We start from the raw sequence: 72,089 nt of genomic DNA, 5'->3' as shown, positions 1-72,089 counted from the left end.
TCTTATCGTTGCTAGTTTCGTTTTTGTTGTTACCATTGGATCTATGGTGTTTCTACTTGTTAGGTGTTTTGGGGATACAAAGGTGCTACTATAAGTCAAGCGAATTCGTAATCCGACTTCCGCCAGGTTTTTCCACTGTAGATGGATGTGACCCGACCGCACATCCTTAGGATCTCAAAAGGTAATTGACTGTGGGGCTCTATTCTAATCAGCATTCAGACTAGGGACAGGAAAATGATGTGGGATCACATGTTATTAGTTTACAGAATCCTGACTATATATGATACTAACGTTTATATGGAACCATTCATGGTCCATTAGTGAGGATTCGCTAGCTTCTCTGTGTTTTACAGATTTGCTCGACTGGAGAAATAGGCTTTGATTATGTTTTCAATTTTTAAGACCTTTCTATGAAAATTCGTTACATAAATTTTATCGTTCGAAACGTACCAAAAATCTCGGTTGGGTTTGCTTGTCGTCTCTTCCTGTCTAGTTGTCAACTCCCTCGTCAATTATCTCTGTTGGACAATTTCTCTTGAAATGCCCGGTTGTATTGCACTTGTGACAAACTGGACTTATTTCTAGTTTCAGGGGTTGGGGTGTCGCATGGGGTCGGGGCCCTATAGTAGCGGGAGGTGTGCCCCCATCTTGTTGCACCTCCTGCAACTAAATGTCTTCCAGGATCCCCTATGATGGTATTTTCAATTGTTGCAAGGTGGATGGTTCCCAAGGTATGATTTTCTTGGTGTGGGAGGAGTAGGGTTAATAAGGGTATAGATTGGTCCCGCTTGTTGCCTTTTAGTAAGCCTCTGAGTCGAACTACCTCATTTTTCGTTTCCGAACTTTCGTTTCTTGTGCTTAGGTTTTGGTTTTTGAGTGCATGGGTGGGTTGTCCTTCGTTGGTTCCCTTGGTTGTTGTTACGGTTGGATTTACCGACACTACTTCCAACTTCTCTTGTGTCGTTGGCATTGAAGTATGCCATGACGGCTGCCACGACCGCTATTACAGTGGCTTGCAAAGTGGCGGAGTCTATTCGTAGGACCGACGCATGATCGGGGTACTGGTTACCTTCATGAGAAGACATATCTCTGTTGCACACAAAAAGTGAGCTTGTGAGTACTCGTAGTTAGTTCCAAGTGAGTATACTCATGTAATCTTAACGTACTGGTGTTATTCGGTTCAACCTACATCCCCATGATGCAGTTATAGTGGAGTGTGGGAACATGTATTATATGACGTAAGGTCCGTCAAAATAGCACATAGCTAGCAATATGATTAACGGATTCGGTTGCATGGATCCTTGGAGGATGTACTCCTCTTGATTTACTACTACTGGTTGCGATTAAGGGCATTACGGACCTGAGGCGAGTAGTGTGGTGATCCTCTTTTGGCGCACTAAGTACTTGGCCATTCCACTTATATTAAGGGTTCCCTTTTTGTGTTCCTTACGCTGCAAAGGTTGTCCTAGCCTTGATTGCTATGAGTTGTGGTCTCCAAATGACCATTTCCTCTTTTAAGGAGTATACATGGTCTACATAGTTTTCTGGACCTACTTGTGGGTTTCATAAGGCATTTGGAATGGCGTTCTGGTTACTTGTGGGGGATCGGATTTACACTGTTGCACACTAGGCTTTGCTTATGGTCTCCATTACTCCATGACGGAGGGTTGAAAACCGGGATTCAATTCGGGTTACTTGTGGCAATGACAGAGGCGATGCTTGATTCGTGAGGTTGTTGGCTATTGGAGTTCGGTGCACATCGATTTTGGATCGGATTTTCTTTTGTGGAGGTACGCCCTAAATTGGATAGGAGCCAATTTATCAACTTGTTTTTGTGTAACATCCCAAAATTCAAGGCCAAAAATTTCATTTTGATTAAGTTATAATATAAAACCATCAGTAATAAAACATTCATATTCATATATCATGTCAAAACCAAAGTGTTAATAATCAAAGCATTTTATCGTAAAACCATATCATAGTGTAATCCCAAAGATCTCATGTGCGGAAAACATAGTGTGATGCGTTGCGATCCAGCCGGCTCCTTTCCTTTAAAAACGAGTACCTGAAACCAAAACTGTAAACCGTAAGCACGAAGCTTAGTGAGTTCCCCCATCATACCACATACCATACAATCATATAATGAACAACTAGGAGATACGGGCCTCGCCCACACTCATGGAGATACGGGCCTCACCCACACTCCTCTAGCTGGGAGATATGGGCCTCGCCCACACTCCACTATCTCTAAGATACGGGCCTCGCCCACACTCAGCTACTAAACCATAAAATACAAGTACATACAATCATATAATGAACAACTAGGAGATACGGGCCTCGCCCACACTCATGGAGATACGGGCCTCGCCCACACTCCGCTTGCTGGGAGATACGGGCCTCGCCCACACTCATGGAGATACAGGCCTCGCCCACACTCTGCTAGCTAGGAGATACGGGCCTCGCCCACACTCCACTATCTCTAAGATACGGGCCTCGCCCACACTCAGCTACTATCACATATATCATAACACAAACATACTATCAGACATACCTGGGGTGTGCGAACTACCCTTCGGTCCTAACAACCGAATTTGGGGACTATTCCACTTTTACTACCACTATCACATATAACATATCATGCCAGCATATAAACATATCATCACATACTGTCAGACATATCTAGGGTGTCTGACCTACCCTTCGGTGCTAACAACCGAACTCTACTACTATTACATATAACATATCATGCCAGCATATAACGTATCAGGTAGTAGCAAACCTATATGATATCACAAAGACAATCATCTAACATACAACTCCTACTGGTGGGCCGACATTGTGACCGTAGACCCACCGCTACTAGAAGGTAACTCACCTCACACTGCTGAAGTCCCGAAGACACAATCCCCTACTTGCTGAAGTCCCGCAGACTCGACCCCAGCTGCTGGCTGACAGATTCCCGAACTGTCAACACCAAAATAACACCCAATTAATAATTGGGTCCCAATACATAACCATAAGTACATTCTTTGGGTAATTACTATATTACCCCTAGCTTGGCTTATTCAAGCCCCAAGGCCCAATCCGTAGGCCCAAAGTCAACTAGGAATCAAAGCCCAATACATGGCCCAATTTTCCAAATTGGGCCTAGGCCTATACATGGTCTCATTCTAAGGCCCAACATCATATAATCATTAAGGCCCAAACTATGGCCCATCCATGGCCCAATTTTCCAAATTAGGCCCAAGTCCCTTACATGGGCCTTACCCTAGGCCCATTAAATTACTCTAGACCATTTGCTTGATCTTGGATAGCCCATTTAATAACCCAATCATCAAGGCTTGATAGAAAGGCCCAACAATAAACCCAGATGAAACTAGGGTTTCACATAAAAAGATGATTAGGGTTAAGTTTCCTACTTAACCCATTAAGGACTTAATCCATTAAGTCCAATATTGCTTAGATTAATTTTTGCCAATGATTATTATTTAATATTCCAAGTTATTAAATAATTCCCGAGTGTCCCGATTAATTTCCCAAAATTAGGGTTTTGATTGCATTAGGGTTTCCAACCCCAAATACTAGCCCATTTATTAATTTGTTGGACTTTTAGGTTATTTAGGGCTTTATTGGGCCAATTAGAGTCCATTAGAGTCATTAGGGATTTCACTAACCCCATTTGGCTTCATTGGGCCCATTAGGCTAACAAGGCCCATTAGGGTTTCAAGCATCCCCAACCGAGTCAACTCACAAGACAAGCATACCGCCACCCGACTCGGCGGCAGGTGGCGGTAGGAGGCGGCAGCCACCATCTCACGGTGGTGGTTATCGGTTTTCTTTTTATTATTCCATTTCCAATTACATCTTACAAGGCTAAAACTCAATTAAAAACACACCAACTCACAAAGATAAACACACACATGGCGGCACATGGTGGCAGCCACCACCTCACGGTGGTGGTGATGCATTTTCCGACCAAATAAACACCCACACCTCTCCATTGAATTAAACCCCACATCCATGCTTCTAATCTGCGAGATACACCCCAGCCACCCTCCCGATGGCCCACGACGGCGACATCAAAAGTTTTGGGACGACAGCCTATTGGATAAGGTGTCTAAGTCCATAACTTATTTGGTATATACTTGACCCGACCCGGCATGGTCCATTTGGGTTGCACTTCACCCGAACAATTTATGGATAATTTTATGAGAGTTATACACATATGTTTATTAATATATTATAAGTTATAATATATTAATATGAAGTCATGTTATTTAATTAGTCTTAGTCTTAAATTAATTATGAATTAATTTAGAGATTAAAAGGAAGACTAATTAGATTGTGGGCTATTGGTTTTATATAGTGCGGGCTAACACTCATTTGTTAATGGGCTAGGCTTGTATGGAAGTCCATGGATGATCCATGGAGCTTTTAACCCATGGATCCTTGGAAAAGGAAAGGTCATGGGTTATTAGGGTTTCACCCTAATCATGTACACTATATAAGCATGCTTATGTTGCATGAAATAGCCACTAGAGTGTGTGTGTGTGCTTGTGTGTGGCCGAAAATTACAAGTGTGTATACTCTCTCAAAGTTTTCCAAGTGTTTGTGGTGAATTGTGATTCCACTTGAGGCATTCACATTATTGGTGCTTGGCTCTCAAACTCCAAAGAATCAATCTCATCAAAAGGTATGTAATCTCATCTAACTCTTTATGTTTAAATATTCCCCATGCCATGTTAAATAGGTTATGAACCTTGGAAAATTATTATTTTGCATGTATTTAGACAAACATAGATCCAAGGTTTATTAGGGTTGCATGCACACTTAGGAAGTGTTAGATTGCTCAAAACCCAACAGTGGTATCAGAGCCTAGGCTTGCTTGTTTGATACTTGATGCAAAATAGTGAAAAAAGTTGAAATTGTTGCTGTCTGACTGATGTACTCGCCGAGTCCATGGGGGGACTCGCCGAGTACAAGGCAAAATTCATCCTACTCGCCGAGTAGGTTCGTGCACTCGGCGAGTAGAATGATCAGAGTGCAGAATTTCGACTTTTGCTGCTGGAAATGGACTAGAAACATTACCCTAAATTGTTTTGGTATTTTAAAACTTGTTTTAGTTGGTGTAATGGTTGTTCTAATCCATTTACAATAGCATATATCAAAATTCCATGTTTTTTATGTGTTCATATAATTCTTGAAATTTTGATAATCATGTTCATGTTCTTATGAATTTAGAAGATGATAGGAATTATTTGCTGAATTGTTTAGGATTAATTCTTGATCCTTTATGTTTTTTAATGGAGTCCATAATTTGTCCTCAAGTTATGGATATCCAAAGGTCCCTTGTTTTAAACACACATTTAAAACACATAAGTTACATGAAAATGAAGAGTCTTCATTTTATGAACCTTTAATTCATAAGTTATGAAATGAAAAGTTTTGGATAGTTATAAAACTTGCCCTCAAGTTTTAGAATTTTTAAAGTTTCACACACTTTAATAAACTTTAATTCCAACCCTTAGAGTTTTTATAGTTAAAATTCAACACTTATACTATTTATAACATTAATGGTTAATTATTATATATATGTATAAGAATAAGTCGTTCTACCGTTAGTAGGCCTCATTCACGAGGTTGGTCTATAAGGGGGGTATAAGGTTGTTGCCTATAAAATGGCAGCTTAATGGGTGTCCACTCTCACCCATCGCTTCCTTGATCGGTGGAGGGTCGTTAGCCGTACGGGTAGGACAATGACTTTAAATTCTCATTAAAAGTATAATGATTATTATAAAGTAACTAAACCTCTTTAATTCCCAAATCTTAGTTATTTTAGGAAAAATGTGAACATGGTGCTAGTCCATGGAATTCGCACTTTGTACCTTACCAAGTCGTTGGTGGAGCATGTGTGGTTAACCGGCACACTAACTTGGACTAGTAAGGATCACGAAGGGTGACTTAATGTTTGTCATAGATCAATGGAGCGTGTGTGGTTAACCGGCACATTGATTAGGTGATAATATTAAGGGTACCAAGTGAATTAGCATGGTTATTCACACCTTGTTTTGTGATCCTCGGCATCCCAGTCACAAAACTTGAAGGGCACAATCGAGATAGAAACATGCCATTGAAAAGTTCAATGAATCTCAAAAGAATCTAGGAATTTCAAATCCAATTAAAACCTAATAATTCATTTTGTTTTTCATGGTGGAAATTGGTGAATCGTCATTCACCTACCTTTCAAATATATTATTACTTAGATTACGGCATCCCTCTTCAAAGTATGATATATTGTGATTGGGTCCTAGCCTTAATATTACATTTGGGTGTCTTATTAAGGATTCTATATATCTAATCTAAACTTGCTTTCTTCTTTCAGATGTCTTCCAACACTAATGCTTCGGGCTCTAACCCAACTGGTTCTTTCTCTCTCATGAATCTTTGTGGGAGAGTCATCTTTGATGGTTCCAACTTCATGGATTGGATTAGGAACATCAGGATGGTTACTCGTTATGAGGACAAGGAATATGTCCTCGATAAGGAGTTAAAAGAGCTTGATGAGTCTACTGCTACTCCTGAGGAGATCGTTGAATTCAGGACACATGAGAGAGATGCTACTAAGGTGGCATGCATCATGATGACCACGATGACAGCCGAGCTCCAAAAGTCCTATGAAGACTTCTACCCTTTTGAGATGCACCAAGATCTGATGGAAAGGTACCATCAGAGTGCTCGTCAGGAGCGGTATGAAATCATCTCCTCCATAATAACTACCCGCATGAAGGACGGTGAATCCGTCACGGCCCACATGCAAAAGATGCAAAGGTATGTGGACTGTCTGCTGAAGCTGAATGTAAACTTCCCTGAGGAGTTGGCAATTGACATCATTTTGCACTCCTTATCTTCTTGTTATGACCACTTTCGTATGACATATCATATGAACAAGGAGGAAGTTACCCTCAACAAGCTTCAAGGACTCTTGAAGACCGCTGAAACCAGTCTTAAGGGCAAGGCGGTTGTTACCTCTACTACTCCTACTCCAACATCTACCCATGTTTTGGCTATCGGGCAAGGAAAAGGGAAAAAGAGGAAGCACCCTTCGAAGGGTACCAAGAGAAAGTATCTTGAAGGCTCCTCATCGAAGACCAAGAGCGGTTCTGTCACTCCTTCTGCCATTCCCAAGGATGTTGATTGCTACTATTGCGTGGACAAGGGGCACTGGAAGCGAAGCTGCCCTAAGTACTTGCAGGATTTCAAGGATGGGAAAGTGAAACCCACCCATGCAGGTATTTACACAATATTGTCTAACTACTCAACATATTCTAACTCTTGGGTGCTTGATACAGGATGTGGTATTCACATATGTTCTGATTTGCAGGGCCTAAGAAGAAGTGAGGATGTGGAGCACGGGAAGATAAACTTGATCATGGGGAATAGGAAGCCTTCACCTGTTTCCAAGATTGGAGTTTATACTTTGTTGCTTAATAATGGGTTAAAATTAGATTTGAATAAATGTGTGTACTCGTCTGAAATGGCGAGGAATATTATTTCTTTTCATGCTTTGTACAAACAAGGTTTTACCTTTTCGTTTGATAATGAATGTGGTGGTATTAATGCTTTCTTTAATAATGTGTTTTATTTTAAAGCATTACCTTGTGATGGTTTGTATGAAACTGTGTCGATTGTAGACAACTTAGGAAATAATGTGTTGTATATTGATTCTTCTACCAGCCTAGATAAAGCATCATTGTGGCATTGTCGTCTTGGACATGTAAACAAGAAACGCATAGGCCAACTCCAAAAGAGTGGAGTCTTGGAGTCATTCGACCTTAAATCGGATGATAGTTGTGAATCTTGTCTACTTGGAAAGATGACAAAATCACCCTTCACTGGAACTTGTGAAAGGGGTGAGGGTTTGTTGGACCTAATACATACTGATGTATGTGGGCCATTCAAAACCGCCACAAGGGATGCTAATCGGTATTATGTGACTTTTATTGATGATTTTAGTAGATATGGTTATGTCTACTTAATCAAACATAAGTCAGAAACCTTTGAAAGGTTTAAGGAATTCAAACAGGAAGTAGAAAATCAATTGGGCAGGAACATTAAGATGCTTCGATCCGATCGAGGTGGTGAGTATCTTAGTACCGAGTTCCTTGACTATCTTAAGGAGTGTGGGATTGTCTCACAATTGACTCCTCCCAGGACACCACAACTGAATGGTGTAGCTGAGAGGCGTAATCGAACCTTGTTGGACATGGTTCGCTCTATGATGAGTCGAGCTTCGCTACCAATCTCTTTTTGGGGGTATGCCTTAGAGACTGCCGCCCATATCCTTAATCTAGTCCCTACAAAGAAGGTTGCCAAAACAACTCATGAGATGTGGACTGGGAAGGTTCCCAATTTAGACCACATCAAGATTTGGGGTTGCGAGGCTTTCGTGAGGTGTGAAACTCATGATAAGCTCGAACCCCGAAGCGAAAGGTGTATTTTCATCGGCTACCCACAGAAATCTTTCGGTTACCTCTTCTATAGACCCAGTGAGAATGTGGTCTTTGTAGCAAGAAGAGGGATCTTTCGTGAGAGAGAATTTATAAGCCAAGGAGACGGTGGGAGGCAAATTGATCTTGAAGAAATTCAAGAAGCAATTGGTGAAGGAACCTCAGACACTAACAATCAACCTGAGGAGGAAACTCCTGTTGAGCAAGCTGACATGTCTGTACCTCCGAGGCGTTCCACACGGGTTAGGAACACACCTTCGTTTTATTATGGCTTTCATATTACTACGGAAGGTGATACATTTATCAGTGATAGTACACAGGTAAATTTGGATGAACCTAGCAGTGTTAAGGAAGCCATGGCAGGCCCGGAGTCTGCCAAATGGAAGGAGGCTATGGACAGCGAGATACAGTCCATGTATGACAATCAAGTTTGGAACTTGGTTGACAATGTACCTGGCCGTAAAACAGTCAGGTGCAAATGGATCTTCAAGAAGAAGACCGACATGGAAGGTAAAGTGCATACTTATAAGGCTCGACTGGTTGCGAAGGGTTTTACTCAGACTCAGGGTATTGATTATGATGAAACCTTCTCGCTGGTAGCAAAGATTAAGTCTATTAGGGTTATGCTAGCCATTGCTGCATTTCATGATTATGAAATATGGCAAATGGATGTCAAAATCGCTTTTCTTAATGGAAAGTTGGCTGAAGATGTGTACATGAATCAGCCAGAGGGTTTTATCAGTGCAGAGTACCCTGATAGAGTATGCAAGCTTGAGAAATCCATTTATGGATTAAAACAAGCATCTCGTAGCTGGAATCTTTGTTTCGACGAGAAGGTCAAAGAGTTTGGCTTCTCGAGAAGTGAAGATGAGTCTTGTGTGTATGTCAGAGCTAGTGGGAGTATAGTTAGCTTCTTGGTACTGTATGTGGATGACATACTACTTATAGGAAATGACATCCCAACCTTGCAGGAGGTTAAGTCCTGGCTTGGGAAGTGCTTTGCTATGAAGGACCAACGGGAGGCTGCCTATATCCTAGGGATAAGGATATTAAGAGAAAGGAGTAAGAGACTAATTGGACTTAGTCAGAGTACCTACTTGGATAAGGTGTTGAAAAGGTTCAACATGTAGAATTCCAAGAAAGGAGATTTACCGATCCAAAGCAATGCCAAACTGAGTAAGACTCAGAGTCTGAGTACAGAGGCAGAGATAGCTGAGATGAGCGAATTACCGTATGCTTCCGCTGTTGGATCGATCATGTATGCTATGACTTGTACCCGCCCTGATGTGGCCTTTGCTTTGAGCATGGTCAGCAGGTATCAGGGGAACCCTGGCAAGGCTCATTGGACCGCGGTAAAGAACATTCTCAAGTACCTGCGGAGGACTAAGGATTGGATCCTTACCCTTGGTGGGAGTGATGACTTGAGAGTATTAGGGTATAGTGATGCTAGTTTTCAGACTGATAGGGATAACTTCCACTCTCAGTCGGGCTAGGTCTTTACCTTAAATGGAGGGGCAATTTCTTGGAAGAGTTCAAAGCAGGAGACGGTGGCTGATTCGACTTGTGAATCAGAGTATATAGCAGCGAGTGAAGCAGCGAAGGAGGCGATATGGCTGAAGAACTTCATCGGAGACCTTGGAGTTGTGCCAGCTATTAAGGAGCCTATAGAGATTTTCTGTGACAGCAATAGTGCGGTTGCCTTAGCCAAGGAACCAAGAGATCATGGCAGATCCCGACACATTGACAGAAAATATCACTTCATAAGACACAAGATTGAAGAAGGACTCCTCATGGCAAAGAGGGTATCGTCGGATGAGAATCCTGCAGATCCGCTTACGAAGGGACTGACGAGGGTTAAGCATTTTCAGCATGCGAGGCGCATCAGGCTCAGGGACGATATTAGTTTTACAAATTAGATAGTTTTCCTGAAACTTGTAAAATGTAATCGACGTTTGATGATGAATAAAATTTGTGATTTATTTATGAGTAAAGTGTTACTATCATTGTCAATTATTTACTATTGTTTCAGTTTTGCATGTTTTGACTTCCAGAATAATTAATTTATTCAAACCTCCACAATCGGTCATACGTCGGAAGTAGGTATGAATCAAGATTGTCATGAATTGGGTTTGTAGATGTCTAAAGGTGTTTAGACATGGCAATGGTTGCTGCAACGTTCATGAGTACTCATAAGTTATGAGTATTGGTATAAACCCACGCTCACTTGTATCACTTCATGGAATTTATCTCGAGTGATCGTGAGACGATAATATCATATAAATCTTCAAACCTAGAGATATGAGTTGTTACCTATGAGTTGGTTGTGCATTGATTGCACGTAAACGCATCAGTAACTTGATGTTATAAAACGTGCCTTTGTGTACAATTCAACAAGTAGTAGAACAAGCATATGAGTCGAAGTTTATATGTTCCTTCTAGAAATAGAAGCGATATTTGGGCCCCTCGATGATTTTGTGTTGACCCATGTACTGGGCCCGGTCAGAACTAAACTGATGTGTTCAATAAAGTTCTTTGTCAAACAAATCGGAAATCGAGAAACAACTGCCAGACAATAAGCAAGACATAGTTCCATGTGTTTGTCCGGTTGATATCATGAGAACAGAGGATTGTATGATCACTTGTCTTAAAATGGCGCTTCATAGTTCAACAGAGTTTTCTAGAGCTACGATTGCTGGTTGGTTCCTGAAGTTATATAGGCAAATACAGTTATTAGACTTATCCAAGTGGGAGTCTATTGGATAAGGTGTCTAAGTCCATAACTTATTTGGTATATACTTGACCCGACCCAGCATGGTCCATTTGGGTTGCACTTCACCCGAACAATTTATGGATAATTTTATGAGAGTTATACACATATGTTTATTAATATATTATAAGTTATAATATATTAATATGAAGTCATGTTATTTAATTAGTCTTAGTCTTATATTAATTATGAATTAATTTAGAGATTAAAAGGAAGACTAATTAGATTGTGGGCTATTGGTTTTATATAGTGTGGGCTAACACTCATTTGTTAATGGGCTAGGCTTGTATGGAAGTCCATGGATGATCCATGGAGCTTTTAACCTATGGATCCTTGGAAAAGGAAAGGTCATGGGTTATTAGGGTTTCACCCTAATCATGTACACTATATAAGCATGCTTATGTTGCATGAAATAGCCACTAGAGTGTGTGTGCTTGTGTGTGGCCGAAAATTACAAGTGTGTATACTCTCTCAAAGTTTTCCAAGTGTTTGTGGTGATTTGTGATTCCATTTGAGGCATTCACATTATTGGTGCTTGGCTCTCAAACTCCAAAGAATCAATCTCATCAAAAGGTATGTAATCTCATCTAACTCTTTATGTTTAAATGTTCCCCATGCCATGTTAGATAGGTTATGAACCTTGGAAAATTATTATTTTGCATGTATTTAGACAAACATAGATCCAAGGTTTATTAGGGTTGCATGCACACTTAGGAAGTGTTAGATTGCTCAAAACACAACACAGCCACCACCTCAACGGCGGTGGCGGTGGTTTCTCTCAATTCCCCGTCAAGCAGCAAAGCCCACCACGCGAATCTTGAAGCAGAAATCAGACACACCTACACGAACTCACAGAAAGCACACACATGCGCGTTTCCTTGCTTGCAAGTGGCGGCATACGGTGGCGGTTGTGACACGGAAAGGTGGCAGCAGCACACCCGGCTTGCTAGAAATGAGCCCAACCACCTCTTATGGTGGCATCCGACGGCTGGAGAGTAACCAGAGCGTCGAATCGCCTGGAGCTACGGCGACAAAAGAAGGAGGAGCCGTACAAGCCCCCGATGGCGACTGAAATGGCAACAACTCCGGACAGCAGCATGGACGTTGGCTGTCGTCCAAAACCTCACCATATCGGAGAAAGAGAGGGGAGGGGTCAGGCGGTAACGGCGCCGGAGACGAAGAACGAGGATAGTGGCGCTTGGAGAACTCCGACGATGGCAGCTGTCTTCAACGTTTAGGTTTAGGGTTTGAAACGAGAGTTTATGATGCATATATACTCGGCTTAAGCAAGGGTGATGGGAGTTGTCCCGTGTTCATGTAATCCAAATTTTACCCTTTCTACCCTAACTTTGGAAATCTTCTTCAAATTAAATCTGATAATTACCATTTAAACCCTCCACATTAAATCCTTTACATCTTAGGTACAAAATTTACCAGACAACACCCAATATCTTAGTTATGACATATTCAGGCCTTCCACATCATTTTGTTTTAAATTAATTCCAAATTATGACAAATAGCTCCTCGTAACCAACACCCTGCTACAAAATAATTGATTTTAGGGCTACTATATCTTCATAAATTTATTTATTTATTTAATAAATAAAAAAGGTGTTACAACTCTCCCCCACTTAAATTAGATTTCGTCCTCGAAATCATTTCTTACCATTCCTTGCTCGCCCAACCACTCTAGTAGCATGGTCACCAACCTGGGCACACCCTAGCCTTCCCAGGGTAGCCATGACCAATCCTCGCAAAGCCCTAATATCCTTATATGAACGAATTCCTCGCAACAACATCACATCTACTTCGTCTGAATCTACTATCTCGAGGTGGTCTGATTCCCTGATAGACCACTCATATTGATTCATCACCGACGAATCCAGTCCGTTTATCCCACGACCAACTACTCAACTTTTAATAGCTCGAAGCTCCCACTATAAAACAGGTTCACATACCTAATTATCCCTGCAGATCACTTATTCTTGGTCGAGGATCAGCTAATCCCGCTGGGAGTGACTTGTCACTCCCCAAATCAACCAACTATTCCATCCGCATATGCAACTAAAACACACATACTATCACAGACCAAACTTGAAACTACCCGAACACTGAACTGCCTGAAGCAGTATACGCTGTTACATAGCTTCTTACCAAAAGCTACTAAGACCTCCCGAGTCTCAATTCGCTTGCCAATCCTCTAAAACACTGGGTTCCCATCCGACTGCGGAGCCAAAGGACTCCCTACTTAGTCGCCTCACACGACTTCTGAACGGAATCCTTCTCTGGAACTAGTTGCCAGTAGTTATCATGTCACTGTGACTCTACTACTTTCTGATCTAACCGATTGGGCCCATGCATCGAATCCTGTCATCATCCAATCTGAGACTAAAAGTGATTGCTTATTAACCAAAGGTAGCCTTACATCACAAACGCCCTTAAGCAGTCCATTACTTCCCTGATCTTATAACTATAGTGGCGTTCCTACAGTCTTATCACTGGCTCAACCAGAGCTAATCCATCTGGATAATACCGAAATCCAATAGGTGGATTTCCATATCCTCACTGCTACACCCGAACTGGTGGGTACTACTGTTCCTTCCGCGTTCTAACAACGCGCTCACATTATCTACTAACCTAGTGAATGTTGTGGCTACGCCCGCAGTCTTACAACACTTCCCATGCTAACTTACCACTAGTGAATGCTACGGCTACCCCCGCAGTCTTACAACACTTTCCATACCATCTGACCACTAGTGTATGCTACGGCTACCCCCGTAGTCTTACAACACTTTCCATACCATCTGACTACTAGTGAATGCTATGGCTACCCTTGTAGTCTTACAACACTTTCCCTACCGGGTCGGACACGCACTCGACCTAACACATCACTGAACTAGAGTCCTAACCGAAACTCTGACATGGTTCCTGAAACCTGCTATCATGTGACCCCACTGTATCAGTACCGTACCCATGCCCATGATCAAAGCGTCACAGTAAACAATGAAATCATCTACACCCTCTTGCAGGGTGAGAATCAATGCCTCGCACAACCGCTGTCTGAGAGCCTCGAAGGCTGCCTGTTGCCCGGGCCCCCAGCGAAGGGCCATCGACTTCTTGGTCAATTGGGTCAAAGGACCCACAATCTTGGAGAAGTCCCGTAAAAATCTCTGGTAATAACCCGCTACACCCAGGGAATTCCGAATCTCAAATGGAGACCTCAGAATCTCCCACTATATCACGGCCTCTATCTTGGCCGAATCAACTAGAATACCCTTCTGGTTGACAAGGTAGCCAAGAGATTGCACCTTGCGCAACCAGAACTCATAGTTGGAGAACTTTATAAAAGTATCTGCCCCACTTAGATTCGACTAAGTCTTCACATTACTTGAGAATTGAAGGATTCCCGATCCTTCTCGCTTTCTAATATCCCACTGATGACAACCTGTTCCTGCCAATGCTAGCGTTTAATCGCCGATTAAACCTTGAGATCTCCCATCCTAGGAAATCTTGATGAGCACTCTTGAAATCTGATCCAGTCTGACACCTCAATCCATCTAACATGCTGTAGATTGAAGACCTTAAACTTCACTCTAGCTGTTGAGTCCTCATTTCCACTTCCAATCTCATAGTACCACTAAACACTAACTCCACTAGAGAACTATCGCTCTAACCCTGACCAGGGATCTTCCAACAATACTCCTGCACGGATCTCGAAAAAGATCCGGAATGATAACGGTACACACGGAACCCACTCCACAAGGTGCATCCCTCTGTGGGTTCATCAAGGACCTTTCGGCATGCTGGATGGCATATATGATCCTTGGTAACCCAAACACTAGCAGAAAAACCAACCCGAGGTCTGACTTATCCAAACTTGCTCACAATTCCAAAGCGGTACGTATTCCAAACATCCACCTAATATCATAGAAGATGACATACCCGCAACATCTAGAGGAATACTGACCCCCTTCTGCTGATATGACCAATCCTGTTACCTTGCAGCAGCCTAAACCCTTGGAGTGACAAACTCCCTCGTGTACTTTCTCGTACGTGCTGCACTGACTCAAGCCCTGCTGGCCTTTCACCTGATGATTAGAAGTCATGGGTCTCTTCCCGGGACCCTCTACTATACGCACCTGGAACGCACCTCTCTTTCCAGGGTGCTCCCAAATCGATCCTGCATCTGTAACTCTTGGAAATCATATACTTCAGGGTCTGACACCCTGTCACGCTCACTAGCTCGCTTGCCAATGGCTAAGCTGCAACAACTGGAACATCCTCTGTCCCCAAACTGAGTCACAAACTCTTCCCTAAAGCTTCTTAGATTCTCCAAGACTTTCACTGATTCAAGTATGGATCCTGTGCTTTCAGTAGTATGGGCCCAATACTACCTTCCACACCTATCCATACTTTCCTCAGCAATCCTCCCGAATCCTCCAAGTCACTTCCTTAAACTGGTACTCCCAAGTCTCACTGAACCCCACTGCTAACTCACTGAAATATATCCTAGGCTTCCCTAGGTTCCCGAACTCACCCAGTCCTCAGCTGCTGAAAGATTCCCAGTAATGTCAAATAGCTACCTCATGAATATAGCCACATGCAACAGAGATCAGATAATCCTTTGAGTAAAATAACCATCCCTAGAACGCTTAGACTCAAACGAGAGCTGCGCAATAGGGTCAAATCTATCACTCTAAGATTATCCATCCTGTGCCACATGTGACTTAGCATATTCACTTAATAGCTAGCTCACATTAATAAGAGGCTCACAAAGCACAAAGCAAACAGCATTCAGACAATGGAAAATCTAACCATCATATTTCAATCAACCCATTTTATCCTCTAATCAGGAATTTGTACATGCAATTCAAAGGATCACACAATCAGGCACAACCTAAACAGGCTATCCTATCACTGACTGATCAGTACTAGCATGCAAGTCTACAAGCACATACAGTACGCATATAAGGCATCCTCCTAGATCCTTAGCCCTAATCTAGCATGCAGTTCTCATAATCATATCATATCATATCATGTATGGGTATCTTGGGGAAAACTTACTTGAGCTCGGCTGATTACACGCATCACACACTTTGTTCTTCTCAAAGTTCTCTTCTCCTTTAAGATACTTTTCAAACTCCTTTTTATAAAATGGTTTTACTTTTGAAAATTTTCATACCTAGCCCTTAGTTTGAGTTCAGACACACCCGAGAGTATGTCTGAATCCCTCAAACCAAGGCCCTGATACCAACTTGTAACATCCCAAAATTCAAGGCCAAAAATTTTGTTTTGACTAAGTTATAATATAAAACCATCAGTAATAAAACATTCATATTCATATCTCATGTCAAAACCAAAGTGTTAGTAATCAAAGCATTTTATCGTAAAACCATATCAGAGTGTAATCCCAAAGATCTCATGTGCAGAAAACATAGTGTGATGCGTTGCGATCCAACGGCTCTTTTCCTTTGAAAACGAGTACCTGAAACTAAAACTGTAAACCGTAAGCACGAAGCTTAGTGAGTTCCCCCATCATACCACATACCATACAATCATATAATGAACAGCTAGGAGATACGGGCCTCGCCCACACTCCGCTAGCTGGGTGATATGGGCCTCGCCCACACTCCACTATCTCTGAGATACGAGCCTCACCCACGCTCAGCTACTAAACCATAACATACAAGTATATACAATCATATAATGAACCAGGTAGGAGATATAGGCCTCGCCCACACTCATGGAGATACGGGCCTCGCCCACACTCCGCTAGCTGGGAGATACAGGCCTCGCCCACACTCATGGAGATACGGGCCTTGCCCACACTCCACTATCTCTGAGATACGGGCCTCGCCCACACTCAGCTACTATCACATATATCATAACACAAACATACTATCAGACATACCTGGGGTGTCCGAATACCCTTCGGTCCTAACAACCAAATTTGGGGACTATTCCCCTCCTACTACCACTATCACATATAATATATCATGCCAGCATATAAACATATCATCACATACTGTCAGACATATCTAGGGTGTCTGACCTACCCTTCGGTCCTAACAACCAAACTCTACTACTATCACATATAACATATCATGCCAACATATAACGTATCAGGTAGTAGCAAACCTATATGATATCACAAAGACAATCATCTAACATACAACTCCTACTGGTGGGCCGACATTGTGGCCGTAGACCCACCGCTACTAGAAGGTAACTCACCTCACACTGCTGAAGTCCCGAAGACACAATCCCCCACTTGCTGAAGTCCCGCAGACTCGACCCCAGCTGCTGGCTGACAGATTCCCGAACTGTCAACACCAAAATAACACCCAATTAATAATTGGGTCCCAATACATAACCATAAGTACATTCTTTGGGTAATTACTACATTACCCTTAGCTTGGCTTATTCAAGCCCCAAGGCCCAATCCGTAGGCCCAAAGTCAACTAGGAATCAAAGCCCAACACATGGCCCAATTTTCCAAATTGGGCCTAGGCCTATACATGGTCTCATTCTAAGGCCCAACATCATATAATCATTTAGGCCCAAACTATAGCCCATCCATGGCCCAATTTTCCATATTGGGCCCAAGTCCCTTACATGGGCCTTACCCTAGGCCTATTAAATTACTCTAGACCATTTGCTTGATCTTGGATAGCCCATTTAATAACCCAATCATCAAGGCCCGATAGAAAGGCCCAACAATAAACCCAGATGAAACTAGGGTTTCACATAAAATGATGATTAGGGTTAAGTTTCCTACTTAACCCATTAAGGACTTAATCCATTAAGTCCAATATTGCTTAGATTAATTTCTACCAATGATTATTATTTAATATTCCAAGTTATCAAATAATTCCCGAGTGTCCCGATTAATTTCCCAAAATTAGGGTTTTGATTGCATTAGGGTTTCCAACCCCAAATACTAGCCCATTTATTAATTTGTTGGACTTTTAGGTTATTTAGGGCTTTATTGGGCCAATTAGAGTCCATTAGAGTCATTAGGGATTTCACTAACCCCATTTGGCTTCATTGGGCCCATTAGGCTAACAAGGCCCATTAGGGTTTCAAGCATCCCCAACCGAGTCAACTCACACGACAAGCATACCGCCACCCGACTCGGCGGCCGGTGGCGGCAGCCACCACCTCACGGTGGTGGTTATCGGTTTTCTTTTTATTATTCCATTTCCAATTACATCTTACAAGGCTAAAACTCAAGTAAAAACACACCAACTCACTAAGATAAACACACACATGGCGGCAGCGACCACCTCACGGTGGTGGTGATGCCTTTTCCGACCAAATAAACACCCACACCTCTCCATTAAATTAAACCCCACATCCATGCTTCTAATCTACGAGATACACCCCAACCACCCTCCCAGTGGCCCACGACGGCGACATCAAAAATTTTGGGACGACAGCCACCACCTCACGGTGGTGGCGGTGGTTTCTCTCAATTCACCGTCAAGCAGCAAAGCCCACCATGCGAATCTTGAAGCAGAAATCACACACACCTACACGAACTCACAGAAAGCACACATACGCGTTTCCTTGCTTGCAAGTGGCGGCGTACGGTGGCGGTGGTGACACGGAAAGGTGGCAGCAGCACACCCGGCTTGCTAGAAATGAACCCAACCACCCCTTATGGTGGCATCCGACGGCTGGAGAGTAACCAGGGCATCGAATCGCTGGGAGCTATGGTGACAGAAGAAGGAGGCATCGCACGAGCCCCTGACGACGACTGAAATAGCAACAACTCCGGACAGCAGCATGGACGTTGGCTGTCGTCCAAAACCTCACCATATCGGAGAAAGAGAGGGGAGGGGTCAGGTGGTAACGGCGCCGGAGACAAAGAACGAGGATAGTGGCAGTTAGAGAACTCCGGCGATGGCGGCTGTCTTCAACGTTTAGGTTTAGGGTTTGAAACGGGAGTTTATGATGCATATATACTCGGCTTAAGCAAGGGTGACGGGAGTTGTCCCGTGTTCATATTTAACTTTGCCCTTTAAACCATTCTAGTCCCTCCCCATAAGATCTTATCAAACGTAATCCGAATTTTACCCTTTCTACCCTGACTTTGGAAATCTTCTTCAAATTAAATCCGATAATTACCATTTAAACCCTCCGCATTAAATCCTTTACATCTTAGGTACAAAATTTACCAGATAGCACCCAATATCTTAGTTATGACATATTCAGCCCTTCCACATCATTTCGTTTTAAATTAATTCCAAATTATGACAAAGAGCTCCTCGTAACCAACACCCTGCTACAAAATTATTGATTTTATGGCTACTATATCTTCATAAATTTATTTATTTATTTAATAAATAAACAAGGCGTTACATTTTGCGTGGGTATCGTTTTGTTTCTAGGTATGTCTATTCCAGGAGTACCTATATAGGGTGTTTATGTATCTGGGAAGAGAGAGGTGAAAGGGTCTCGGGTCTACTCTCAGTTAGGTAGAGCTTCGCCAAGGGTTTCCTCGGCGCTTTTATCCTTGCTGGGCTCTTTGTCGGAATTCTCCCTTTCACGATTCATCTCTTGGTATTCCTTGGGATCCACTTTTGGGTTTTTCCTCATGGACTTCTTCTGGTCTCTACTTGCCCCATCCGTAATTTACCGTGACAGGGTAGCAAAAGTCTTGGCGAGGAATCTCAACTACTTGTTTGTGTGAGAATCAAGGTACGATATATACGGGGAGGGTTTAAGTGTGGGAGGGGTTTATAGTATCCTAAAATACTCCTTTAGTATTTTAAACTTGATGTTCGAATCCTAGTCTTCTCTTGTGCGCATAGTTGTTAGGTTTTAGGTTTGTTGCAACACCACCATCACTCCCAAGCACATGTTGGTCATATCTCAAATAATTATAGTTGATCAGGCTATATTTATCCCAAATATGATTACATAACTTCCCAGGTTTGACTGTAGTGTTCAACCTTTTAGTTACTTTTGTTTTCTTCTCGTTATGATACTATGTTAGTAGTTACGTATACTTTTATAGAACACTTGTCTTTTTAAAGTATACTTTTAGGTAGAGTTTGTTTTAGTCCCATTGTATTTATGGTTGTATATCTCGTATGGCTAGATATACCAGTTCACTATAAATAATGCTCCGATACCAATCTGTCACACCCCCCGGACCAGACGGCGGAAACGTCCGGAGGCGGGTGACTTCATTGTGCAGTATCATAACAATTGATTATAAATGAAACAGATCAATCAAAACATCATACATTGAGATAACAAACTTACATTGCTTACATATTGTATTTGTTCTTCGAGTTACACAAGAGATACATAAATAGAAAACTTCAAACTATAGCTAAATGGTCTTGCATCAGCATCCCTTGTTACCTGCTTACTAGATCCCTGAGAATACAAGTCGTTTTGAAAAGTGTCAACTAAAAAGTTGGTGAGTTCATAAGCATATTTGTATAAAATTGTTTACACTTGTTTAGAATCGTTCTCATTGTACTTTCAGAAAATCCAATATTTTCTATGAAATCATTTGCAGTCTTGCCTTGAAAATCATGGGTATATGTGTGCATGACATTACTTTTGTTCATCCTTATAAGGAGTGATTTTGAAAAGTAGTGTGATTTGTAAAAGTGAGCCGTGTCCGAGAATAATTCTTTTGAATAGTAACAATCAATCGTTTCAAGAAAAATCCCTTATTTTAGAAAAGGAAATATGGCTGAAAATCTTGTTCCTCTTATCGAGTAAAATTAAGTGTGTGCGTTCTAGTTTATCGTTATCGAAATCGTAGAATAACTATTTTCTCCAGAAAATCCTATATTTTCTGCTATAAAATTTCGTAAGTTCTAGTTTATCGTTATCAAAATCGTAGAAAAATCGTTTTCTCCAGAAAATCCAATATTTTCTGCTATAAAATATTCGTAAGTTCTAGTTTGTCTTTATTGAAATCGTAGAAAAAACGTTTTCCCCATAAAATCCTATATTTTCTGTTATAAAATCATCGTAAGTTCTAGTTTCCAACTATGTATATGTGTGGGTTAGTTTATCGTTATCAAAATCTTTTACAAACGTTTTCCATAGAGTCCTACGCTTTTTAATTTGTAAAACTAGCAATATTATGACTCTATACTTGTAGGAGAAAGAATCAACATGGCTATTGGGGACATTCTACACGATGAAGAATGATAGTCAACACAACAAATGCGGACCATCGCCTATCACGTGTAGGACAGTCAACACAACGTGCCAAAATTTATTTATGAGGTTTTCCTTACATAAATTTCTAGTTAATATAACATATTCTAGTGAGCCGTTATAACCATACTAATCTGACGGAGTACCTGTTTTGGCGTTTCTCAGGCGCCCTCGGTTTGGAAAAGACATTTGTCTCCCTAGGTTGGCCAGTCTAGCTATAGCGAACAGCGAAGGTGCGGGGTGTGAACCCCGTATAGATCCATACACAAATTCCCGCTCTTCCTCCTGGAGTCTCTGGCTATAACTCCTTACAGGACTTAGATGTACACTAATATTTTTATATTTAGGTACTTTTGAGATTTGTCTGACTAGAATATTAACAACCTTTTGAGCAATCGTTAGAGATCCATTAACTGTTAGATAAATAATGAAATCCGTACTCTTTAAATAGAAATATCGTTCTGGTTCCATATCGTTGATTGTGCTCGTTAACTGGGTGTTCGTGTTCGTTCCGTTTCGTTTATTGAAAAACAAGTCATTTTAGTCAAGAGAAAAGTGTCAAGTTATAATTTGTATAAATTTATAACTGCCGGTTACGACACACATTTTCTGTTTTATGACATATAGAACACTACTTATGTTGTTGGAGGTTTTACGACAGCGGTTTATGACATGAAAATATTTCTGTCATAAAGGCTCTATTTGTGTAATTCCTTGACGCAAACTTTTATGTTGAATATTTATAAAATACTCCCTGATTGTTTTCAGAATAGTCACAAAGTTTCTATTTTTGAAAAATCACTAGAAATGGTGTTCGCTTAGTAAGGTCTCTTTTTATAACTTTTATCCTTAGACATGAAAGCATAGATAAAGGGGTTAAGTTGGACACACTCAATAGTTGGGAGGCTCTTTTGCACAAGGTATCATCTGTTCTTTATGAAATTGAGAAATCATACGTTCATGAGTATATTACTAAAAATTACTTTAATAATATTTCACACACACATACAAACATACGTATATATGCAATCATTTAAGAGTTTAGGCAAGATTTGACTTGTACTCTCCCCCAAAAACAATAAAACATTGAAAAAGGTGGGGTATGAAGCTCACCTTGAGTTAGTTGAGAAGTTGTCTGGAGTTATGGAGTGAAGATCTCAAGCTTAAACTCTTGCTGAGATGATGAACTTCCCTGGGAGGGATGCTTTCCTAAGGATGATCATCACATATTATTATGAATAAAATAATATGGATTTATCTTGAAATATTATAAAATATTAGATGAGTGGAGGAGTTTACCTTACAACTCCAGGGAGAAATTGAGAATTTTGTTTTCAGCAAGATCTTGTTCTTGCTCTTGAAATGAATCTTTGAGAGAAAATGAGAGGAGTGAGAGAAAATGAGAAGTCTAAACTCCTCACTGACGTTGCTTTGGAGTATAAGAAAAGGGAGGAACCTTTGGTGCATGGGGATCTGGTGGTCCATGCATGGATATTTGGTGGGTAAAGCATGGAATATTGTGGTTTGCATGGGAAATGAGGATTTCATCAAATCACAAAGTCAACTTCCTTGTCCTTTTCTTGATTTAGGATAAGGTTTTCCTAAATCCTAAACTTTTATTTTTAGGTAATTATAATTTAAATAATTAAATTTGGCATAAAATAAAGGTTTTAGGGGTCTTAGTTAAGAAAAACACGAGTTTGGTGGGATTCCCGAACTCAAAATACCCCAAAATGAAGAAAAGGTCCGGAATAGTCCAAAAACCGGAGCTAAAAGGTGAAATCCGGAGCCCTTATGCGAATTCCGAAGCTCTTCTTAGCATTCCGAAGCTATATCCCAATTTCCAAAGGGGAGGATTAAGGCTGCGAGGGTCCGAAGTGGCTGGCAGGGGGGTTCCGTAGGCGCTGAACAGGTTCCGAAGCAAACAGTACTTTCCAGAGGGCTGTTCTCGGATTCCAAAGTTAGGAGGCGATCAGTGGTCCTGACCGAGGCATTCCGAGATGCGAAGGTGTCCGATGCAAGGTCCTTCCGGAGTCAGAAGCAAGTTCCGAAGATGCTTCCTCTTGGCCCTTAGAAGGGATTCCGGAATAAGAGGTTCCAGACCAGGAGCGTTCCGGACCACGAGGGTTCCGGCCAAGAGATTTAGGACTAAGAGGGTTCCGGACCAAGAGGGTCCTTTTGGGGTTCCTCTTCCGGTTTTAAGCTGTTTTCGACTAAGGAAGGTGCTTAGAGAGATTTAGGAGAGATTTGAGATACATACAGAGATTTGGGAGACATTTCATATACTTGGAGAGATTTAGGAAAGATTTAACATACTTGGAGAGATTTAGGAGAGATTCCTCATACTTGGAGATATTTCGCATACTTAGGGAGATTTGGGAGAGATTCACTATTCTTGGAGAGATTTCGGAGAGATTCACTATAATTGGAGAGATTTGCATTCTAACACTATATGGCTCCTTAGGAAATCATATTGAACACTTAGGTGTGTTAGCATAAGTCTCACAATAGTCCTTGCTTACTTAAGGATAAAATTTCCTAGCCAAAAAGGCTACTTGTGACATCATCCCCCCGTTAGAGGGAATTTCTTCCTGAAATTCTTTCGAAAGATAGGGTCATGAAAGCGGAAATAGGTGAGAGTACTTTCGAGTTATTTTGTCTTTGCGTTCCCAGGTGAATACCGGCTCACGCCTAGCGTTCGTGTAACGCTCTAAGAATTTCAACCAATTTAAACTTTTCAAAAACAATCCACATTCATAAAGTTATTACAAAAAGGTTTTCGACACTTTTATTATCAGAGTACTCCCCAGAACCATATCATAAAACATAAACATGAGGAGCGATACGATCACGCCTTTGCCTTGCAACGGTCTCCTGAACCTGAAACATTAAACCACAACTGCAAGCCCGAAAGCTTAGTGAGATACCCCCAAAATACCAACCACATATACCATACACACAACATAACTTAACATAGAACAGCCATGCACTTCGGGTTTACTATGTGACTGGTCCGCCGCACCGGCCTACAGTCCACCTGGTCCACCCTCCGAGTCTAGCCATATACATCGAGTCTACAGTGTGATTGGTCTGCCTGCACCGGGCCTTCAATCCACCTGGTCCACTCTCTGAGTCTACAGCATGACTGGTCCGCCCGCAACGGGCCTTCAGTCGGCCAGGTCCACTCTCCGAGCCTCGGCACGTCTGGTCCGCCCTCTCGGGGCCTTCAGCTATCCGGACCGCTCGATGGGCCTTCGGGACAACCGGTCCGCCCTGGGTATGTTGGCCTACATCACAAAGCAGGACCCGCCTCAACCCAACCCCAGTCCAACAACCATGCGCACATAAACATACAATCATATATATCAATTCGTAACTAATCAAACCGATCTTAGCAGATCACATACATAGTATATCCCTACCAGGATTCCGACCTAACCGGTCACTAGCATAGCATCATCCTATAAACCAGGATACCGACCCTAACCAGGTCTCTAACATATACCATCCTAACTACCGGGATGCAAACATAACAAAGCAATGACATAACAACTACCCGGATTTCCATCCGATAAAGGGTCGGCCTTGGTGCCTTAGACCCTTTTGATATAGTGAGGATAACTCACCTCGCAACCGCCGACTGAAAGGATAAGATCACGCTGCTCCAAGCTCCAACACGAACACCACCACTCCAATGCCAAAAGACTGAACTCAATAAATACCAATAATTACCAAAATACCCCTGGAAGTCAACTGGCCAACTCTTGGTCAAATTCAAAGTCCTCAGTCAAAGTCAACCCTCCTGATTGACTCTACTCGCCGAGTCAACCCGCTGAATCGTCGAGTCCCTACACTCAAAAACTCCCAATCCACGACTCAACTCGCCGAGTCACCCCAAGACTCGCCGAGTCCAACTCTGAGTCACTTCCTGCTCAACTCATCGAGTCGTCCCTCGACTCACCGATTCACAGCTCAACCAAAAAGGTTAGGACTTTACGACCAGACTCGCCGAGTCCAAGAACAGACTTGCCGAGTCCAAGGCAATCATCAACAGACTCACCGATTTGTTCTTCCAACTCGTTGAGTTCCTGCCTACCTTCATCCAACTCGCCGAGTACACCCACGTGACTCGTCGAGTACCTCTAGCTCTTAACCCATACAGAGGCTTTCCAAGCCATGCAGGGTCTCCAATCCATAGATCTACTCTTATACAAGCCATCCATCATGTAAAGTGGAAAATTTACGTGAATCCAAGGAGATCTAAGCATAATACACTCTAGGGTTAGGGTTTGGGACTAAAAGGCTTCATCAACAACTCTTGAACAGGGACGTTATGCTCTTTTGGATCATCACTACTCTAGATCTGAGGTAGCAACCTCAGATCCAACCTCCAAACTCAAGATAGCACTAGATATACTCCCAAAAATCCCACAAATGATAAATCTAGATGGATAACAGCTCAAGCAACGAATCATTACCTCAAGGGAAGACTCCAACAGAAGAACAAGCCAAAACCTTGTAAAGCCCCTTGCTCCAAGCCTCTTAATCTTCAAAGATCTCTTCAACAAACACTCCTTCAAGTTCCAAATGCTCTCTAATTCTCTCACAAATGAATATTAGGGTTTCTAGACTTCAAGGGAGAGTAAAGAGGCTAGGGAGAGGGTATTATGTTCTTTATATAAGGCTCAACCCCTAGGATTAGGGTTTTCTCCACACAACACCAACTCACCGAGTCCAGCCACCGACTCGCCGAGTTGGCCACTTAACACGCGACCAGAATCGCGACCCTACTCGTCGAGTCTACCCATGGAGTCGCCGAGTTGACCATTCGCATTTTCACTTTGAACCCTGAACTTTGCACCCCTAAACTTGGGATGTTACAGTTCCCTTGAACCCTCACCATTGGGATGTGGTTTTGTTTAGTGTGCTTAACCTTCCTATCCATAGTCTCGATAGGTTGATAAATTTTCAGGAGGTTTTAGTCCACTAAACCTTGTCTAGTGGAACTGGAAGGGTTTTGTCTGACAGACCCATTCTAGGTTAGACAAATGGAACGCAGGATGTACGCCACTAAGATTGGAGGGTAGTTTGAGTTTGTAGGCTACCGAACCGATTCGTGCGAGGATCACGAATGGTCTGGTGAATCAGGGATTTAGCTTACCTTACCTTTCAAATCGAGTCATCCTTCCCTGAGGAAAGATCTTTAAGAATACTTTGATCCCTTACTTGAGATTTCAAGGCTTTAATATGCTATCTGCATAGCTCTCTTGTTGACTTACAATATGTTTGGGGTCGTGTTCGGGTTTTGACTATCCTTTTTGTGGTTTCTCGAATAATCTTGGGTCTAGGGTGTGAGCTATTGAGTGTTTGTCATCTTCTCAATTAGTTGTCTCTCATCTCAGCCCAACAGAGGATGATCTGCATTTCCAGCCATGTGGGGCCTCAAAGGATCTAACTCCTATGCTCGGGTGGTAGTTATTGTTATATGAGTACTTAATTAGAGGCAGGTGGGTATCCCAACTCTTTCAATGTCCATTACACATGTTTCTCTTCGGGGTGCAGATTCTTGTTTACCCCGTTCTTATTAAGTGGGATTTCTAGGGCTTCGGTGGTTTGACACTTATGAGTGTTGAATACATGGGATGTAAAATGTCTAAATTGAGCTCTTAGGTTAATCGGAGACTATGGGTCATCGGTCATTTTCTTGGCGAGGCCTTTTGAATGGTCTTCTAGGGATCGGGATCCTGGTGTCTTAGAAGTAGAGTTTTCGAGGCCTTAATAGTTGGTGCTATGGTTACCAAGGTTGAGTTCGTGTGTGATGTAGTTAACTTTATGAGTCTTAGATTATATTCGGGGTTTTCTCCCTAGGTTTTTTCCAAGTTAATGGTAGGTTGGGCTTTACCAGTTCCTTGCTGGTGGTTGAGCATGTCTCCGATTCGGGGTAGGGATTATCGATCCTTTCAGATGGGTTTTGTTTGGCTTGATCGTAGCCGGTGGTGCCTATCGCAATTTCTTCTTTCTCCCCTTATGAGTTAGACAGGTGCTTCCTGTGTTTAGGGATTGGGTCTGATGTTTCCTTTACATAATATGCCGATCTTATGATCAGACACTATTCGTTCTTGTGACCGTGCTAAGTGGTGTTGGGTGTTTGGTCATTGAGGTGATTCCAGGAGTCAGGGTGATTCTATCTCCGCTTAGCACATGGTTGAGGTTTTCTAAGAGATTTTGGGAACCTCTGGAGGAATGTTGGAAGCCTTTCGGATTCCTTTTTATGCCCTTTGCTCCTTGATTTTCAATCTTTACTGGGGCTAGGGAAGGGCGTGGTATTTCTTACACCATAACTTAGGCGTCTGGTTGAAAGGAATTTCATCGTTATCGACTAAATGAGTTTTGTTATTCGGTTGCACAAGACAAAAGTCTATTTGCAGAGCTCGAGGTTTGTAAGGTGAGAATAAAGCCTATCCATGTCAACTGATGACATTGGACTCCTTGTTATTACATCGATTTGAGGAGTATTGGTAGTTAGGAATGACAGGGTGTTTTATGTTTCAAACTCCTATCATTACTAGTTTTGTTTTCGTTGTTACCATTGGGTCTATCTCGTTTCTGCTTGTTAGGTGTTCTAGTGTTCGTGTTCTTATCGTTGCTAGTCTCGTTTTCGTTGTTACCTTTGGGTCTATCTCGTTTCTACTTGTTAGGCATTCTAGTGTTCATGTTCTTATCGTTGCTAGTCTCGTTTTCGTTGTTACCTTTAGGTCTATCTCGTTTCTACTCTTTAGGCATTCTAGTGTTCGTGTTCTTATCGTTGCTAGTCTCGTTTTCGTTGTTACCTTTGGGTCTATCTCGTTTCTACTTGTTAGGCATTCTAGTATTCATGTTCTTATCGTTTCTAGTCTCGTTTTCGTTGTTACCTTTGAGTCTATCTCGTTTCTAATTGTTAGGCATTCTAGTGTTCGTGATCTTATCATTGCTAGTCTCGTTTTCATTGTTACCTTTGGGTCTATCTCGTTTCTACTTGTTAGGCGTTCTAGTATTCGTGTTCTTATCGTTGCTAGTCTCGTTTCGTTGTTACCTTTGGGTCTATCTCGTTTCTACTTGTTAGGCGTTCTAGTGTTCGTGTTCTTATCGTTGCTAGTTTCGTTTTTGTTGTTACCATTGGATCTATGGTGTTTCTGCTTGTTAGGTGTTTTAGGGATACAAAGGTGCTACTATAAGTCAAGCGAATTCGTAATCCGACTTCCGCCAGGTTTTTCCACTGTAGATGGATGTGACCCGACCACACATCCTTAGGATCTCAAAAGGTAATTGACTGTGGGGCTCTATTCTAATCAGCATTCAGACTAGGGACAGGAAAATGATGTGGGATCACACGTTATTAGTTTACAGAATCCTGACTATATATGATACTAACGTTCATATGGAACCATTCATGGTCCATTAGTGAGGATTCGCTAGCTTCTCTGTGTTTTACGGATTTGCTCGACTGGAGAAATAGTCTTTGATTATGTTTTCAATTTGCAAGACCTTTCTATGAAAATTTGTTACATAAATTTTATCGTTCGAAACGTACCAAAAATCTCGATAGATTTTCTTGTCGCCTCTTCATGTCTAGTTGTCAACTCCCTCATCAGTTATCTATGTTGGACAATTTCTCTTGAAATGTCTGGTTGTACCGCATTTGTGACAAACTGGACTTACTTCTGGGTTGAGGGGTTGGGGTGTCGCATGGGGCCGGGGCCCTACAGTAGCGGGAGCTGTGCCCCATATTGTTGCACCTCTTGCAACGAAATGTCTGGCAGGCTCCCCTATGATGGTATTTGCACTTGATGCAAGGTGGATGGTTCCTAAGGTATAATTGTCTTGGTGTGGGAAGAGTAGGGTTAATAGGGGTAGAGACTGGTCCCGCTTGTTGCCTTTTAGTAAGCCTCTGAGTCGAACTACCTCATTTTTCGTTTCCGAACTTTCATTTCTTGTGCTTAGGTTTAGGTTTTTGAGTGCATAGGTGGGTTATCCTTCATTGGTTTCCTTGGTTGTTGTTACGGTTGGAGTTACCGACATTTAGGGAGATTTGGGAGAGATTCACCATACTTGGAGAGATTTCATATACTTGGAGAGATTTCACATACTTGGAGAGATTTGGGAGAGATTCACCATACTTGGAGAGATTCCGTATACTTAGGGAGATTTGGGAGAGATTCACTATTCTTGGAGAGATTTGGGAGAGATTCACTATAATTGGAGAGATTTGCATTCTAACACTATATGGCTCCTTAGGAACTCATATTGAACACTTAGCCTGTGTTAGAACAAGTCTCACAATAGTCTTTGCTTACTTGAGGATGAAATTTCCTAGCCAAAAAGGCTAGTTGTGACAACAATAATACACGTTTGACTTATAAATCCTAGCCATACTCACAGATGAATGCTTACACTCTTCCTCCTTATAACATCAATCATTCACTCTCCCTATCTTATTTTCTTCTTCATTTGTAACCACCAACACCATCAGAGGTGAGTGTTTTTTCGATGATCACGAGGCAGTAGCCACCTCTTCTGTTCCTCTGCCTTCTCTCATTGAAGAAAAGTAGCCATCGGACACCCCTCCACTATTGACTGATGTTGCTGCTTTCTTCTTTCGGTTTCTTTGTTGCCGGCGATGAGAAAGGAACCCAAACGGGCTCGCCGAAGATCGGTTGTCCCCTTCCTCCTTTTATCGATCAACAAAGAAGCCAAACACCCCCTTCATCGTCAGTGTAGTTGCCTCCTTCCTTCCCTATGTGCCTTCTCACGAAACATGAAATAATCAGTTGAGGAAATCGTAAGAGCTACCCCTCGTTGCCACTGTTGACGGCTGCAGCTTTCTGTTGGCTCTTCTTTCCTCAAAATGGATCAGCCACATTTGTGTCACCCACTTGTTTTTACGAGTTGATCAAAATAGTCCTGGTGGTTGTAAAATTAAAAAGGGTGTTTTATAAACCACACAAGTGAAGATCCAAAGCACAGGTTTTCTTTTAGTGCAAAAGCTTCAAGATCAAACTCGGGAAATCATGATCTAAACCCCGATCTTCAAACCAAACATGAAATCACGCAACTAGTATGAGTTTCTACAGGCATTCTTTTATGATTTTTTGAGTTTTAGGGAGAATACAAGTGTGTTTGTAGATGTGTTGATGGTTTAAAAGTTTTTATAATCTACAATGCATCTTATATGGTTATTGTTTAATAACTTATGAAATGGTTAAACAAAAGAGTATCATTTACTAAATAATCATATAAGTATAAGTAGAATGTTATTCTATAACATGCCTATACTATGTGGTACAAATATGATTATACATGACGAAAAAAATTAAAAGATCTAAACTAGGTTGTTATATGGATTCTAAGTATGTTGACAATTTATAAATCGTAACCTTATATATATATATATATATATATATATATATATATATATATATATGTGTGTGTGTGTGTGTGTGTGTGTATGTGTGTGTAGGAAATGTCTAAGAAACATTATATATAACCAAAACGATTATCAAGATAAAGATGTACAAATATATAAGTTTAATGCCTAAAAATGTTGAAAAACAAAGTTTGAGCGTGTGTGTGTGTGTATATACATATATATATATATATATATATATATATATTCAATTTTTGAAAATATCAAAACTGACTCTTATTTATACATTTTATGAAGTTATGTAAAAATAAGCTTAATGACGAACTATTATATTTTTATAATTATTATAAAGATATAAGTCATTTTTACTAAATTACGAATTCTGTTACATATGATAGCATAATTGATTTTTGGGTATGAGAATCGCTTTGTTATGAAATTATGTATCATACTGATTATGTAACTTATTGACTTTATGAAAATTGTTGGTTTCACGTTGGTTGAAACCTGCAAATTGTTATAAAAGCAGTCGTTATGCTGCCCAAATTTCAGATTTTTCTATACTCCTCACTGGGATAGAAGGAATTTACTTGACATAAGTGAAATAAGAGTTGACTGGTATTACTATATCACAGTCCCTAGCTATCTTCCAAAAAGATCTCCGCAATTACAAGACGGTATCCTCTCTTTAGTGTAAAGCACCCCTTACAACAAAAAAAAATAAGATTTGGAAATGTGGTAAGTCTTGTGAATCACAAATGCTAAAAGACTTCCATTGATAATTATTCCTAAACAAAAAAGAGTTATAAGTATTTAACAATCTTATAATGGAAAGTTTAGGGTTAGGATGCCTAGACATGTTAGGATCCAACACACACAGGTTTCCTATATGAGCTTTGTTCGTTTCTAAAAGCCATGGGAGCTATGTTCATTTCCTAACCTACACGGGCTACGTTGTAACTACACTAAGAATGTAAATATTAGTAAATACCCTCAACGTTATAACATTTAATTTGTATGGAATGAGGAACAACATGTATAGATCGATTGTATAGATTTATACAGGTATACATCCCGCCAACCATTGTTTGAAGAGTCAAAATTGGGGCTGACGTTCCTACACTACATTTTCCACGGCGTTGATAAAACGTTGGTGTCGACTTTTAGAACACTCCTTTGTAGTGTTAGTGGGGAGGTCTCGTGTCGTAGTTTGGTTATGTGCTCATTATAGACCCCGTGGTTTGCCTAATTGTTGTACTGAGCTACAATAGGATTTGTACGAGGAATTTTCACCCTTACAAGTTGGAAGTTTAGAATGTAAGTGGTAAGAGGATTTTTCTATACTGATTAGTGTCTATTTCCAAATTAAGTAAAATGATACTCAATAATTATTGCAACATGAACACACAATGTTTATGTGGGAGGAGTTTTTGATGAGTTAAAAACTCTTTAGATCGATAGATCTTTAACAAGTAAATAAGCAAGAACAATAAACACTGAAACACACAATGAATCAATCCGTATGTCGAATGATTAAAATGTAGTCACACCTCAGCAGAGCTCGATTAAGAACTTCCACTGTAGAGGTGCGCTAGGGTTTACATGAAACTTATATACTAAACCCTAAAACAAAACAAACAGCTGGATAGGCCCAAACAGGTGACAAAACTGGACTAACAACTGAGCCCAAGACACAACACAATAAGCCCAACAATCTCCCCCTTTGCGTCAATTGGGGCGAGACTTCACTTCAATGGAGGTTGAGGAGTTCGATTCACAACCTTGAACAACTTTGGAATGATGGCAAGTAGAGTTTGTCTGAAAGCCATATACCACCGAAGCATATCTAAGAACACCTTCTTGTCTGCCTCACTGTTTTGATCACACCCATGGATAAGCTCAAGAATGTGCTCAAAGCAGGAATTGGAGAGTAGGTGTTTATCAGCAAGAGAAAATAGGCACCTTTGACCTTCGCCTCTAAGAAACATAGCAGTGTGAAACTGTGGGTCTATTTTACCCTTCACCATCAGCTTAGTGTCACCCGCCTTCCCGATTGGTTTGATTAAGGGCCTCTTTCGTATAGCAGCGGCAATCTCCTAATCCATCTTTACCACTTCATAAATGTAACACACTAGCATACGCTTAATGTGACCTATGATTGGCTCATACTCCTTCAGGTTGGAAAGTAAGATGTTGTTCAGGAGAATCCAATCGTGTGGATTCAGATTCGGCAAATCAGCAAGCGAGAGCGTATGTACCGAATCGTCTAATCCGCGGGTCACTTTGAGCTTGATATTAATGAACTTCCCTGTTGCAGTAGGTTTCAGTACTTTAACTGTTGTGATCTTCTTGCTACTCCAGGTCAGGTACTGTGGTTGAGAGAATTCATGATAGTACTCAAGCAAGTCTTGATCAACCTTCGGGTCAGGAGAAGGAATTGCCACTGTAGACTCAAAGCAGTGAAAGATGAAAGCCTTACGAGTGATTAGCATATCGAAAAATGCATCAGATATTCGTAGCTTCTTGGGTTTAGCGGGTTATTATCGGAGATTTATTCAGGACTTCTCCAAGATTGTTGTGCCATTGACACGGCTAACCAAGAAGAATGTGACGTTCCGGTGGGGTACGGATCAGCAGTTAGCCTTCGAGACCTTGAGTCGAAGACTGTGTGAGGCTCTGATCCTTGTTTTACCAGAGGGATTAAATGATCTGGTGGTATATTGTGACACATCGATTTCAGGGTTTGGTGCGGTACTGATGCAAAGAGCGCATGTGATAGCATATGTCTCGCGACAGTTAAAGCCCCATGAGGCAAATTACCCTACTCACGATCTGGAACTGGGGGCGGTAGTGTTTGCCCTCAAGATTTGGAGGCATTACTTGTATGGAGTGCGGTGTACCATTTACACCAACCACAAGAGTCTGAAGTATTTGATGGACCAACAGAACCTCAACATGTGCCAGAGAAGGTGGTTAGACGTGCTAAAAGACTATGATTGCAAGATTCTATACCACCCAGGGAAGGCCAACGTAGTGGCCGATGCTTTGAGCCATAAGAAGACAGTTTTCCCAATTAGGGATGTGTGTTTGAGGATGACAGTGATCTCTCCATTGTTGGAGATGATCAAAGAGGCCCAGGTTAAGGGAGTAAAGAAAGAGAATTGGAAGGTAGAAAGGATCCAAGGGTAGTATTCTTTGTTTGTTAAGGATAATCGAGGCCTATTGACGCAGTGTGGTCGGGTGTGGGTACCGACGACTGGGGGAGTGAGACGAAGGTTATTAGAGGAAGCGCATAAGTCCAGTTTCTCGATACATCCAGGAGCTACAAAAATGTATAGGGACTTGAGGCTGAATTATTGGTGGCCATGCATGAAGCGGGAAATTGCTTGGTTTGTAGAGCAGTGCTTGACCTGCAGGAAGGTCAAAGTCGAGCATTAGCGGCCTCATGGTAAGGTACAGCCGGTACCCATTCCCATGTGGAAGTGGGAGGAGATCACGATGGACTTCATTACGAAGTTAACAATGACGTCGATGGGTCTGGATGTCATATGGGTGATTGTGGATAGACTAACGAAGAGTCTCATTTCATTCCGATAACAGAAAGTATATCCGCTGAGAAGTTGGCAGATATTTACGTGCGTGAGGTAATGGCTAGACATGGGATTCCTGTGTCGGTAGTCTCTGATCATGATGCTCGGTTCACATCCAGGTTCTGGAAGAAATTCCACGAGGAGTTGGGCACTCAGCTACATTTTAGCACGGCGTACCACCCCCAGACCGAAGGTCAGAGTGAAAGAATGATCCAGACATTGGAGGATATGCTGCGGGCATGCGTGTTAGATTTTGGAGGGAGTTAGGATACGTATCTCCCACTGGTAGAGTTTTCGTACAATAATAGTTATCATGCCAGTATCGATCGAGCTCCGTTTGAGATGTTATATAGTCGGAGGTGTAGGACCCCGGTTTATTGGGATGAGGTTGGACACCGGGTCATGGGAAGTACTGAAGTAATACTCAAGACTACTGGGTTGATTCAGCAGGTACGTGACCGGTTGCGGGTCACGCAGAGCTGTCAGAAAAGCTATGCCGACTGACGGCGATCAAATCTTGAGTTTCAGGTGGGAGATTTTGTGTTGCTGAAGGTGTCGCCCTGGAAAGGGATCATCGAGTTTCGGAAGAGGGGCAAGCTGGGGCCTCGGTATATAGGCCCGTTCAGGATCATGGCCCGGGTGGGCAAAGTAGCATATCACTTGGATCTGCCGGAGGAGCTTAGCCAGATTCACAACACGTTCCATGTATCACAACTTCGGAGGTGTGTCACGGACGAGGCTACGATTGTCTCATTGGGATATATCCAGGTGGATGAGAGATTGAACTACATTGAGAATCTCGTTGCCATCTTAGATAGGAAGACGAAGGCTCTTCGGAATAAGGAAGTAAGACTGGTGAAAGTGCAATGGCAACATCGAAAGGGCTCCGAATGGACTTAGGAGCCAGAAGAGGAGATGCGAAAACATTATCCATAATTGTTTGGGTCAGCAGACTTCGAGGACGAAGTCTAGTTCAAGTGGGGGAGACTTGTAACACCTGGTTTAAGTTGGAAAGGATTTATCCATGGACTCAATAACTTGGGAGGTCAACTCGTCGAGTAGGGTCGTGATATCATGAAACACGAAACAGGACCAACTCGGTGAGTCGACGTCCAACTCGGCGAGTCCAAGCTGTTTAAAGAAAACCCACCCTAAATTTTAGGTTTGCCCCATATATAAACGTCATTATATGCCCCAGTATCCTCCCTTAGGATCGTAGAAAGACGTTTGCGGCCGCACCCTCTTGTGAGTGAAGTAAGATCAATTGGGAGCTTATCCTTGAGATTTTAGGGAGGATTCCAAGCTTGAAGAAGAAGTATCAAGGGGAAAACACTAGATCTAGCATCTAGTTCGTCTTGGGCATTGATTTGAGGTAAGAATCTGTTACCTTAAGCATAAATTATCTTTGAGAGTTGTGATCAACTTTGAGGAAATGGAAGCAAACTTAGATCTGGACGTATCACAAGGATATGGTTCCAGATCTGGACCTTCATAGGTCCCAAATATCATAAGTTGCATCTTTTATTGAGCTCATTCCCTCTCCATGCATAAGAACCTTGCTTGAGGGTTGGTTTTGGGTGTTATGGCCATGTGAGGATATGCATTTATGTAAAGTTTGCAATGATGGATCTAAATTTTGGGACCTTAAGTCCCATGAGAAAGAACCGTAATCATGACGAACTTTGGGGGACTTGACAAGTCATGCAAGTGACTCAGCGAGTCGAGAGGGTTTTCTCGTGTACGGCCAGGGGTGTTTGGTCAAGGGTTTACGGTCAGAAGTGTACGGCCGTACACACCAAGGAACTCAACAAGTCCCTCGGGTGACTCGGCGAGTCGACGAGTTGAGCAGGGAACCCGACGATTGAATGGTTGTACTCGTCGATTCAGGGTCAACATGGACTGGTAACCTTGACTATAGACTGTGACTTTGACCAGGGTTGACCCTGGGGGTATTTATGGGATTATGCTGAGTTCATTACTCATTGATTATAGGTAGCTGGGAAGAGCACCATAGGACACCTGAATTCAGTTGCCAATTCAGCCTTGTGAGGTGAGTTTTCTCACCATACCAATGGGTCTAGGGCACCAAGGTCGGCCCATCTTGTGATAGTTGGTTACTTGTTATGTAGAGATGTGATATGTATGTGTGCATGATATGTGGTAGAGATAGCCCTTATGGATAACGGCAGAGATAACCTTATGGATAATGGTAGAGATAGCCTGAGGGCTAATGGTAGAGACAGCCTTTATGGCTGATGGTAGAGATAGCCTTTCTGGCTAATGGTAGAGATAGCTTCATGGCTAATTAACATGTGATACGTGGTAGAGTTAGCGTTATAGCTAATGTGACATGTGTGGGGTATGCTCTGAGGAACTCACTAGGCTTTCAGCTTACCATTGTGGATTTGTTTCAGGTACTTCAGAGTCCAAGGGCAAAGGCAAGGCGTGATGATACGGCGTGCACTCTATTTCTCTTTTCCGATCTGGATTGAGGGACACTCTGATGTTTTGAAAATAATAATGTTGTAATGTTAATGGTTTTGAAAACAATTATTGGGATCTTTATGTTTTATGAAAAACGGTTAACTAATTAAAAATGAAAATTTTATTTGTAAAAATTGGGTCGTTACACAGGGTGTTAGTACTTTGAGCCATCTACAAAATTTTAACAAAATTCATTTAGTATTTTCAATATTTATATCTTAAATAATTAATAGCTTTTATGTTTCTAAAATATTAATTATTAAAGTTTAGGTTCCAAATTACAAAACAAATATATGATTAAGTATCTTTTATCCCATTAATTTAATTCAAAGAGGTAGATAACGATAATAAATTATATTCCAATATAATTCCTAATACTATGGGATCCTTAACAACTTTTGTTAATTTGACATGTTTAATTTAATCTATGCATCGAGTCTCTAAAACTTTGGTATCCTTTATCGTAAAAGAATTTTGATTAAATTCAATTTAAAAAACTTGTATAATCGGTCCATAACTAATTATTGGAATACGAATATACTTCGATCATCAAATGATAATACATGCGGTTATATAATATTTATCCCACAAACATTATACAAGTGTCGTGCGAGTGTTTTTCAAAATGACGACATAGATTTACATTTTGAAAACGTGGTTTTATATTTTTTTTTTTATAATTCTATTTTTTAAAACATGTGATATCATGGTTATTGCATGCATCCAATAAGTTTTGGTATCTTTTATTAAAATCGCATTTTATTGTTAGGTTCTTTATAAAATCCAATTTTATATTTTGGTGCGTTTAAATTTTAATATTAATCCTATATTAAAGTTTGACGTTTGAGAACTAAATAACCATTTATATTAATTTTAATAATTTTTTTTTATTTAAGGTTTGATGTTTAGATAAGTCTCTAAAATCACAATTTTATACCTGATGATTTTATTCTTTAAAGCTTTCGTTATATAGTTTTAAATGATAAACCTCGTTTTATTTTAAAACCATTTTATACATCTTCTGTTTACAAGACAATTATGAAAATCAAGCTCCATGTGGTAATTTTTATGCTTAAAATATTATATTCCATTTAAAATTCTATTTATCAATCATGCATAATATCATCATAAAAAAATAATAATAATAAGCACCACAAGCATGTTCATAAGCCAATATATAAACTAGTGATATTTTTTGAGTCATCACAAAAATATCAAGTTCATTCCTAAAAAACATAAATACTAAATCTTCTAAATGATGTTCTTTAAGCTCTCACTTGCTTAAACAACTCCTTGTAGCAAGCTCTTGAAAACTTCTTCAAAACAATGGGTGAGTTACTTGCTTAAACAACTCCTTGTAGCAAGCTCTTGAAAACTTCTTCAAAACAATGGGTGAGTTTGTTTGCATCAAAATGATCTTCATCATCAATCTTGTTATATTCTTATATAAAATAAACTAATCTAATATTAATTTATTGCTTACAAAAATAAACAATATGAAAAAAATATATTTATTTAATTATAATAACCATATGAATAAATAAATATTACAACAATTTTAAAAAATCAACAACCAACATCACAAATGGTACATGACTAATTTATTCAATTTAAATATACATTTACATATAAAACAACAATTGCTTTGTCTAATAAAAATTTTACGACCAAAAATACATGTAAACTTTTGGTTATTTTTTATTATATAAATAACAATTATAAACATTTTAAAGTTGTTATAGAAATTTTTATGATATTTTCTTACAAAAAAATTATCAATGTTTTCCAAAACCATAATTATTCAAATAATCTAATAATCTAACCATGCATGTAAAAATAAATGTTATACCATCTATTGTATTTTATTCAAAAATTTAGTTTCTAAAATGATAAAATTGACAACGAAAGCATTATAAGATTGAATAACATAAAACTATTTATTCCTAAGAATGATCATTTTGCATGTATAAAAAGATTAACACGACAAATAACAACCTTTAAACATAATGAATAACATAAAACTATTTCAACAAAAATTTTATGTCCCGTTGTGGTGGATCTAGGTTTTCTATAATGAATACTCAATACTAAATATGCACAGCTGTAACAAGCTTCCTTATAAATTATAAAATAGTGCATATTATTTTCCGATCATGTACATGTCTCATATGACTTAATATGTTTGTGTAAAATTCTTCAACAAAAATAACTTATAAAGCATGTGCTAAATGATTATATATACGATAAAAACTCATATTTTTTCAAATCTATTTAAGAAAATGTTCTTGTTGACAGAATACTTTAATTTCATTTATGATTATTTTAAGACGAACTGATTATCATATAAACCGAAGTCAATTATGCGATTATTTATACCAAGATTTTTACAATTTTTTGTACCAATGTTTTTCTTGTTTAATAATTAATGTAATAATATTTGTTTAATAATTTATATAAAATTATGCAATCTCATATCAACTGCTTAGAAAAATAATTGTACATAAACTTAAAAATAGAAAAATAAATAATTGTTTTTTTGAACAGCAAATACAAATACATACTAAACTACTTTTAAATTATTTTACTTATGTCCACAGTACGACTTGAACCCTCAACCTCAATAAAGAAGGGCAACACCGATTTTATGTTTTGAATTTTAAACACATTGTTTATGAAAGGGTTCTGATTTTAGAAAATTAATTTTTCAAAATGTTTAAAAGTTGTCAACTGATTTTTGACCCAAATTTTAATTTTGTTTACAAACTTGGTCCAAATTTAAAATTTTGTTACTAATTCTCCTCAAAATTAGTTTTTTCCCTAAATTTATTTGAAGTTTGTGACTTAAAGTTGATAATGAGTGCATACAACAACATATTCAAACTATACGTTAAGGATAATATATTAATGAATTAATAAATATGATTTCAAATAAGGGGAAATAATAAAATAAAGATTAATCATAAAAGAATTTAAATTACATTTTTATTTCATCAAATCCAAGTGTTTGTTAATGTATATGAGGAAATACAAAAGTTAGAAAAAAAAAATTAAGAATTTTTTGTAAAAGTTTTTTATTTAAAGTTGGAAAAACGTTAAGAAGAAAAAAAGTCGTAGGAAAATAATTTTTTGGGAAAAAAACTAAATTCATGGAGAATTAGTAACAAAATTTTCAATTCAAACCAAATTTGTAAAACATTTAAAATTTAGGTCAAAAATATAAATTTTAAGAAAGGGATACCTGAGATTGCAGGTAACCATTCAGAAAACATGAGTTAGTTATCATTTTAAAACATAAAATCGGTTAGTTGGCAACTTTAAAACATTTTAAAAGTTAGTTTCCGAATATAAGTGGTAATCCTTTATGAAATATCAAGTCATAATCACAAGAACAACGGAGACGATATCCACGTATATTTTACACACTAATGAAAAGAACTTATACTTACCCACTAATGAAATACGTAAAAGGTACCCATTAGAGTTATAAAAGTCAACTACAAATCTATGCCAAATATGACACCTAGAATTCCATCTTTCATAAGCATCATTGATTTCAAAAGCCACAATACGTGAAAATAATATGTCATGTTAAATGAAATATTGAAGATCCATTGAATGTTTATCAAAGCAAGTCATTTGCAAAGAACTCGTTTATAATTACTGGACAGATGGTCCAAACATTTAAGTACAAGACAATGATGATGGAGTTAGGTATGCCTCCACGGACAACAACATGTAATATACCATTTTATCCAATTTCATAAAGTGAAGCAGCATCAGGGAAAATGTCTCGTCTAGTCTCTTTCTACATCACCTCCTAAGATGAAATACCAAAAGCTTGACAACAAGGTACAAAAAGATTGATAAATAGCTTGATACATCTTGAAACCAAGTCCATCTATTCAAGGCCCTCTTTGTTAGGCATAGAAAGATGACCACATAAAATTTGTATTATGCTTGATATGCATTGGACTTAGACTAAGTAGAACAGAACTGTAATTTTTTATCATATCTAAAAGAACGTTGAAGGTGAGACATGAGTCACTCTTGATCTTTAGTATGTGCATAAGATGTAAGTTGCTTGTCATTAATGTTATATAATAGAATGCTTCATGGATAATTGATAAATACTAAGGTTAAACCTCATATAAATAGGGATACATAAAAGACCTAATCTAAACACTAATCACTAACATCCCCCCGCGACTTTATTGGGAGGAGACAATTAAACTGGAAAAACAAAAACATAAAACATAACAACCATGGGCGGAGACAATAGGGGGACATGCAGGTTTGTAGCCACCCCCCCCCCCCCCCCCCCCCATCTCTTAATTTTTTTTTTTAAATATAGTATTATCTTATTGTTCATAAAACCACAACTTTTAAGTTCAAAATAAAAACTCTATCATGTAGGCGCAAAATAAAAATGTCCCCGCCAAAGCCCAATTTCCTCAACTTTTTACTCGACAATTATAATTTACACATAATAAATAACACATAAATTGTAAAAAAATAAATAAATAAATAAATAAATAACTATAATAAAAAACACAAAACAGTTAAAAAGATACATCAGCAACTCGGCAACGACAATTACAATCGGCATTCGGTTCATTTTCAAGAAAATATAATTTCAAATTCTTAATAGTTATGATTAATATTTATCTTTTATGTAATTTATGGTTAATATTTTTTTAGCAATATAATTTATAATTAATGATATTATTAATGATTGTTTTCTTAATTTCTTTTAGTTATAAGGTAAATCATGAGCAAAAAAAAAAAACTATCAATTATTTTTTTCCAACCAAAAGGAAATATTATTGACCCACAACCACATCTTGTTAATGATAATATTAGGAATATGTTCATAATACATGTTCACAATGTGATAAGAAATAATATGGAAAAACTAATTAATTTTGAATCCTAAAAAAATCATTTTAAATTTAAGATAGATTCTTGTTAGATGGACTTAACTCCTGTTTTTTCTTTATTAATACCTCTTTCAATTTTAAAGACTATTGTGTTTTTTGATATAGTTTCTTTTCAATATATGTAAGCCCCCTTTATCGACAAATTCTAGCTCCGCCCCTGAACACAACAACATCGACGATGGTAGTGCTTTAACGATGAAAGTTAACAACAACTGCTCGTTAGAGAAGGAGAAAGAAGAAGCGGTGGCCAGCGGCGGTTCTTTTCTATAAGAAGAGAGGAGTGGCAGCGACGAAGATCATCGAATCGGCGACAAAGGAGTCCAGAGAAAAGCAGCGAGAAAGAACGAGGGTTCGAGCTGCGACGGACGAAGCCTATTCCAACCGACTCGGAAAGATCTAAAGAAGAGGCAAGTTGAGGAGAAGACAACAAGCTTAGAGGCAGGAGCCATCTTACGAAGAGACATAAGCAAACGAGGCAGTAGAAGAAACCGATATAAGAGTTCTAGTTTGGTATCGGTGGCTGTTTTATTATTTAGAAGGAGAAAAAAAACAAACAAAGGGAATATGAAACATAATGAAGACACCTCTGACGACTATGAGAGCATGTTGTCGGATGTGGAGGGTGGCGGTAGCGGATTGTGGTCAGCCGTAGAATTTTAACCTAGATCTCTGATACCATGTTATATAATAGAATGTTTCATTCATAAATAACGAGATTAAAGCTCATATAAATAGGAATATATATATATATATATAAGAGACCTAATCTAAACCTAAAGAGATTGGGGTTAAATCCTAATCAATAAATTACCTCATCAAAAATAACCCTGGAAAACATTTGCAATAGGATCTTGTCTCATCCCATAAAGTATTATCCCGTGTAACAACCACAACCTAAATGAACTAGAGAAAGAAGATTATGGAAAGGAGCAAACTGTTGAGCTGGGATATGCAACAATTTCTTTTGAGTTTTTTGAAAATGTCGTTTTATGACATGGATATGTGATCAGAAGAACATAACATCGACTTAAAACTTAAGATACATATGGCATGCCCCCACAGTGTAGCACAGTTTGTTACGAGATGATGTCTTTTTAAAACAAGTGAGGGTTCGAGTCTCATTCTGCAGTAGTGTCGGAGTTTTACTTCTAACAAGGATCGAGGTCATTGTGGATTTTGTGCTATATGGGTCAATAAAGGTTGCTGGAAGAAAAACGTTTTTCTTTTTTCAGAAACTTTTAGTACATAAAGTGAAACAACATCAATATACTTTACTCATTCGCCCATAGATTCCCCGAACCAAGTTCAAGTTGTATCTATTCCCTACGCGTAGGTTGTCTTTCAGATGGACTTCACCTAACCATAAAGATATAAAAGTAAATTTGGTCTCTTTCTCTCTCTTTAGTGTTGATCCAATCTTAATTCCCACTTGGCCATTTCAATAGTTTCTTAAGTGGAGATTTACCTAAGTCCCATCCTCATGATCTCATCTATAAATATCGTTTCTTCACACCCACTTCTAGTATCTGATCACAGACTTTGTCACTTTCTGTGGGAAAAGAAAACTCATAAGACATGGGTTTAACACTAGACAACTGTTTCTCTCTTATGTGTGTCATTTTTATCCTTCTTCTGCCTTCACTTTGCTTCAGTCAAGACTATTATGTCTCCTCTAGGGCAACTTATTACGGTAGTCCTGATTGCTTAGGGACTCCAAGTAAATAAATACTTTCTCCTTTCTCCTTTCTCTTTTTTATTATTTATTAAAACAGTATTTTTTATTCTAACCGAAACAATCATAATGTATCAGCTGGTGCTTGTGGGTATAAAGCTTATGGAAGCACCATCAATGGTGGTGAGGTGAGTGGCGTCTCTAGGCTCTTCAAGAATGGCACTGGTTGTGGAGCATGCTATCAGGTAAGGCAAAAACACTCTCGTTTTTTTGGTTAGACATGTTGCACGACTGCATGCTATGTGAAGCCCCCTTTGATACACAAGTGACAATTCTTGTATTGTGTTTAACATATACATCATGTGTATATGCGAAACTGGAACGGATGTCAATGAGATAAAAAAGAATTCCAATTTGGACAAGGTGGGTCTAGGACTCACCCTTTTCATCACTCGTGTGTGAAAAAGACATAAGAAAAAGACGTAAATGCCCTTCTCATCTTCGTCAAAGAAAAATATCTCCAAAATTTTGTCCCATCCCATCATTGTTGCATAGGACAAAAATCAACACTTTTTGGTCCTAGTCTAATACATTGTATACCTGTCATATGCAATCAAAAAAGCCTTAAAGGCTTTTAAAAAAGACAAACCATGATCTGTAAAGACATGAAAGTGACATCAACAAGCATTAGTGCTCTTCCAAAAGTATATTCTCTATGAGTACCATAGTGGCTTTGGAAAATGCATTTCCCATATATGTGGAGATGAAGAATCTTCAAAACTATCAAACTTATTAAAACTTTGAACCATTTTCCTTTGACAGTTTTAGTTGAAAACAAAAATTTCAAAACCAAGAAAACATCATAGTATGCAAGAACGACCGATTACAGAAACGTAAATTCATTGCCACTTTTTGTTCAAACATGTTCATTTTTACAAAAAGTAGCTAGGGGTTTATTGATATGTTTGAATGAAAAGAAAAGCCATGATACTTTCACTTTTCAGGTTCGATGCAAGTCTCCGAAGCATTGCAGTGAAAACGGGGTGAAAGTGGTGGTGACAGACCATGGTGAAGGAGACAACACGGACTTCATCCTGAGTACCCGTGCCTACAGCAAACTCGCTCTTCCAGGACTAGCAGAAGCATTATTCTCATATGGGGTGGTAGATGTTGAATACAAGAGGATTCCTTGCCAGTATTCAGGCTATAATCTCATGTTCAAAGTTCATGAGCACAGTAGATTCCCTGACTACCTTTCTCTCATCCCTATATATCAAGCAGGTGTCAGTGAAATCACAGCCGTTGAAATATGGCAGGTAAAGACTTTATTTAACCTATGGCGTTGTACTTTGGAAATTCTTCCCAATTATAGCATTGCTATAATTGAGTTATCGTTTTTATGGGTTTCAGGAGGATTGTCAGGAATGGGTGTGTATGAGAAGGGCATATGGAGCAGTGTGGGACATGCCTAACCCACCAAGGGGACAACCAGAGGGAGCTATAAACGTAAGGATCCAAGTGACAGGGAGTTCTGGTTCAAAGTGGGTCCAGCTTAAGAATTTGATTCCTAGCGCGTGGAAGGTTGGGGCTGCTTATGACACTGCTATACAGCTTGATTAAGTCAAGTCAAGTAGTCAACCTCCATCATCATGATTCATGATGCAATATCTATATGTGTATATATATATAGATAAGCTAGCAAATAACACGTGTTTTGCTTTGTTAACTGTGTGGTTAATCTTTTATGTCAGTTTAATAGTGTTGCGATAAGTTATTTCTGATAATTGTCTTGCTTGAATAAATGATACTCGGTTTTTTGTTTCATGATATTGTTGGTTGTTTCATACTCTGCATTTTGTTTCGTATTTAAGGAAGAAATAAGAAAAATATAGATATAATTTAAACGACCGAGATGCTTCGCTTTTAACAACATAAACATATACAAATAATCATTTAATGTAAAAGTAGTATAGAGTTTTTTCTTTTTCTTATTATCATAGCATTATACTTTCAATTTTTCTTATTACAACATTGTATTTTCAAATCTTATTAAGACATTTGGTAAGCTTTCTCTTACTCTCACTTATATATTGATGCTATGAACTCTTTTAATCTAGCTAAATAAAAACAAGAATTGCAACTAAAAAATGTAGAACAGATTGTATCTCACTAAATAGTACTCAAATGATTAAGAAACAAAGAGATAGTTTGGCAAATTCGAGAAGTCACTCTCCAAAACTAACAATGTCTAGATTTCACAAAAGATAAATCATGATAAGCACATACCCTCTACCCTCTTATAAGCACTGTTGCAAGTTGCAACAAACTAATTAACATAATACCCAAAATACCCCTCCTTTATATATTCTTGCTGATCTCCTGTAAAACCCCTTTCTAGAAAATGTGAGACTAAGTAAATGCTTAGCAATTGATAATCCCAATCATTAGCGAGGAAAGGGGCTCTCCAAAACAAAGTTCTTACAAAATGATTAGCTACCTGCATAAAGGTGCCACGTCACTCTAGCCGACCACAAAGGTGGTTCCCCCACTACTAACAACAATATGGGTGGAGCACTAACAAAAAGATTCCCTGTCAATGCTATATAAATATCATAATATTAAATAGAGACCTGGGCCCCATTGGGTTACCTCAATGGGGTTTATCATCAATGGGGTTTATCAACATTGTAGTTTAAAAAATCTTCTCAAACGATGGCAATAGGTAACCTGATACCTTTTAAACCAGTTACCCCATCTCTGAAATTGGTAGATTTTTAATGGAGAATGCCTTAATAACAAATAACTTGACAGTAAAATACTGTGTTACATTTGGAGAACAACTAATGATTGCCATTTGCCATTATTTAGTTTTTTAATAACTATTAAAAGCGGGAAACACGAGAGACTTGGCGGGAAAAAGTACTACTGAAAACAAGGAACGAACATAGCGCGGTTGGAAGCGATTGTTTGGAAGCTAATAGGGAGAAGGCCGGCGACGTCGAGCAGATTGTTGTTTCACTTATCATCCTTAACAGTTAACCCATGGAGTCACAGAAGGAGAGGTTTCAGTCTTGCAGTTAATTTCGCACGCAAATCAGAGGTGTTTTCACTTTTCAGGCGGCATGCAATCGTCATCGTCATCGGAGGAGGCATCTGAACAGGCCACCGGAATAATAATGGTCTCTGTGCCGGAAAGCTCTGATGATTACCAAACTCCTCCAGAACATCAATTTTCTTCTCAGAACTCCAGCAACGACGGTCAGGTGCCGGCGGCAAAGACAAAGACTGCATCTCTTGATGGGGAAGTGGAAAGCAGCGGAGTTCAAGCCGAACAGAGGATGGTGGTCGAAGATACTTATGACAGAAAGAAAAAACAGACGATTGACATAACGAACGACTCGGATAATCTAGAGTTTTTGGAAAACAGATCTAGGACTCTTGAATATAAAGATAACAACATACTGATAGTTGATGTGAATGACACTGGACAGATTGAAGCGGAGGAAAGTAATGCTGCTAAAAATTGGGTTGTGGAAGACGCACCTAAAGTGTTTGTAGAAATGCCCATGAGAGAACAAGAGGTGAGTATGAGCTATACAGAAGTAAACAAAAGCTTAAACAAAATAGACGACCATAATGTGTATCCCAAAGGAAAAGGACGATTGCCATTTTCAATTTCAATTGAGACAGAGAAAAAGAATGACGTATTTATAGATACCCTGAATCGTGCTTGCAAAATACTGAAGCGGGAGGCAAAAGTTGAGGCTGGCGGTGATACTGATAAAGATGATGATTTTCTGGAGACTGCGATGCGGCGGGGCTTGATTTTCCATCGTCCTAGGTGGTGGCCACCGGAAGGTTGTCTTCAAGATTAAACTCAAACCTACATTTCAAAAGATGGTAACGTACGTTTTAATGGTTGATGTTTTTTTGCCTAGTGATGCTTTATGATAGGTTTGTACATCTGGTAATTTGTCAAATGTAAGCTTGAACTTCGTTTTTTTCTGCGAAAATATGAGTATTTGGAAATGTAATTCTATAAATATGGGTATTGTGAAAAATTTGTGTAGAAATAAGGATGTTCGGAGGGGTCCCATATACATTTACATTGTATCCCCTTATATAGTTACAAGCAATGGGTTGCTTTGTAAGTTGTCACGCATTTATTAGAGCATTGGGTGTGGACAACAAGATGCAACACCAAGTTGTACCACCTTATAACACTAAGTAGAAAAATAGGCAACAAGATGCAACATCAAAGAAAAAAAAACAATAAGTTGGTGTTCCCCCATAAAACATTGTCGTTTCAATTCGTCACAATGCCAACGAAGTTCGCCATGACGAGATGGGGTGGGGGGGGGGGGGGGGGGGGGGTGTTCCCCCGGTTATGACGGCGTTGTGGGCATCCATGTCAGCATCTTCCTTTCTCGTTATGACTCATACCGTGTGGTCTTAATCTTTTATTTTCGATATACTTACATCTAGACTATTTTTGTAATTCTATGAAATACATAGCCCATATCTATAAATTTTCTATTGGGAAGGGACCTTTCTATAATTTTGTGTAACACATAGACCATTTATGTTCTTTCGATATTAGTAAGGGACAACTTCTAGAAGTTTGTGAAACACATGGAAGATTTTTGTAATTTTGCTATTAGGTTGGGACTATTTTTGTGAAACACAGACTTTTTTTATAATTTTGTGAAACTCAAGGACTATTTATGCATATTTGCACAATATAGGGATCATTTGGTGAAATATCATGGTATTTCTGTATTCTCAAAGAAAATTTATTGTTTTTTTAAACGGTGGGTAAATATAAGGATAATAGTAATTATAACCTCTTAACTAGCCCTGTCGAAAATATCCGAATTACCCGTCCGGTTTTTTCGGATATCGGATAGATCGGGTAAATTTTTTCGGGTATTCAGGTAATCCGATTTTTTTCAGGTATGGTATAGGGTATGTTTTTTGGGGTTTCGGGTATACCCGAATTACCCGAATTATTTTAAAAATTATTTTCTTTTCGTAGAGCTTGTACTCTGTAGCAGGTATTTGATTACGTTTAAACTAACTATCATTATTGTAAAACATAAATCTCTTTTATTATGGCAGTATGACACTAACAATATTAAAAACGATTGTTTATATATCACTATATTCTTTAAAACTTAACTGTTTTTTAAATTATAGTTTTTATTGTAACTAACAAACTCATTATCATGACGAAACTTCAGAACATTACAAAATGTATGGCTACAATTATCTTAAATAGTTTAGACTTTTAAACTAAGATCTTTAGGTATTTGTTTTTTTAACATCTTACTAGGTGTGAAACTCGCGTATTACACGGGTTGGTTCTAAAATATTAAAAATTAAAATGTAACCCTTTAATATTTTTTAAAATAAATATTCAAAATAAAAAAAGAAAAAACATATTTATTGCAATTTACAATCACATTTATTACAATTAATACTTTATATATATAACTATAAGTATTATATGACTTTTTAATTTTTAATTTTGAAAAAAAAAAATTAACATGTGAATATTATTTATTTCAAAAATACCACAAAATGACATGTGTCGAAACTCATGAGAGATTGACATGTGGCAAAATAGATCTTCATTTATTAGAGTAGATTAGATTAGATTAAGCTATTAAAATATTATTTGATATCTCAATGTTCAAAGCTTGAGTAATTTCATGTATGCATTGTTTGTTTATATAAACAAGACTAAAGCTATGTTTGGCACACTAGCTGAAAAGCTAGTTGTTGGCTGAAAAGCTAGCTGATAGCTAAAAAATTAGTTGTTAAATAAAAAGTTAGCTGATAGCTGAAAAGCTAGTTGATAAAAAATAATGTTTGGTAAAACTAGCTGAAAAGCTAGCTGAAAGATATAAAATTACAGAAAAGGACATTTAAAAATTATTTTCCTATAATTAATTAAAGGGTATATTTGGAAAATTCTAAAAAAGCTCCTAAAAAGCTAGTCTAAGTAGCTTTTTAAAAAGCTAGCTTAAAAGCTACTTTTTGGTTTGCCAAACATGACAACATAAAAAAGCTCGAAAAATAAGCTAGCTTATCAGCTAGCTGTGGCGCGCCAAACATAGCCTAACAAAGCACGGCATATTTATTTCATTAAATTTATTTTCAGGTGCAATTCAAAAAAAATTATATATTTCGGGTAATACCTGAATTACCAAAACCGACCCACTACCCGAATTACCTAAACCCGAATCACCTGAATTTAATTTGGATCGGCTAACGGATATTTTTTTTTAACATGAAAAACTCGAATTACCCGAAATCCGAAAAAATTACCCGAGCAGCATCATTAACTATTATTTTTGGGCAATTTATCTAAAAAAATACCAAGGTTACATAAAATTTCAATTTTGACATGGTGTTTTATTTTTTGTAAATTAAATCACTAAAGTGTAAGGGTGAGCACGGATAGCAGGTACCTGCTTTTGCTTTTGGAACCGGAACCGAGGTCACTGGTTCCGGATTTGGTTCCTAAAAATAGGAACCGCCAAGGACTGGTTCCTACTCTGGTTTCCATTTTGTAGAAACCCTTACCCGCAGGGTAATCGCTGAAACCGGTTCCGAAATACTAAAATTTAAAAATACTTATACTAAAACGAATAAAACAACACGTATTCGAATAAAGCTGGGTTTCTAACTTTTTCATTCTTTCCAGTTTGTACCCCTTACTACATTTCCATTGATTTCTTATTTATTGATTGAACATCAGTCTGATTTCCTTTACTCCTTTATTTGCACATATCTTTTCTTATGTAATTTGGGTTCTAACTTAGGTCTAATGCCAGTTATATTGGTATGTAGAACAAAACATAGTAAAGATATTTCCATTAAACACATTTTTTTTCACAATTCAGTAACATGAATTAAAATAAACAACTTTAACAAGTCAAATAAAACATGATATGTCAAACAAACTTCACAAAAAAAACACATCAGCAAAAAATTCTACAGTTAAAGGCCAATATACAAAAGTACTTCCATTGTTTGAAAGACAGTCTAAAGCCCCCAAAATCCTTCTACACAGACAAATACATAAAACCAAGAAGATGAAGAATCAAACAAAAGGTCAGCCTTACCAGAATCCACAAACAACTACCAAAATATCTTGTTTCAAAGCAAATCTTTTTATTTAGAATGACAGGTTTCAGAGCTAATCTGAAGCACCCAATCTAGTCATACAAAATGTACAATCAAGAAAATAAAGATAGAAACAAAAGATAAGTGTTACCAGAATGCGGAAACAAGTCCAAAAAGTTCAGCATAGTTGCAAGAAATAATTGTCATGCCAAGTGGATAAACTACAACTAACATGAATGTGAAGTCAAGTTATGGGTTGTTTGGTTGTCATTCTAAAGGGATTATGTGATGAGCAGTTGCAAACTATGGAGCAGAAATTGGTGTTTGAATATTTAAGAAAGTAATAGAAAAAATAAAGGGGTGTAAGTGATTTTATTCTACCATTTGATGACCAGAAAAGGCAAGTTTAGATTGATATCAGCCATCATTGTTATTTACAGCTCCTGCTCTAAGGAAAATGGGGGAAACCAGGCTCTCAACAAAGGTAAATGCATCAAGACATTCATTCAACTTCTGAATCTCTGAGAATGAACGATTCCTGGAATCATACACAACCAATTTCAACCCGAATTGCAACAAAAATTTCCCATCATTAGAAATACATAAAGGCACTGAAAATTGATCCCACCCAGGATCAGTGAGATATGGAATAGAAACCAATTTAATCCAAGAATCTTTCACCCCATAAAACTTCAGAACCCATACATCTGCACAAACTTTATAATAATCACAAAGCACACACAACCATTCTCCCACAACCCCCAATGTCAAATCCTTATCACCTTCATCGTACACAGGTTGCAAAATTTCTCCATACGTCTCTTTTGCTAAATCAAGAGAAACTATCATCCATGAATAAGATGACCCAAATTTTCGACTAGCTGCCCAATGAAAAGCTCCATTCAAAAACGTGACAGAACCATCCAAAGGAAAACCATTATGCAAATCATCAGTTTTCTTCCAATTTCCAGTTTTCAAAGAGTATATTTTCACTATGGTATCATACCTGGCTCCATCGCTGTCATCTCTGAAAATACTAGATATTCCAACGACTTTGTAATCATCAGTGGACTCATAGCACCCTAAACCATATTTTTCATGCCACCCAAGTCGTGATTTAACACCATTATTTGGTAACAGGTTTGATCTGCGAGTACTAGGGTTCCAAATAAACAGAGTATAGTCCTCGTTGGTTATTAATAACAATCCATTGCAAGAACCGGCGATCCACACAGATTTGAGAGAATGTTTCAATGGATAATTAAGCTCTAAGGCGTTAACGGATCCATCATACAACACATCATAAAGAGGACAACTTTTTATACTTAATTTTGGCACAGTACTGAAAATTAATCGATGAAGTGCATAGAGATTGTTGCTAGTTGAGAAACTGAGATGAGATTTGATGAACTGCGGATCGGATATTATAGAGCGCCATAACTTGCACACAGACCTACTCCGTAATAGCGATTCAACGGGAAGCCTCAACAGAATTTCGACAATTATCTCAGGCACAAGCGTATGAATCAATTGAGTAACTTCCGACGGTTCGGAAGTGCGCAAAGTCTTCATTGTCTTTGGCTGTCGTTGCTGGTGCTCGTTTTTGAGTGCCATTACAATCCCTGGTGCGCGAAATAGGGTATTCGGTTTTCTAATTAGATGTACTGGGGGCGAACGAGAGTTTGGGGTGTTTGGCTTGCTTTTCACAGCCATTCTTTTTGAAAAAAAAAAAAAAAACAAAAGATTTTGACAAACTAGTTTTAAAAGTGACTTTTGAAGTTTTTTACATAAGGAAAATGAACTTTTTGAAAAAATCAGAAAATTCTGACTTTTTGTAACTTTTCGAAAAATGACTTTTAGGGTTTGAAAAGCTAAGTCAAACACCCCTTTTATTTTAACAATTTAGAAAAGGGAAAATGACATGATATTTTGCATATTTGTTCATTTATATTTTTTGTTTATTAATATTGTTTTTATCCGATCAATTTAGTTATTTGGACAAAACCAAGAGATAATCAGGTTATCCTTTTGCCACGGAGACATTGATCAATTTTCCCTTACCATACCATTGGCTTTGAAAAGTCAAAAAATTCTCCATCCTAATTTTTCTCTCTCAATCAAATTCAGGAATTAAAAATATATAGAGGAATCAAAATTCTATCGAGTAAAGGAATGGTTAGTATCGGTTTCCTTTTTGGGTCGAATGTTACACGCCCCAATTGCATGAGAAGATCTAATTGTAGAAGATGATTCAAATTTTGATTTTTCGTTATTTTTTAATCCTCCTACCGCTTTGGGTTTTACTTCCTTCGTCAATTCAAATCGTAGATGCCGATGGAGACTACGAGACACAACTTTTAAGTGCAACAAAAGTAGATAAAGATCGGTTGATTTCAATCAGAAGGAAGCTCCACGAGTACCCTGAACTCCTTTTCCAAAAACACACACTAGCAGTTCGATGGAGTGACTCATTTCGTTGTAGGATGGCTCTTGATCCCCCAAGTCCACAACAACAGCCTCCACCTTGCAGGTTTATTACAAACTTAAATATAAACTTAAAGTCAACTAGAACATGATTATGGGTTTTTTTTTTGCAGATATATATATATATATATATATATATATATATATATATATATATTGATCGAGTACTAAAAAAGTGACCGAATTAGGGTGTTCATTGTTCAAGTTGATTTCTAAAGCTTCAGGGCTTGATTAAAGATACCTGAAAGACATTGGCTGAGCAGATGGACTCGCCACCATTTGTCATCGCTGTTTGTCGTCTCCACAGTCGAAACTAACAAGTGGGACTCGAAAGCATGCAGACAACAACTTCCTAACCATGCTCCTACAAGACCATATTGGTGGCCTCTAGTTCCTTTACCATAATCAATGGGTTAATGTTCTGTTTGTTCCCAGAGCTATGTTTCTTCCCTCTCACACGTAATAGAGGGGTTGCAAGTGGTGTTATTCACTACTAGAATATCTGCCTTTAATGACATGCAAACCACGACACGCACTAATTTATGTTACGCAAAAAGAGTGACCTTAAAATAGTGTTATCTCTCCAAAAAATTTAAGGATTTAGGTCACGCATTATTGCATGCCCTTTATTAGTGTATAAAGAAAAAAAAATAAAAAACACGAAGGGCGCTTTATCTTCAACCCGCGTTCTCTATAATTGTCGCTTAATAATTTTAATGAAACACGCATCTCTTGTTACAAAAATTGCAGGTACTACTAAAATATTCTAGCGCTTTTCAAACAAAAATTAAAACACTCACTGAGTCAGTACACTCTCTACAATCGATCGGCTATGCGACCTCGCCTCGCCTTGTCTACAACATCTCCTCCTCTGACGTTAGGTTACTTCTCCTTCGGCTGACCTCGCCTCGCTGACAACCTTGGGCTCACCTGACATCGTTGGGGACTGCTCAAATTTATGTGTCCTAGGTCCAATTAAGGTTTTGGAGAAGCCACCTGTTGGTCTTGGTGTTCCTATTGAAACGATTTAGGCAAATTCAACTTCCCCGGTTGGCCAGCGAACCAGACCAGAGAACCAAGTAACAGAAGAGAAAGAGCAGAAGAAAGTCGACACAAGTCGACACAAAGGGGAAGAAGCACCAGGTAGCCATGAATCTGATGTTAATTTGAACACATTCAAGGGTTTCTCACCTTCTGAAGCTTCTCAAGTTGAAAACAAGGTAAAATTTCAAGAAAACCGGATCTTTGTGTTATTCAAACATATGCTCTTAGTTGGGTTTTCTCCTCATCTATATGCTTACACTTAGTTGGGGTTTCTCCTCGGATTGTTAATTATTTCTGCTCTTTTCATGGTTTTGTCTTGTGTAAACTTCCATGGGAGGTACATGAACTCAGTGACTATAAAAATGAAATGATCCTATAAAATAAAAAAGAATCTAACTGATATTAGATGACAGTTATGTATAATAATACATGGAAGGGGTAAAATTGTAAATTATATGACTTGAGTCTCCTTAGGGAGGTTTTCTGCTATATTCCAACATTAAGTCAAACGAATCACCCATATATAGCTTACTTGATTAAGTAATGTCCCAATTAAGTCCATTAAGCCAAAAGAAAGGAAACTGAATAACACTTATTAGATCATGTACCTTGATTTGTCATAAGGCTACACTAAGAGAGAGCTTGAATCTGGAGTGCTGATTTGGGAGATTGTTTTCAAATTGATTGGTGAACCATAATACTCAACCTAAAAGAAGACTAAAATCATAAATCATAACACCAAAACAGTTATAATAAAAATAAAGAGGGAACCAACAAATAATAATCAAAATTGAAATCTAACTTTGTTACAAGTTAGACTTAATAACCAACACTCAAATGGCCTCTCACAAAAAAAAATAATAATTAAAGTTTAGGTGCCACCAATGCCACCTGCTGCCCATACCATATAGGGAAGAAATGGAAGTCCTTTCAATCTGCATAACATGCATATCAACCAGAAAAAAAAAACATGTTCATAGATATGTGAATTATATTATAGAAACATACACAACCAAAATCTGTATCTGAAATATTAGTAAAAAAATAAAAATATTATTATCAACAAGCAAGGCATAAAGATGTGAATTTCTGAAGTTGGGTGATAGCAGGCAACACCACAGCAAGAAGAATAAAGATGTGAATGTGAGTCTGAAACACTTCCAACAAGTAACTTGAGTCACTCAGTCAGAAACCAAACAAATTAGGTCAATAACTAATTAGCATTCATACATACTAAAACACCAACTGCCTATTAGGACCGTCTAAAAAGGTGCAATAGATAAATGCTTTTGATTTATTGTAACACCGTAAATTTCAAAACAATTTTTCGCATTTTATAAAAACATAATTCATTTAATATTCATAAAAACATCAATGTTTGAAACTCAATCCATGCCATATAAAAATCCCAAGATCTCATAACATAAAAATCCCGTGTGTGTGTACTGATCAAGCCGGCGCCTTCCCACGGTCATCACTAGTACCTGAAACAAATAACACCAAACACTGTAAGCACAAAGCTTAGTGAGTTCCCCAAAATACCACACATAGCACATATTAGCCACTCGAGGCTATAACTCTGTGGGTCCGTGGACCCCACTCTGTGAACCCTCTGGTTCTAACTCTGCGAACCTTCCGGTTCCAACTCTATAAGCATGCACAACATAAATCACATAGAAATAATGCAGTACAACACATAACATACATATAGCATACAAATACTCTGTCATATAACTCTGATTACCTACTCAAGGTAAAGTATAGTGAGAAGACTCACCTCGCGTATCTCGATAACTCGCAAATCCCTGAAATCACTCGTGCTCGATCCCCCGAGCTATAATCCTCCTATAATACAATATATCTCAAATTAACACTTTCACAACTAAGGTTGACTAACCCTATCAAGTCAACACTGGTCAACTCTGGTCAACAGTCAACGGTCAACTTTGACCGGACTCGGCGAGTGCACCAGAGCGACTCGGCGAGTCTATACGTGTTCACTGACTCCCTCGGATCCTCTCTTGACACGTCGAGTACTTCCCTAACTCGATGAGTTCCACCTGTGTAACACCATAAATTTTCAAAATAATTTTTCATTTTCAAAATCACATAATGTATCACATCACAAATCAATATCCATAATCAATTCTATTTTCAAAAACAAATTCCAAGATCTCTACATATAATAATCTCCATCAGTGGGTGTGTACGTGTCAAGCCGTCGCCTTCCCACGGTCCTCGCTGATACCTGAGACATCAAACATAACAACTGTAAGCACAAATGCTTAGTGAGTTCCCCAAAATACCACATACCACAAATACGCCACTCGAGGCTAACCCGACCCTCTGGTCAAGATGTCTCAGCGGGACCTTCCAGCCCCGCAGCTCGTCGGACCCTTTGGTCCAGTCATAGCTCATTGGGCCCTTTGGCCCGATCTGAATCGTTGGAACCTCCGGTCCGGTCTATATAGTCGTATAGCATACAAATAACACATAGCATACAATCTCATAAATAGCACATAATCCCATACATAGCACATAAGACCCTCTGGTAAACTCATAATACCACTCAAGGTAACGTATAGTGAGAAGACTCACCTCGCGTGTCTCGGTAACTCGTAAAGCTCTCAACCACTAGTGCTCGATCTCCCGAGCTATCGTACTCCTACAACACAAGTGTATTTTTACTTAATACTACTTGACTCTGGCTGACTAATACTACGAAGTCAAACCAGTCAACACTGGTCAACGGTCAACGGTCAACCCGACTCGCCGAGTCTGGCGTGGACTCGCCGAGTTCCTACGGGAACCCGATCCCTCTGAATCTCTTCCGACTCACCGATTCACTCACCCGACTCGGTTACTCAACCCCTGGTTCATAATCGACGAACAACTCGCACCAACTCGTCGAGTCTGGGAAATGGACTCGGCGAGTGCATTCCATGCATAACCCCAAACGACCTTCTGAGGTCAGATCCGCTTCACTAACTCCTAGATCCAGCCTCCTAAAGCTTATTGACCACGTAAAGTCCAAGTCTTGATGCTCAACAAGCATTGAATAGCTCATGAATGGTGTTTTAGCCTCAAATACATTGATCCCAAGCCAAAACCTCCATGGATGCATATAAAGCTTTGGCAATGAGGTGCTCTGGACCTCTATGGGTCCAGATCTAGGACCTTAACTCACTAAGGGACCATGAGGACACTAGATCTAGCCACAAATGGGTTCAAAAGCCCTAAATCTACATGAACATCACAATAACAGAGAATGATTCTGTTGGATTAATGTCTAAGTCCATAACTATAATTGGTAAGACTTGACCCGACCCGGCATGGTCCATTTGGGTTGCATGGCATCATGCACTTGGATAGACTATAATGAGAGAAATAAGACACTTATGGTTATTAATATATTATAAGTTCTAGTATATTAATAATAAGAATAATAAGATTATTTAATTAGTATTGATCAAGAATTAATCTAGGATTAATTAAGTGATCAAAAGAAGACTAATTAAATATATGGGTTGATTATGTAAATCATCCATACTTATATAGTGGGCTAATGCTCCATGGATAATCAAGTTGGGCTAAAACCCATAGGATGGTCCATGGATGCTCCATGGTGTATTTGTACCCATGGATCATGGAAATGAAAGGCCATGTCAATTAGGGTTTACATGGTGTAACCCTAACTATATAAGCATCTTATTCTTGACCAAAATCGGTCACTAGTGAGAGTAAGAAAGGGCTAGCCGATTTTCATGAAGTGTAGAATTCTCTCAAGTCATTCCATTTGTATTTGGTGTTGTGTGAACCATTTGAGGTGTCACACTTGGGGCACTAGGCACTCAAGCTTCATGAAGACTTTATACATCAAAGAGGTATGTATTCTATCTTGTTACACTCATTGTTTTGTATGCTAGATTAGGATAATACCTTGGAAGTTCTTATTTGCATGTATAATAGAGAAAACATAGATCCAAGGTATTTAGGGTTGCATGTACACTTAGGAGTGTTAGAATGCTCAAAACCCAACAGTGGTATCAGAGACTAGGCTTGTTTTCTTGTTATACTTGCAAAAGGAGCTGAAAAAATCGAGTTTTGATGCTGTCTGCCCAGCAGACTCGCCGAGTCCAAGGCAAAAAGCATCCAACTCGCCGAGTTGGTTCGTGCACTCGACGAGTTGGACCCCCAGATAGCATAAACTCGACTTTTTTGGCTGGAATTGGACTAGGAACATTACCCTAAGATGTTTTTGAACTTATAAACTTGTTTTTGATGTGGTAATGTTCATGCTAATCCAATTTCAAAGATAATTGTCAATAGATTCATGTTTTGTATTAGTTTAAGGTTTAGACTAATTACATGAAAAAGTTTGATTTGAATTATCTTGTTCTTATGAGTTGCTTAGATTAATAGAAAGTTGAGTGAAATAGTTGTTTTCAATCCAAATTAATCTAAGAGGTGATTCTAAAATGTGTTTTTGTAACTTGTCCTCAAGTTATATGAAAAGTCACATTTAAGTTTCATAAAACTCATAAAAGTTGGCAATGGTTACAAAAGATGAAGAGTCTTGTCCTTAAGTTATGGAGGTTCAAGAGTCACTTCATTAATAAATAAATAAATAAAGTGTAACCTTAATTAATTCCACAAGTTATAAAATAAAGAAAAGTAATTCTTTTATTAGTTTAAAGTCTTTCATAACTTGTCCTCAAGTTATGGAACTTGAAGAGTTTTTGGATTAAAACTACTTTAAACACATAAATCATGGAATTAATTAGTTTTGAATAGTTTCAAAACTTGCCTTCAAGTTTTGGAATTTGTAAAGTTTTCTCTTATGAATACTTTAATTCCAAGTTAGCCCTTAGAATTTTAAAAGTTAAAATTCAACCCTTATACTTTATAATATTATAAGTTAAAATATATATGTATAAGAGTAAAGTCAGTCTTACCGCTAGTACGCCTCATTCACGAAGCCGGTCTACAAGGTGGGTATAAGGTTGCTGCCTATAAAATGGCAACTTAATGGGTGTCCACTCTCACCCACCGCTTGCTTGACTGGTGGAGGGTCGTTAGCCGAACGGGTTTGACAAGACTATAATTCTCCCTTCATTAAAAGTATTAATGATAAATACTAAGTAACTAAACTCTTAATAATACCCAATCTTAGTTACTTAGGAAAATGTGAATAAGGTGCTAATCCATGAAATTACACTTTGCACTTTGTTTAAGTCGGTTAGTGGAGCGTGTGTGGTTAACCGGCACACTAACTCGTATTTAACAAGGTAGGCAAAGGGTAACTTAATGTTTATAATAGTATCGATGGAGCGTGTGTGGTTAACCGGCACATCGGTTGAGGGGTAAACACTTAAGGGTACCAAGTAATTTGCATGGTTACTTCACACCTTGTTTTGTGATCCTCGACATCCCAGTCACAAAACCTGAAGGGCACACTCGAGATTGAAACATGCCATTGAACAGTTCAATGAATCTCAAAGATCTAGGAGTTTCAAAACCAATTAAAACCTAATTATACATTTCGTTTATCTTGGTGGAAATTTGTGAATCGTCATTTACCTACCTTCAAATATTTTATAACTTGGATTACGGCATACCTCTTCTAAGTTATAAAATAGTTTGTTGGGTCCTAGCCTTAATATTTCATATTGGGTGTTATATTAAGGACTTAAGATCAACTATCTTGAATGTCTCCCAAAAGATGTCTGGTTTAGACATTTATGATCTTCCCAAATCTCTTGAAACAAGCTTTCCTAATGAAGATGATGTCCCATGGAAATCATACTTCTTTCACCTCCTCCAATTATTCTCCCTAACCCACAAGTTCAAGGTCACTCAAGCCCTATTGGCAAGGCAAGGTCTAGGTGTGATCACATCTTGGAGATGTAGTCACATATTGACAAGCCAGGAGAGTTGGGTGTCAAAGTCTTGAGAAAGTTGGTGGTTCAATCACTTTCTAAGTCACATAGTGAGTTCCTTTGGGACACCTATGAAACAGACTATGACAAGACCCTTAATGATCTTATCTATTTGTTAAGATCAACTTCCTTAAAACTTGATGGACATTGACAATAGTGACACAGGAAATCCAGAAAAACATTCTCTTCCCAATGGAAAGGGATCGGCCATAGTCAACTCGGTTGACCAAATGGTAAAGAGAAAGGCTAAGTCTGTGATAGTCCCGTGTACCATTATCAAAGGGTCCATATGTTTATATTGCCAAAGAAAGGGGCATTGGTTGTGAAGCTGCCAAATTTACCTAAGGATGTTAAAGTCAATAAGTTTGACTCTACTTCAGGTAAAGTCCACTATCTAACTCTGCTAAGTTCCTATTTTGAGATTTTTGATACATGATGTGACTGGATCACATGTTGATGTTTTAAGAATCAAAGAAAAGTAAAGAAACTTAAAGAAAGAATATGTTGAATCTGATTGCGTAGATGGATTTCTATCGCGTAGCTTGAAGATCGGATTCTTGATCTACTTCTTAGGAGTTATGAGATATTGCTTAGAAATAGATAACAACAAGTTTTCATATGGATTGTAAGGATAAGTTTTTCCGTAAAGTTTTAAAATAAAAGAAAATTTTAGATTTTATTTATTTTAAAAAATATCGTTACAATGGCATTTGAGGAAAAATTGTTGCTTATATGATTCCATTAATAGCAAGAGTGGAAATATGAAATTGATTCTTTCATTTGTGGTAATGTCTAAATTTACCAAATAAGGAAAGATTCTCATCACCCAAGTTTCAATTGGACCGGAACTTGGAATGATGCAAGTTGTATAGCATGATGAATGAGAACTTTCAAGTATTGGAAAATTAAGACTAATTACTTGTTCACATGGATGTGTGAGTCAAGTGAAGGACTAAGGGATCGAGTACACATTCTTGTGCACTAGTCAAGTCCACCACAAAAGATCGATAAGACTATTCGTCATGGTTTACTAAAGCTCAGTAAATATGATTATACTTACAAGCTTAAGTGTAACTCTGAGACATTGGAAAAGGTTCCAATGTAAGGCAGAGCGAATAAGAAGAATCAAATTAGGCAGAAGGATAAAAGTTTCTCAAATCTGAAAAGATGGGAGAGTACTTTAGTATCAGTTTTTGTGATCATCTTAATGATTAAGAAACCATAGCACAATTAGTTCTCTAAGGAAATCTTAGTGCATTCTTATGACTAAGAAGAGGAACTTGAATTGTTGAAGTGGTTAAATCAAGAAGATGAGTCATACTTCGTTCCAATACAAGTCTTAGAGTCATACTCCAAGATTGTAACTTGAGTGACATGTCTTAAAGAAGGTTTAAAACACTTGTCAAATGTAAGAGTAAAAGTTTCCTACTCTTGTACATTTGAAATTGGTAAGTTGTGATGTTTTGGATAAAACAAAGACCAACTTAGGCCAATTTTGTGAAGTGTTTGTCTTGATTAGAATCCGCACTATCTCTTGGATGTTTGACAAGGGAGTTTTATAGGTCAAGAGGACAGTGGGAGTCTTAAAGGTCTTGAAAGTCTCAAGAACTAATCAAGAATAGAACCTGAAGTTCTTCACTAGCACACGACTTGAGGTTTATAACCTATCGTGATGACATATTCTGTGCCCATTCCAGTTAAAGTTGGAGATGCATATGAGTTCTTAGAGTTCTCAATGTGTTGCACAACAACTTGGAAGCAATGGCAGGCCCTTGAGCTGCCAGGTGGCAAGAAGTTAAGATTGAGTTCAGTCCATATGAGTTTGGATTTGTCATTATCCCTGTCTTGTGACTATGGTTTTGACAATTCACATGGGTAAGAACACATACACAGTAAATCTAAGTGTCATAAGGTTTCTCTCCGATTCATAAAAATTATGGTGAGGAAACACTTTCACTAAGTAGATTTTAGCTAGATAGTAATTGTGATATTTGCATTCTCAAAGTCGTTAGTGGAGCGTGTGTGGTTTACCGGCACACTAACCTGGACTTGTGAGAAGTGGAAAAAAGTTCTAACCATTATGATTACGACATCCCTCTTCATAATTGTTTAGACACACAAGTGTGCTATCTAAGGCAAGGAGTATGATTTTGATAAAGTTTTATCAAAACAATCTAGTATCAGAATCTGAACTTTGGTAAGAAAGTCAGATGATTTCTGAGTACATGTCAAAGCTAGTGGGAGCATAAGTGTTATGCGAGTAATCATCATGTTAGTGGGAGCATGATAATTATGATAAAGGTTGCAAGCTAGCAATGTTAATTATAGAAAACAAAAGTTTCAACTGGGAAAGAGTTGTTTTGCTATAATTAAGGGAGAGGAAATTATACTTCATCTCAAATCTATACTTCATCTCAAATCTATAAGCTTAGATCGTGAGGTTTTAATCATTTATTCAAGGATATATATGAATTTCATGTTGGAATGGCTCAACATAAGGAAATTTTATATATGAGTCCATTATTTGCGTTCTAAAATTCGATTATGATTACGGCATCCCTTTTTATAATCTGAATTATGAGAACTTGGCAAATTGAAATGGAAATATTATAGCAAAAGACTGGTTTAGTCTTTATGTGAGACATCATGAATCGTGTCCCATATGATTCGGATATAGGATCGATTACATGTGCTATATTCATCCTTTCTAAAATTTTCCAAATGCCTGGGGCATTAAGAAGGGAAAAGGTTTAGAACTGGATATGACTAAAAGGATTAAACAATTGTCGAGGAAAATCTAAGGTTTACCAAAGATTGGTTGCTCAAGGACAGTTGGAAGTATAGTGATAATTATGGAAGGACCATATTGACATAGTCTGTAAGGAGGCAACTCTTGTTCAGAAGTGATAGTCAAAATGGAATCTGGAAATGTTTCAAAGATTTTTCAATCTGTTTAAGATTAGGAAACTTAATGCAAGAAGGTTGTTTCCAAGGAGCTGATCTCCTTTGGAATACTCTGTAATGATTGTTGTCAAGTCTTTCTGACTTTGTGCATAATCATTACAAGAGGATCAATGCATATAAGTTTAGAATCTAACAGATTTCAGTAAATGACATGAATTTGGAATTCGTGGATTTGGGAGTGTGAAAAGAGAATCATTGAAGTTATGTTCAATTGATCTAGTTCACAAAGTAAATATCATAGACAAACATAGTATGCATACTTGGTGTATGGCATGACTAGTGTTTAGAAAACATAGTGTACATGCTTGGAGCATGGGACAACTATTGTTTTAAATTCAAGAATAAAGTTGATAGCTGAAACAGTATACAATGAATAATGTGTAATCATATGGTGATAAATAAAAGGTGTTTTATTTATGTTCATAGGTTTTGATACCATATTGGATTCAATTATTATTGTGTTTCATTTTGCATGTTTTGACTTCCCGAATAAACTAGGTTATTCTTCCGGAATGACTAAGTTATTCAAACCATCCACAGTCCGTCATATGTTGGAAGTAGATATGAATTAAGACTGTCATGGGTTGGCTTGTAGAGGTCTAAGGTGTTGGACAAAGGGCTACAACACTCATGAGTGCTCATAAGTTCTGAGTATTGGATTCAACCCGCGCTCATTGGAATCACTTCATGGATTTTATCACGAGTGATCATGAGACGATAATATCTTATATTCTTCAAACCTAGAGATATGAGTTGTCACTATGAGTTGATAGTACATTGATTGCACGAAAACGCATTTGGTAACTCGGTGCTATAAAACGTGCCTTTATGTATGATTCAACAAGTAGTAGAACAAGCCATATGAGTCGAAGTTTATCCATTCCTTTTACCTTCGGGATAAAAGCGATATCTGTGGGCCCATCGATGATTTGATAATGACAAATGGAAGTGCTCGGCCGGGCCAGGACTGATTTGATTTGTTCAATTAGTCAGTCGTCATAAATCGGAAATCGGGAAACAACAAATGGACAGAGAGAATGATTATAATCCATGTCTCAGTCCATATGATATCTAGAATGGAGGAATATATGATCCCTTATCTAATGGACAAGTCACTGACAAAGGTCAGAGTTCATCGACAAGGTCAGAGTTCGACAAAAGCTTTTGAGAGCTACGATTGCCAGTTGGTTCCTGAAGTCATACACAATATTAGTTTTAGACTTATCCAAGTGGGAGACTGTTGGATTAATGTCTAAGTCCATAACTATAATTGGTAAGACTTGACCCGACCCGGCATGGTCCATTTGGGTTGCATGGCATCATGCACTTGGATAGACTATAATGAGAGAAATAAGACACTTATGGTTATTAATATATTATAAGTTCTAGTATATTAATAATAAGAATAATAAGATTATTTAATTAGTATTGATCAAGAATTAATCTAGGATTAATTAAGTGATCAAAAGAAGACTAATTAAATATATGGGTTGATTATGTAAATCATCCATACTTATATAGTGGGCTAATGCTCCATGGATAATCAAGTTGGGCTAAAACCTATAGGATGGTCCATGGATGCTCCATGGTGTATTTGTACCCATGGATCATGGAAATGAAAGGCCATGTCAATTAGGGTTTACATGGTGTAACCCTAACTATATAAGCATCTTATTCTTGACCAAAATCGGTCACTAGTGAGAGTAAGAAAGGGCTAGCCGATTTTCATGAAGTGTAGAATTCTCTCAAGTCATTCCATTTGTATTTGGTGTTGTGTGAACCATTTGAGGTGTCACACTTGGGGCACTAGGCACTCAAGCTTCATGAAGACTTTCTACATCAAAGAGGTATGCATTCTATCTTGTTACACTCATTGTTTTGTATGCTAGATTAGGATAATACCTTGGAAGTTCTTATTTGCATGTATAATAGAGAAAACATAGATCCAAGGTATTTAGGGTTGCATGTACACTTAGGAGTGTTAGAATGCTCAAAACCCAACAGATTCGAGATTGTACCTCAGATGTGATGTTCTGGACCTCAAATCTTCAAGAATCCACCCCTCTCTTGCTTCCTCTTGGCTAGATATCCTCTTTCCTTGCTAGACAACAACTCCAAGATCAATAATGGCTCCTTCCCTCACTTGAATCACTCAAACGCTCTAGGGTCTCACTCTGGGGACTGATGAGTGCAAATGACGGCCATAAGGCCCTTTAAATATGCCTCAAACCCGAGAAATTAGAGTTTCATTAAACAGCGTGGACTCGCCGAGTCCACTCTTGGACTCGCCGAGTCCGGACGCGAACCCGCATCCAAATCCGCGATCATACTCGGCAAGTCTAGGCTCCAACTCGCCGAGTCCCCTCACCAAATACCAAAATAATTAAATAAAAAAATACCTGGGAATCCGGGCTATTACAATTCTCCCCCACTAGAACTAGACTTCGCCCTCGAAGTCTCGCTCTGCAAATAACTTCGGATGCTGCTCACACATCTCACGCTCCGGTTCCCAAGTCATCTCGGACCCCTTCCGATGTTGCCACTGAACCAAAACCAAGGGCACCTCCTTGTTCCGTAGAACCTTGATCTTTTGATCCACAGTCGCAACTGGTCTCTCCGTGTAGTTCAGGCTCGCATCCACCTAAATATCCTCTAACGGCACTACCGCCGACTCGTCGGCTATACACTTCCTCAACTGAGACACATGGAAGGTATTATGAATCCGCTCTAATTCCACGGGTAGCTCCAAGCGATATGCTACCCTGCCCACCCTCTCGATCACCCGAAACGGTCCAATATATCGGGGTCCTAGCTTGCCCCTCTTCCTGAATCGGATCACTCCTTTCCAAGGAGATACCTTCAGGAGAACATAATCACCGACCTGGAACTCGAGCTCGGTTCGACATCTATCTGCATAACTCTTCTGGCGACTCTGAGCAGTCAACAACCTCTGCCTGACCTGCTGGATCTGCTCAGTCGTCTGAAGCACTATCTCCGTACTACCCATCACGCGTTGCCCTACCTCACCCCAGCAAATAGGGGTACGACATCTCCTCCCATACAACAGCTCAAAAGGTGGCATACCGATGCTCGAATAATGGTTGTTGTTTTACGAAAACTCTGCCAAGGGTAGATAGGTGTCCCAACTCCCTCCAAAATCCAAAACGCATGCTCGGAGCATATCCTCAAGCGTCTGAATCGTCCGCTCGCTCTGTCCGTCCGTCTGCGGGTGGTATGCGGTACTGAAATGCAGTCTCGAACCTAAGTCGTCATGGAACTTCTTCCAAAATCTGGAAGTAAATCGCACGTCTCGATCCGAAACGAGCGACAATGGAACCCCATGCCGCGATACCACCTCCCTCACATACAACTCTGCCAACCTCTCAGCAGAAGAGCTCTCACTGATAGTAAGAAAATGAACGCTCTTCGTTAACCTGTCCACAATCACCCAAATTGCATCGACTCCTCTCGCAGTCCTTGGCAATTTGGTGATGAAATCCATGGTAATATGTTCCCACTTCCACTCGGGAATCTCCAACGGCTGCAGCTTACCATGCGGACGCTGGTGCTCGGCCTTAACTTGGCGACAAGTTAGGCATCTCTCGACGAACCAAGCAACATCCCTCTTCATACAGGGCCACCAATACTCCTTCTTTAGGTCTAAATACATCTTGGTAGCCCCGGGGTGGATCGAGAACTTCGATCGATGCGCCTCCTCCATCAAAATGGTACGCGTCCCTCCCACAAATGGTACCCAAATCCGTCCCTGGAAGGTCATAAGCCCACGACTATCGGTAACAAACTCCGACACCTGCCCAGTAACTCGCTCTCTCTTACGGTTCTCCGGTCTCACCACCTTGGCCTGGGCCCCTCGGATGGTATCCAATACCGGAGTCATCACCGTCAACCTCATACAGATATCTCGCATCGGGGCACCCTCTGCCCTACGACTCAGGGCGTCAGCTACCACATTAGCCTTGCCCAGGTGGTACATGATCTTGCAATCATAATCCTTTACCACGTCCAGCCATCTCCTCTGCCGCATGTTCAGGTTGGACTGATCCATCAAGTACTTCAAACTCTTGTGGTCCGTGTATATCGTACACCGAACCCCATACAGATAGTGACGCCAAATCTTGAAGGCGAACACCATAGCCCCCAACTCCAGATCGTGGGTGGGATATCTCGTCTCATGAGGCTTCAACTGCCTCGATGCATACACTATCACATGCCCTCTCTGCATCAACACCGCTCCCAACCCCGATATCGATGCGTCACAGTACACCACAAAATCCTCCATCCCTTCCGGTAGTGCGAGCACAGGGGCTTCGCACAACCTCTGGCGAAGGGTCTCAAACGAGGTCTGCTGCTCTAGACCCCATGAGAAAGTAACACCCTTCCGGGTCAACTTGGTAAGTGGCACGACGATCTTGGAGAAATCTCTGATAAATCTCCGATAGTAGCCTGCCAACCCTAAGAAGCTCCTGATCTCCGTAGGTGACCTCGGCACCTCCCAACTCATCACAGCCTCGATCTTGGCCGGGTCAACCAAAATCCCATCCTGGTTAACGAGATGCCCTAAGAACTGGACCTCTCGTAACCAAAAATCGCACTTGGAGAATTTGGCGAAAAGCCTCTCCGCTCTCAGAACTCCGAGGAGCTCCCTCAAATGCTCCTCATGTTGCTCTCTGGTCCTTGAATACACCAGAATATCATCAATGAATATAGTGACTGATCGATCCAACATCGGCCTACACACCCTGTTCATGAGATCCATGAATGCCGCTGGTGCATTGGTGAGCCCGAATGGCATCACCATGAACTCGTAATGCCCGTAACGAGTCCTAAACGCCGTTTTCGGGATATCCTCATCCCGAACTCTCATCTGGTGATATCCCGATCTCAAGTCAATCTTGGAGAACCAAGACGCCCCCTGCAGCTGATCGAATAGATCGTCGATCCTTGGTAATGGATAACGGTTCTTGACCGTCATTTGTTCAACTCCCGGTAATCAATGCACATCCGGTGTGAACCATCCTTTTTCTTGACAAAAAGGATCGGCGCTCCCCAGGGAGAGCTACTGGGACGGATGAACCCTTTCCCCAACAGCTCTTGCAGCTGTGAGGATAACTCCTGCATCTCTGGTGGTGCTAGCCGATATGGCGCCTTGGCGATAGGCGCAACCCCGGGAACCAAATCGATACGAAACTCCACCTGCCTCTCGGGAGGCACACCCGGCAACTCCTCGGGAAACACGTCCGGGAACTCAAACACTATCGGCACTGATATGTGTATTTTTATATATATTTTTATGCACTTTATCTTAATATTTTGGCCTTATTTATTCTATTTTAGAACTAAAAAGTACTCATAATGCTTTGAATTATGTTTTGCAGCTATTCGTTGTCAATAAAGCACAAAAGAAAAGACCGAAGTGGAAACCGGACTTAGGAGCTAAAAGAAATTAAATATGCTGAAGAAGCGGATTACGCCCCGCGTAAAGTGGCAGTACGCACCGCGTAGTGACCACAAGCGACGTACGCCCCGCGTAATTAAAGAGTACGCGCCGCGTACTTGGTTGCCTCGGATATGTTCAATCGCGTGATTATCCTTAGTACGCACCGCGTAATCCTAAGTACGCCCAGCACACTTAGGTCGGCCACAAAGATTATAAAAGTCGATTTTCAGCTAACCAGGAGGGGGGATTCGACTTCTAACCTAATTTAGTCGACAATTAACTTCTGTTAAGCCGTTTTGAGGGTCTAGAAGGCGGCCGGAAGGCCGTTAAGCTAACAGGAGCAGAGATCGGAAGGGTTGGAGAGGGGATACATGTCGGTAATCATATGGGTTGCTAACGTGACCATGTTTAGCATTCCATTGTGGTACTTTTCTGTATTTAGTTTCTGATTTAGGTGTAAGAACCTTTTACTTTGTGTTTATGATTGAATGAAACTTTGATTATTAGACTAATTGCTATATTAAATAGTTTATTTGTGTTTAATTTATCTTGCCAGGCTTGTTAAAAGATCCTCATGTGTTAATGATGATTATTTTCTGTTAATTGTTAAGTGAATTAAGTTGTATGAACATCTGCTTGATTTGCTTGTCTCTTATGATTTTTGATGACCGTCGAGATTATAAGACTAGAAATAACGAATGTGAAACTAGAATTAATTTGAGAATAAGTAAGTTAATGTGTGAGCCTTGTTTGATGACCATCAACAAGAGGTTAATTAAATGTCGAAATTGATTAACTATATTTACAAGTCTTGCTTGATACGAACTGAACACTAGGAAGCATGTTAGTTTAATCAACTGATCACTGTTTGAATTGACTTGTTTGCTAAAGGATTAGTTATAGTGAATGCGAATCTAATCATTTTAGGAATCGGTGAACATGAATAAATGAATTTGTGTATGCAATTGTCTATGTTTTAAAGGTATAATTTGTCTAAACCAAAGTACCTGAAGAGATTTGCTTTCCTGTTAGTTTATCGAGAGTAGTTAATTAATTGTTAATTTGATATTTCTTTATTATTTTCATGTGACTTGTAACCTATAATCAAATATATTAAATTAATCAACCGTTCCATGTGATCGACAACCGACTTACCTAAGCTATACTGTAATCTGACTAGGTACACTGCCTATAAGTGCATAGATAGTCTAAGTTTGTTAGGTTATAAATATTAAAATTAGTGGGTACTTTTGTGCACATCAAGTTTTTGGCGCCGTTGCCGGGGAACGGTTTGTCATTAATTTAGTTTATTTGATTATTCGTTATTTGTTTTTAGTTAGTTTTTATTTTTAGTTTGATTTTCGATGATATCATTTCACTTGTCGGGAAGGTTCTTGTTTTTATTTTGCAGGAATTTGGGATTGTACACATTGCTTGACGTTACTTTTTGCATGGGTTTCGGGAATGAAAGCGATTAGGGAATTCTTGACCTGCTTCCTACTAGTTTGTTGATTTGTCCAACTCAATCCATGAGGCGTAGTATAGCAAGGCGTATTATGGTGGTTAAGTGGAAGACCGAGCTCTTGTTGTTCTTGACTAGTTAGGTCACTTCTTGTTCCGCTTTTAGTTAAAGGTGCAAGGAAAACAAAGGAAATATTCTAACGGGTCCCGAAAGTGGGTGTTTTCGCAAACCAATTCTTGCATGCAAAGGTTTTTGATCAACCATTGTTGTTTGATCTTGACAAAGATAAGTGATTATGACATCTCCGTTTTTTTTTATTATCACTCATCGTGAAGTCATCATTAGCTTAAGAAATTAAAAAGGAAAAAATAAATAAGTTTTAAGTCCCTAGATTAAATAATTAAAAAAGAAAAGGAAGATAAATTAAAGAAAAAGGAAATTTTCAATTAAACTTACGCCCCGCATAAGTTATATTACGCCCAGCGTAATTCAACATCTGATCGCGGATGAACATTTCAGGGGGTTGAGGTATGCCCCGCGTAACCTTGAGTTACGCCCCGGGTAACACGGCGACCAGGTATATCTTTTGACCCTTTGACTTCTTCTTTATTCTTTTCAATCGGAACTGTGACGGCAACTCTCTCCAAGATTTTCTATTTTTTCTTCTTTTCTTGTCAAATTCAACACACAAGTAAGTTTTTCGGTTACTCAATGTTATGTATTTGTGTTTCAATCGATGGAATAAGTTGCATTTAGCCTTTGTTCGAAATCTAGGGTTCATAGTATTCTCGGATTAGGGCCAATTTCGCACATGCATGTGTTGATTAGGGCTTGAATGGACCGATTTCGGTTAATAAACTAAACCCTAGGACCTAATTTGGTCTAATTTCCGTCCCACACCCATCGATTGAAGATTGGGGTCGTACGCAAAGCGTACCCCTGTTGACTTCGATCTTGTTGACCAAGCAATGTTTATTGACTGAGCTGTTGCCCTTGCTGTGTAATTTGGATATGGGTTATGATTTGGGCACAAGAAAAACGAACAGGTCAGTTTTGTGTGCCTGGACGTACGCCCAGCATACGCTGGACGTACGCCCCGCGTAAGTTCAATGTCCAAGGACCAATTTTTTTGGTTTAAAAATTATTAATGCGGTGATATTTTGTTTGGCTTTGTATTTTGTGTTAATATGTGCAGATTATGGCCCGAAGGACACAAAGAACCAACCCACCCGAGGATGTGACCGATCATCGTTTTTTACAATTTCCGCAAACGCTGAACGATGCTACTCGGGCGCGTTATGTTACCAACTTGAGTTTGCTTCTCACAAAGGAGATTGATATTGCACCCTCATTTGATTGGGAATTGGCTACCAGGACTGGACTTGTTGCATTGATCCAGGAATTTTTGCAATACACACACTCGGACACGAGTGGTGTGGAATTGTTTGTGTGTCAGGGATGGGCGCGTTTGTTCAGGATCCAGGAGCCTGTATATCGGGAGTTTTTGTTGGAGTTCTACGCTACAGTTTCCTATGATCCTAGGAAGGCACTCGATGACAGGACAACTTTTGCCTTCAGATTGGGGGGAGTGAGCCGGGAATGCAACATGATAGAGCTTGCGACTCGGGTTGGTATTTACATAGCCGATGAGACGAGGAGTGTCCACTTCCCGACGTTCCTTGCTGACTGTCTCACGGACCGGCCATAAGACTATAACGAGAACACTTTTTGGGCCGAGATTACGGGAGGAGTTTATACACCATCTACCGCTCGAGGGGGGATGATTCGGTCTACTACATACTGAATGTTGCACCGGTTGATTTCTATGTCTCTCACGCATCACAAGAATAGTGAGAGAGTGCCTTCGACGGACCTGTATTTCCTATGGGCACTAGTTACTCCAGGGAGGCACCTGAACCTTCCCGTTGCGTTAGCTGCATATTTGGGACGGAGGGCCAGGGGACTTCGGGGGGATAGCCCGATATGCGGAGGACATTTTATCACGCGGTTAGCTCGGTCATATCAGTTGCTGACGCGTGAGATCACGAGATCGATG

General features: G+C 39.2%; 2 protein-coding genes across 2 annotated transcripts; one reads left to right on the top strand and one right to left on the bottom strand.

The window, feature by feature from the left end:
* Window positions 1–43,370: 43,370 nt before the first annotated feature.
* Window positions 43,371–45,375, top strand: EXLB1 (expansin-like B1). The gene is made up of 4 exons (XM_079008262.1): window positions 43,371–43,596; window positions 43,690–43,796; window positions 44,556–44,867; window positions 44,962–45,375. The coding sequence occupies exons 1-4, from the start codon at window positions 43,455–43,457 to the stop codon at window positions 45,169–45,171; spliced, it is 771 nt and encodes a 256-aa protein (XP_078864388.1). The 5' UTR covers window positions 43,371–43,454; the 3' UTR covers window positions 45,172–45,375.
* Window positions 45,376–50,526: 5,151 nt separating this feature from the next.
* Window positions 50,527–52,344, bottom strand: LOC145060611 (F-box/kelch-repeat protein At3g23880-like). Its single transcript, XM_079008261.1, has one exon. The coding sequence runs from the start codon at window positions 52,294–52,296 to the stop codon at window positions 51,100–51,102; it is 1,197 nt and encodes a 398-aa protein (XP_078864387.1). The 5' UTR covers window positions 52,297–52,344; the 3' UTR covers window positions 50,527–51,099.
* Window positions 52,345–72,089: the final 19,745 nt, after the last annotated feature.

Source organism: Lactuca serriola, chromosome 6 (assembly GCF_051521515.1).
Source record: "Lactuca serriola cultivar US96UC23 chromosome 6, Lser_US96UC23_V15, whole genome shotgun sequence".
Lineage (NCBI taxonomy): Eukaryota > Viridiplantae > Streptophyta > Magnoliopsida > Asterales > Asteraceae > Lactuca > Lactuca serriola.
This window is presented reverse-complemented; position numbering and strand designations above follow the sequence as displayed.

What these genes read in the sequence shown, in the direction of transcription:
- LOC145060611 (XM_079008261.1), bottom strand. Translation starts at nt 52,296, where the DNA reads ATGGCACTCAAAAACGAGCACCAGCAACGACAGCCAAAGACAATGAAG.
- EXLB1 (XM_079008262.1), top strand. Translation starts at nt 43,455, where the DNA reads ATGGGTTTAACACTAGACAACTGTTTCTCTCTTATGTGTGTCATTTTT. An exon ending in GTTGTGGAGCATGCTATCAG is followed by an intron (nt 43,797 to 44,555) that starts GTAAGGCAAAAA and finishes TTCACTTTTCAG; the next exon opens with GTTCGATGCAAGTCTCCGAA. An exon ending in CAGCCGTTGAAATATGGCAG is followed by an intron (nt 44,868 to 44,961) that starts GTAAAGACTTTA and finishes TATGGGTTTCAG; the next exon opens with GAGGATTGTCAGGAATGGGT.